General features: G+C 46.0%; 1 protein-coding gene and 1 long non-coding RNA gene across 3 annotated transcripts; both read right to left on the bottom strand.

Annotated features, from left to right (window-relative positions):
- Positions 1–23,380: 23,380 nt before the first annotated feature.
- Cd83 (CD83 molecule) lies at positions 23,381–44,014 on the bottom strand. 2 transcript variants are annotated; one of them, XM_048417079.3, is made up of 5 exons: positions 43,345–43,503; positions 43,133–43,254; positions 28,512–28,707; positions 26,559–26,665; positions 23,381–24,956 (listed from the first exon to the last, which is right to left on the bottom strand). In XM_048417079.3, exons 1-5 carry the CDS (start codon positions 43,379–43,381, stop codon positions 24,828–24,830), a joined length of 591 nt encoding a protein of 196 aa, XP_048273036.2. In that variant the 5' UTR covers positions 43,382–43,503; the 3' UTR covers positions 23,381–24,827. The 2 variants fall into 2 exon arrangements, with proteins under 2 accessions (XP_048273036.2, XP_048273097.2); XM_048417140.2 differs by lacking the exon at positions 23,381–24,956 and having other exon boundaries at positions 26,565–26,665; positions 28,519–28,707; positions 43,345–44,014.
- Positions 44,015–47,008: 2,994 nt separating this feature from the next.
- LOC125397912 (uncharacterized) lies at positions 47,009–63,794 on the bottom strand. The gene is made up of 3 exons (XR_007231222.3): positions 63,736–63,794; positions 48,820–48,921; positions 47,009–47,370 (listed from the first exon to the last, which is right to left on the bottom strand). It is a non-coding gene; the product is annotated as an uncharacterized LOC125397912 (long non-coding RNA).
- Positions 63,795–72,089: the final 8,295 nt, after the last annotated feature.

Here is a 72,089-nt window from a genome sequence, read left to right as displayed (position 1 = left end):
TTTTTCTCTTATTTCTTCACAATTTATCTTAGCAAACATCTTATAATTGTAAATTTCTCCAAAGGGAAACGTCAGTGCCCCACACCCGTTGTTGTGGGATATCTGAACACCGTGTGAAGGTGTATTGTTCTGAGGGGTATAATAAGAAGCAGGAGGTACAGGCAGGATTTCTGAAGAGAGAAAGGAAGTGGAAAGGAATCTCGGTGTGCAGAAGAAACCAGGAGACCCGGAGAGGAAACAGGAGGTGCAAGATGAAAGAACGGTAATGCCACATGATAGAACATAGATTAATATAAATGGGTTAAGTTATAAGAGCTAGTTTTGAGCAAGCCTAAGATATAGGCTAAGTTTGCATAATTAATAATAAGTTACCATGCCATTATTTAGGAGCTGCTGGTGGAATATGTAGTACAGAGGGGAAGCCGCCGCGTCCCGCCCAGCTCCCGGCTGCCAGGCTAGCTTATGCCCGAAATAATCACACGGAAATTGTATTAATTAAATTGCTGCCTGGCCCATTAAGAGATAATTGGCTAACTCTCACACCTTGCTTTAACCCATATCTAGTAATTTGTAGTGTGACATTCCTAGCCCAAGAGTAACAAGTTGACTTCTCTTGGATTTTGAGAATTGGTCAGACCTTGAAGATTTAACTTAATCATCCAGAATTTGGCTGTGGGAGAGCAGAGGCAGCAGAGAATCAGCGGCGATACAGAGAGAGAAAGATAGAGGAGCGGTGTTGAGAGAAGATGGCTGTGGAGACAGAGAAGCGTGGGAGAGGAAGAAGCATTGAGAGAAGCGTGAGAGAGAGAGTGAACGAGTGTGAGAGCGAGTGTGGGAGTGAGAGTGGGCGCGTGTGCAAAGAGCTATGTAGCAGTATGTAAAGAGATGTAACTAAATGTAGACATACCTAACTGAGCAGGAGAGAGATGTATGTGTGTAAAGAGAGATTGTCAAGATAGAGAGATTATTTAAGTTGAAGTAAAAGAGAAAGCTACCATCAGAAAAGCATGTGCTTGTTCCTTTTTCTTAGGTTACCAGCAGAAAGTGTGTGTTCCCGTATTTACTCCTCAGAGAGAAAAGTCTAGCCCCCTGCCACCTTCGTGAATTCTCTTATTCACCCTGATCCTGATCCCTCTAAAGTCAACTACTTCTGTCCCCAGCTATGTGTGTGCCGGTTATATGAAATATTTTCATGAGATTAAACACACAAGCAGTGGGAATACGCCCAAAGCCGAGCAGCTCTCAGCAAGAATGCAGTTCATCAACACCAAAGCTGATGGCTGAGCAAGGAGGCTTCTGAGCTCAGAGGAGGCCGAAACTGAAACAAGAAGAACAGATGGTACCACAACGTAGGGGAAAGTGTGGTGCAACACAGATGTGTGCTCTCCGTGCAAGAGGAGATGGGAGTTTTCAAGGCTGACTGTTGTTGCCTGTGCGGCTGACATAAAATGTTGCTAATGCTAATGGAAACAGACCGGCGCGATTTAACAAAGCCACCTGCAGCTGTTGAGCTGAAGTGAACTAGAAAGCAATTGCGGGAGGAACCCACGAGGCCTCGTACTCCTGTGTGAGAAAATGCAGATTTTTAAAACTTCTAGAGATGTACAATTTCCCTCTAATGTGGCAATTTTTACCACCTTCTGCTCGTTTCAGATGTAAGGAAACTTTGACAAATCCTATCATTTCAGACGCCAGTCTGGAAGTCTGCTTTCTACATCCTGAGGAGGTACTGGCTTTTATTTCTAACATGTATACCTTTTAGGAAACTACATCCTTTCATCCTTCCTCCCAGTGCTGAAATAGGACATTTTATCTGTGTGGTCATAGGAGTCATACAGTGTTATGGAATGTCCAAGGCCTTGCTTTTAGGCCAGGGGTGTCAATGTCCCAGGCATGTGATGCCCCACAGAGAAGCCATCCAATGGAAAGAGCATCCAAAGCTGGCCATGAAGGATACAAGCCACAGCTTCTGCAGCCAGTGTTTAAAAAGCAAGATGAAAGAGTTGGTGGCACATGCAAATATCTCCGTGGCAGAAGCATCTCCTACTGTGGAGGAGGTAATGAGCCACCTTCTACTTGGGGACTTCTCCCTGGAATATCACCTCCTCCTGGGGACCAAGTGTTCAAATACATGAGCTTATGAAGGGACATTTATCATATAGACAACCATAAATAGCCCAAGTATCACAGTAGTTTGTAGGGCAAATGTCCTACAAACATTTGGGCCAAATCTACAAAATGGCAAAGCTCATACTCAGCCTAAAACCCAAGAGGCAGCCAAGGACCCATAGAGCATCCAGGGATAGTCCTGGTGAGTCCAGAACTCATTGGTTCACCAAGTTGGATTTCATTACATTACTTTGGTGTGTTGTGGATTCCCTTTTTTCAGGTTTGAGTAAGACCTCTCTCTCTCTCTCTCTCTCTCTCTCTCTCTCTCTCTCTCTCTCTCTCTCTCTCTCTGTGTGTGTGTGTGTGTGTGTGTGTGTGTGTGTGTGTGTGTTTATTTGGAGGTGAAAGTTGGGAAATCAACACACTATCAACACATTCTATCTAATCTACAAGCAGCTAAAAGTACCTTCTGTTCCTGGAAAATGAGATCATTGTGATTAGAAGGGCAACACACATACACACACACAAAACACACACACACACACACACAACAGACACATTTCATTCTCTGAATTTATGACAACCATCAAGCATACTTGACTCAAGATAAAATATACAATATCCGCATAAGAAGTGAATTAAAGTTTGGGGCAGAAGAAGGGTTTTCAGTCTTCTTCAACTAAAAGGCATGACCTTGAAAATAAAGAAGCCCTTAAGGAATAGACTAGGGGGTGGGAGAGGAGGTCTGAACAGATAAGGACTCAGTGGTTAAGACAGCTTACAGCTCTTTCAAAGGACCAATGGTAGCTAATGTGTGTCTGTAACTCCACTTTTAGGGACTCTGACGCCCCTCTGTGTTCTCTGCGAGCAATGCGTTGCATTGTACAGATATACTCATTGTCTGAGCTAGGCTTTCTACTGCTGTGATGAAACACTATGACCAAGCAACTTGGGAAGGAAAGAATTTATCTTGCTAACTCTCCACATCACTGTTCACCACTGATAGAAGTCTAGACAAAAACTCAACTAGGGCAGGAACCTGGAGGCAGGAGCTAATGCAGGAGCCATGAGGAGTGATGCTTACTGGCTTGCTCCTATGAATTTCTTAGCTTACTTGCTTATAGAAACCAGAACCACCAGCCCAGGAGTGGTCCCACCCACAGTGGGTTGGGCCCCGCCCCATCAACCCCTGAGAAAATGCCCAACAGGCTTAGAGCCCAATCTTATAGAGACATCTTAATTGAAGTTCCCTCCTCTCAGATGATGTTAGCTTGTGTCAAGTTGACATAAAACTAGAGAGCACACTCGTGAAGGCTCCCACACATAAAAGGGGAGCAGGTGGTACAAGCTAAGTGTCTGTAGGATACCCAAGGTTTTTCATCTGGGGAGGGAACTGTTTTCATGAGGGAAAGGAGGCGTCTTTGAGTAGGCCAGAAGTGCAGGCCTGCCCATCCACCTAATGCCAGTGACCACCTCTGTGCCTCATCATTATGACGACAGAAAGACGCCCCAACACAGTTCCAATGGTCCTCCTAGGGAGTACTGCATGGTCCAGCAGCACTGAATGCAAATGCCTCCAACCAGCTGAAGTCAGTCTTCTGAGCTAGATTGCAAGCAAGGCTAAGCCACAGGAAAAGATGGAGTTTGCCTTATAAATGCTAGACAAGCCTTGACAATGGGTTCAGGACAACACTGAGTGATACATGCATGTAGAATAGAGGAAGAGCATACAAGGTGACATGGCACAGCCTCCCTTGTGCCGTCACACATGTCCCCACAGTGGACAACCCCTGGACGATCAGAGCTGAACCCCTTTGTTTCCCCTGCTTGCCCTCTGCTGCAAAACGACAGCACCCCATTTTTAATCTTGCCTGCCCATGGTTTCCCCCTGGCTTGCTCTTCTGCTTCCATCCACAGAGTGGCTCATTTCTCCCTCCGACCATGTCTTCATCCCCGGGGCACTGATGTTCGCACCGCTCCTTCATCATTGGCACCCAGATTGCTTTACTGCGCAATTCAGCCTTTATGCTCAACTCAACCATGAGAGCAGTCATGCCTGGGCAGTAGCCTTCCAAGGGGTCCTGATGCAATCCTGCTTCAGCCTCAGAGACAGAACTGAAACTGAGATGACGTTCAAGAGCAGGTACACACTTCCAGTGTGGATGGCCCCTCAGTCTTATGCTTGAATTCCCAGAGTGGGGCTAACATGCCCAGCGAAGTTGGTTTTGAAGTTCTAAGAACAGGTTGCAAAGCGATCTGGGTTTAACTGAGACCTGGTGGCTCATGAATCTACAATGTCTAAGATTTATTTTAAGCATGTGCCCATTCAATAAGTACAAGTGACTGCAGAAAATTATAAATGAGATTTGGTCATTCTTTCTTCTGTGTTGTGCTCATTGCAAGAAATTGTCTAGCAAGGCCAAGTTGGCTTAAGCTGTTAGTTCCAGACACTCTAGAGACCAAGGCAAGAAAATAGCAAACTCAGATCTGAACTGGGCTACAGAGTGAGTTCAAAGCCAGATTCTATATCAAAACAAAAAGTAAAAAGAGAATTATGGGAGTAGCATGATTACAGAGAACTTCACCAGCTTATGAAAGATTCTCAGCTCAATTCCCAATATTGCCACAATAATAATAATAATAGTAAAACATTTGGAATAATAATAATAAATATTTGGAAAACTTACCGTGCCGGATAGTTTAATGTCCATGTGACTCAAGCAAAAGTCATCTGACAGAAAATCTCATTAAGAAAATTCCTCTGTAAGATCCGATTGTAGGCAAGTCTGTAAGACATTTTCTTAACTAGTGATTGATGGGAGAAGGCCCAGCCCATGGTGGGTGGTGCTATCCCTGGTCTGGTAGAACCAGGTTCTACAAGAAAGCAGCTGAGTAAGCCACTGGGAGGCAGCCAGTAAGCAGCGCCCCTCCATGGCCTCTGCAGCAGCTCCTGCCTCCAGGCCCCTGCCCTGCTTGAGTTCCTGTCCTGATTTCCTTCAGTGATGGACTACAATGTGGAAGTGTAAGCTAAATAAACTCCTTCTTCCATCGCTTTGGTTATGGTTTTCCATCACAGCAATAGAAACCTAAGACACTCACACTTAGGGATGTTGGCGGCATCAGTTGGTAGAACCTGAGACTCACACTTGATTATGACTGACAGAGGCATTAGAAAGCACCCTTTGTCATTTTCTTCCAGCCTGGTAACTAACGAGCTCTTTTGTTCTATTACTCAAAAACAGCGGAGTCCTGGGCTCTCCTGGCTTAATAAACCGTACCCCCTAGTCATTGCAAAAGACAAAGGGAACGGTGAACCCTGGGCTCCCTTCTGACACTGGTGAAAACTGGTTCCCCAGAGGGAGCCAGAGAGCTGCTGTTTAAAGGGGAGGGACACAGCGCTGAACAGCCAGGACCTGCCAAGCCTATGCTGCAGGCCTGCAGAGGGGTAGTGCAGTCCTGAATGAATGTGTGTTGTTCACATGGGCACAGCCGTGCCAAAGCCCCGGTGCTTGAGACCCGTGAGAAATGGCGAAGCTCCCCCACTCCATTTCCCCCGGCGCGATGTTTAGAGAGACCTTCCCCAGGGCTGAGAATGAAAGTTGGCAGTGTGTGTAAGCATGAGTCTTCCTGAGAGCCAGCCACTGCAGCTTCCTCCCCCTGGGTGGGTGCAGACAGCTGGGTGCAGACAGCCATGAGATTGCTGACTCCAGGCACCTCCTACTAAGGCTGGCTAGCTCCTCCCCCTGTACTGTATATAATAGATGTGCTGAGGTTCTGGATTCTTGCTCTCCATCAGAGTGCCTAAAGCCCACCTAACCTCAGCTCTTCTGTACATGTGTCTGTGTGTCTGTCCTTCCCTCCTTTCCTGCCACACCAGTCAGGTTTCCAAGATCTCCCCACATCGGCCTGTTAAGCGTTTTACAATGGGAAACTATAGCACCAAAGGCTCATTTATACAGTAGGATGACTGTGGAAAGACTTCCAACTGTGCCATAAGATTGAGAAGCAATGAAAGAAGATAAAACAGCAAAAGAAAGCTCCTGGTGCCAGGAATACCACAAGCAAAGGAAGACAAATGAGCGGTCGGCAACAAGCGAAAACAAAACACCATCATACAAACCGAATTTCTCTGATGCATTTATTTTCCTACAAATTAACTTTTTAAAGACCATCAATCCACTTCAAAAATGGGCAAAGGATATAAACAGTTCCTAGAAAAGTAAATATAAATGTTTCCTTCAGATGAAAAAAAAATCACTCCTTTACAAGACACAGGTCAAACCTGCACGGATCCCATTTTCCCTTCTCAGATTCGCAGCGATCCAGAAGTCCAGTGCAATACCCAGCGAAGTGCGGAGTAAAGGGACCGTTTGTCACCCCGGGGGAATAATCTGGGGTCCTTCAAAGGTCAGCATAGTCATATCGACTAAAACTGCCAATGTGCCTACCCTCTGACCCAGCAGTCTCTTTTCTCAGTCTGGGTCCTATGGGCACCCCGCTCATTTGCAAAATGATGTCTGTGCCGACGGCTCATTGCCATGTGTGAGAGTGAAAGGCTGGAGACTGTCCATGTGACCCTGAGAAGTCACTGACCAGAAAATATTAGTCAGCTGTTAAAAAGGTGAAAGAACTCCACCACCTATTGATAGGGAAAAAAAGAAGAAAAAAAAAATGAGGTCTGTAACAAAGTACAAAAAGGAGAAGAGAGAAAATGTTGCCTTGAAATGCTCCTTTGTCATGTCCCATGGCCTCAGGACCTCAGCGTCCCCACACCCCTCTCCTCTCCCTCAGAATGAACTCCAGACTGCCTGGCTCACATTCTGTTTGCACTTTGACACCAGCTTTCATTTTGACTTGATGACCCTGCTCCAAGAACTCTCTGAGACGAAGGCAGATAGCTTAGGTTACTCCTTGGGTAGCACAAGGCCAGTGACCCCAGCTGGTATAGCTTTCCAGGCAAGCTCGCACATAATCTGACAAACCCCCACACCACCAGTGATCTCCCAGGGTCCCCAAGCCCAGCTGTGGGTGTCGAGAAATCGACATGCTTCTTTCCACAGGGGATGACAAAGTAGCCGTGGCAGAAGCCGGGCTAACTGCAGAGGTGAGAGCTGTCCACGGATCAGACGGAACCCTCTGAGAATACAAGCTTGTCCAGAAGGGGAGGCCGTGGTGGAGGAGGAAACTGCAGCTGTGGTCATGCATTATTTTCTGGTATGGATGGTGTGGGGGGAGGGGAGGTGTGGTAAGAATTGCAATGGGGGTCGGAGTGGGGGCCGAGGGAGCTGGTAGAGCCACAAAAGGAGCAGAGTGGCACCAGCAGGGCCAAATTCTTGTGAATGCAATGCCCACTAGTGATGCAGTCCTTCCTCTGACGAGGGCACAGAATAGGGGCATCGGGTTCCCAGCAGAGACCCAGCCAACTCAGTACTCCATAGACTCCGTGACACAGAAGACTGTTCTTAGGCAGACCACATGAGCTGAAAAACTGATGTCTTTCTAGAAACTTCCTAGCAAGGTCACGTGCAGACATCCAGGCTAATGACCCAGAGGATCCAAACTAAACTTCATTTTCTGTTTCAAAGATTTTTGCCCCCCCCCCAATTTGGGGGCCATGAGAAAGTCTTAACACTTTACCCGGGAGTTCTTACATGCAGTAATAACAAGTGTGTGCTTCTGGGTGTCAGAATGCCATAGAATGTGCAAATGAGTCCCAAAGTAGACCAAGGAGCCAGGCACGGGGCATATCTGCTGGCTTCCTTCTCTCAAACCACCAGGGCACTGTGATTCTTCCCCTCACCCCCTACCCAACATATACCATGTTTGTCAAGGAAGCATTGTCCTGGTTGTTGCCAGCAGGGGCCCACACATGGCTCCCCAAGTAGTAACTAAGGATGACCTCGCACACACAAAGACCAGTTCTGTGCATTGACAGGAATGGAGGTCAGACCTCTGTGGTTTGTGTGTGGTTAAATAAAAATTACAGCCTACTCTTGAAAGGCACAAACGAAAATGTAGGCTTTGTTTTTGGACTCTTAACTGTTTAATTGGTCCAATTACATCTATTCTGAACCTTGAGCCATTACTGGTCAAGTCACAGAGGGACCACAGGCAATGTATTCCTGCCTCTGCCAGAAGGTGACATCACTCACACCTCTCTAAGAAGATCCTGCAGGTCGGTCCCAGCTCCATTCCCTCCACAAAGCCCCTTACCCAACACTAAACTCAGGAGTCAGCTCGCTAAAATGGCTACGGACATGGAAAATCACTTTAAAAACTCCACGCATACAGTGAACATTTGGTTTTACCCTAAAAGCAAATGTCAATTCATTTGTCACTTGTCCCGGGCCGCCAAATTCTGACCACCACCACCACCAACCACTCACCAGGAAGTAGAAGAGAGAAATGGAATAGCACTCCCCTGTGACAGTCATCGTCAGAATCAGAACAGAATCACCTTTTGTCAAATCCTAACAAGAAACAATAGAAAGGGCTGCCAGGGGAGCAGGGTGGTGCCATGTGCCTGAAATCTCAGCACTTGAGTCACCAAGGTAGCAGGACTATGAGTTTGAGACCTCAGCTGGGTCTACATAATGAAATCCCGTCTCCAAAGTGCACAAATTGGGGCAGGGGAGATGGTTCAGTGGTTAAGATGCTTGCTGCTCTCCCAGAAGAGCTGAGTCCGAGCTTCAGGCCCCATGTCAGATGGCTCACAACTGCCTGTAACTGCAGCTCCAGGGGACACAATGACCTCTTTTTGCCTCGGTGGGCACTGGTATACGCATGGCATACACAAATTTTAAAAATAAAAATAGCAAACCCCACTGAATCGTAAATAAACTAACAAATTAAAACTGGGAGATTATGATGGACAGGAAGACGCGAATGCATGGCTGATGGAAAGGACCTTTCGCAAAGGAGTCCGGCAGACCCACAACCTAGTGCAGTAACCATTGCCACCTGGTGTAAAATCACTCTTACAAGGGCATCCGTCCAACAGCCGTTTGTTTAATCTTGGACTGGTGTCGCTCTTGCTATTGATCCTGTCTCCAAGAATTATTGATCTGAGCATTGTCTGTCATTCTCTTCATTTGCTTATAAAAGCGCTTCCCTTGCCTCCACCTCCACGACCACATATGGTTGCCAGGGCACACACAACCCCACTGCAATGCTCTGCTATTTCCCACTGAGTTAACAAAGAGTCTTTGGAGAATATTCCTCTATGTTATCTAGGTGGCATTCACCAATTCCTTGGCTAATTCTAAGGACTTCCAGAGCCTAGCTGCCACCCAAGAGACTACTAGTTTATTCTACCTCTCGGATGCATTGGAAAATGAAGTCAGAACAAGCATCAAGAAAAACTGAGAGTGTGCATCTTAAGTGTCCCCCAAAGGGGAGGCCAGTGAGAATTAAACTCGCCTGCTCTCTAAAACCTAATAAAGGCTCCATAATATGAAACCCCCAGTGTCACTGAAGGGATGTGGAGACACTGAGTACAAGATGGTTGAGCTGACGTCATGGGAAGCAAGAAGCTCTCCCGGTCTGCTTGTCTAGCCAGGCAACTGTCCTCAAGAGATGCAAGGATCTCACTGAAGTGAAATGTGAATCGGAGTAGCTCCGCAGGTATGTCAGAGAATGGAACATGGCACCCAGAGCAGTGAATAAGAGTCCTCGTGCTGGCCTTGAGACTTTGTTCCCACCCAACTCTGAGGAGGCTGGCAGCTTGGAAGCTGCCCTCAGGCAGGAAATTGGGCCGTGACAGGGAAGAGATGGGAACCAAAGCCCAACATTTGAGATGGGCCCACGTGGAGCGAGCGCTGAGCTGTGAACACAGACAGGTGGACAGAGGCGAAAAGAAGATTCCATGTGTCCCCACCTTCTGCGCGAGGGGTTGAGCAGGACTGTAGAAAAAACATGTTGCAGAATCATATCAGCATTTGAAAGGAGTCATCTTGGTGGCCAAAGAGGCTCCACAGGATTGAGGAGGTCTGCCTGGGGAGGTTTAGTTGAGCGTACAGACATGAGATGGATTCCCAGAGGCCAGCATACACGAGGAGGACGAGCAAGTATGAAATGACAAAGGATGCACAGGAAAAGCTAAAGCCAGAGCGTGCAGCCAAGCAGTCTCTCACTGACTTCTCCCACATCAGACTCCGGGCGCCCGAGTCACCCTGTGACTTTGCGGTTAATAGACCCAGAAAGACCTAGGTGACTGACCACAGAGGCACAACACAACTGGGGCAAAGTGTTGACTATGATATTTTCAACCCGTGGCCCATCTCTCACCAGGAAATGTCATTTCGCTTTGAATCAGATGGGGTTTCCAGGAAATATTCTGGTATGCAGGGGAGCTGCGGAATAGAGGTCAATTTCGCAATTAGAAAACAGCTAGCTCTTTGGAAAGAACCAGAAGCCATCAGCCATATCCTCGAAGAATAGCACCAATTAAAATGATGCCTGTGCTTCTGTCACCGGGGACCACATGGGTGACTTTATATGTATATGGGAGGTGCTTTGGGGAGTTGTGCTCAACTGTGCAACAACCCTAGACAAGGAGGAGAGAAAAGAAGGGGTCTTCTACCAACCCATCAACACAGAAGACTGGACATCAATGAACCAGAGCGTCTACCATGGCCCACAGTGGATCCTCCCATGATATGGACAGTTCCTGGATTGTCTATAGTATGGACAGAATGGCACTAACCTCAAGAAAACTAATTCCACTTCTATCGTTCTGCTTGCTGCTATGGTTTGAATAAAATTTGTCTCCTAAAGACTCATGAACTATTGGCATGGTGTCTGATGCAATGGTGCTGAGAGACTGTAGGAACATGTAAGGAATAAGACCCATGGGGGCGAATCATTGGGGCACTCAGAAAGAAGTTAGGGTTTGAATCTCAAATATCACCCAATGACCCAAATATTGGGCCTGTGATGCTGTTTGAAAGTCATGGAATATCAAGAGTAGGGACCTGGCAGAAGGAGGTCATTGCCAGGAGGTGCCTGAGGGAAAAATCTAGAGTTCCATCTCTTCCCGTCTGTTTCCCACTACTAGGAGATGAGCACATTGTTTGACCAGGATCTCATGCCTTGCTACATCATCCAAAAGCAACACCTGCTCACGGACTGAAACCTCTGAAACCGTGAGCTACAATAACCCTTTCCTCTTTGAAAGTTATCTCAGGTATTTTTGTCCCCTGGGTGGAAAGCTAACAGTTAGGTACCATGAAAGTGAGTTTGACTTTCTGGGCTATTTCTTGTTTCCTCTCTCACAGTGTGGCCTCTCTCATATGTGTCCCTGACATGTGGTGTAGTCACCATAATTCCTCCTTGGCACCTGAGGCTGTGGCTGGGTTCTTGAACCTCAGGACTTAGAGCTAATGAAACCTCCTTTCTTTACAAAGAGCCCAGTTGGTCAAAGACACTTTGCTTCAGCAACCTGAATGAACAAAGCATTCAAAAGGACTGTAGTCATAATAGACTAATGAGCAGATATGAATATTGTCCAGGATTTTAGAGACTATGAACCAGAAGAACAGATGAACAGGTCCTTTTCTGTTCAGTGACTGGAAACAAAGACTAGCTGGTGTCTTTAGACCATCCGAACAGCCCTGTGTTCAACTCATGCAATGCCCGGAAGGGGCACAGATTGAGAGGTTGTCTGCCTGGGAGGCAAAGTGTAGGAAGGCCCATAAGCTCAGCCGTGGTGACCAATGCTACCCTTCCAGAACATCCCAAACAGCAAAACACATACACAAAACTTAATAATTCACACAAAGAAGGGAACATTGTGCTTCCTACTGGAACCTGAGCAAAAAATGAAAAGCAAACATCATTATCATCACAATGCTGGTTGTTTATAATTTATAGTTTTAATATTTTATTCATCATTAATTTTGGCATTAATTTTTATTTTTTTAAAAATATGACAATACAGCTGGTGAGATGGCTCAGTGGGCAATGGCATTTGTGGCCAAACCTAATGACCCAAGTACATCCCAAGTCCCATATGACAGAAGAAAAAAGAGAGTCAATCCACAGCTGTCTTCTGACACATATCTTGCCTCACACACCCATACACATAAAAACACACAAATAAGTAGATTTAATTAAAAGCACAGCATTAAAACTTCTTTCCCTCAAGTAGTGACTGTTTGGACACCCCTTTAAATCTTAGGTTGCCCAAGATTCATAGGGAAGAATTTAGACAGATTTGCATATATTCACTGGAAACGTGAGGTGCCCCACCCCATCCCAATACATGCATGCCATATACACACGTGCCCCACACTTACACAAAAATGGCAGGGAAAAATTAAAAACTACTCTGGAGACCGAAGCACGCTTCCCGTCCATTTGCAGAGGTTATCCGGGGCATCCGTGAAATAACTTTCCTCATTTATCTTCTCAAGGGTCACACCGGTCACCTTTAAACACACACCTGAGATGGGCATTTGTAACAGGGCTGTGCGCCCCAGTCGTGCTTACATATAGACAGGGGAAAAATCAATTCCAATCCCTGGAGGACAGAATTACTGGTGCAGAAGGTCACTAAATGTGAGCACGCGCTCAATGGCCTTGGAACAAGATTCTTGTCCGCATGGCCACGCTGCATTTCCAGAGAAGGGAGGGGGAGGTACAGAGACAAGCTCCCACTAGGGAAGAGAAAGATGTGGACAATCACGCTAAACAGCACAGGGACCAAGGCAAACACGTACACGTGTACTGTGGAGCCATGGACTTGTGTTCGCACCTAACACCCTGGAGAAATCGTCCAAGACTGGCTCCAACCAGCTGAAAATATTACTAGTGTAATTCTCTCAAGGTCATTTGTCAGAGCAGGTTAAGACTCCCCAAGGGCTTGCTGCATGGATCAGATTTACCAAAGAGACATAACTCAGGCAGTCTGTTAGGAAGCCTCTGGGCCTGGCAGCCATTTTGCTCACGTCCTTCCTTGCCAAGGGCATTCAGTTCAGGCGTACAGGAGGTACAGGATGAGCCTGGGGCTCCTGCTTGTAGTTACTGCGGCCCCGCCGCCCCTCTGGACATAGGCGGACTCATGCCATTTCTTTTGCCTTGGGGATTGTTGTCAATATCTGACTGGAAACCACATGAATGGGAACAAGAAATCAGGCCTGGAGGACAGCCTGGTTTGTTCTACAGAAGATGTGTGAGTTCCCTCCTCCTATGAGGATCTTGAATGAAATGTCAGGATCCAGGAGTCACATGGAGCTGCAGACCAGAGTCTGGATCCTGGCTCTTCATTTTGGCTGTGGACCGCGTCACACTCCTTAACCTCTCTATGGTCCAGTTACGTAAGCTATAAATGAGGGAAGGTAAGCTATAAAATTAGAGAACCTGGCACAAACCCTCCGCCAGTGTAGTTCACATCGCACCACCCCAAGCAGGGACCTGTCCCATAGCAGGGCCTTTTCTCTCTTCGTCTCTTCATGGACTCATTTGTCTTCACTCCCAGAACTCTGGGCTGCTTTGGCTTCCGGTCATCACCCTGGAGGCTTCTTCTGCTCTTCTCTGGAGTATGCCTGCGGATGGTGAAAGGTTTCCGTGCCCGATGTTAAGTCTCTCCACTGATGCAACAAACCAAACCAAATTAAGAATTAAAAGCTCAGGCTTAATGAGTAAAACGCTCCCGGATGGTCTTCTGGCGCCCCAGAGAGGAGCCAGGTAGAAGGAACCTGGAAAACTACGCGGCCTTTCCCTAGGGGGTGATTTAAATACCACGTAGGCTGTAGGCGTGGTCTTGAGCATCTCCAGGGAGGAGCCACTTTTTCAGCACGCTTTCTGAGGGATGGGGTTTGGAGAGAGAGGAAGAAGGAGGGGGGGACTGAGGTGGAACTTCCACCTGAAAGTTGGCCTAGGGACTAGAGACAACAGGATTCCCATAAGACAACAAAGAGGACCGTAAGATCAACATACATGGATCTACACAGGAAGGAGAAAAAGCCAAGATCTCCTGAGTAAATTGGGAGCGTGGGAGTCGTGGGAGAGGGTCAAAGGGAAGAGGGGAGAAAGGGAGGGGGAGTGGATAAACATGCATAGCTCAATAAAAACAATTAAAAAGAAAGAATAAAAAAGCCGGATGATAGCATTGTATCCTGTCAGCATGGCATTTAGCAGGGAGGCGAAGAAAGGAAGCTGACCAATGGGATTCTGTCCTTCTCCTCCATCCTCCCGACCACAACTAGCCCCAGAGCTGGCCTTGAAGCCAGTCATACCTGATCAGTTTAACCCTAAACCACACAAAGAAAATGAGCGCCCGAAGCTGAAAGAAGCTCAGCCCAGCTGGCCCCATGACCTCTCAAGAAAGGTGGCAGACACCTAAGAGAGTGTACACCCGGCTCCGCGCTGAGGTCATCTGGAGTGCTAGTGTGCCTGAGCAAAAACACGGGGTGGCATTTTGTTTGGTGGTGGTCAGTTGACTGATTTTTGGTTTTGGTTTGAGCAAAGCCCAGGTCTCACTTGCTGGCACTAGGAATGAAGCGTAGGGAATGTAAGAGACGGCTACCAATCTCTGTAGTGTTCTGCCAACCTAAATAATAATCAGAGTGACATTCTTCAAAGAATAAAGATATTGATTTGGAACAAGATGAACACTGCCATGAGAAGATAGAAGCCAGAGTAAACCATAGATTTTTTTTTTTAAATTGAGATGAAAGGAAAAGTTTAAAGACAGAAGGAGAGACATTTAAATAAGTTACTTGAATAGAAAGTTCAATGACTGTGTGGACCACAAGCAGGAGCTGGCGTCTGTTGGCACTGTCCCACCTGGGCATGTGTTGTGCCAGGAGCATCTTGTCTGAATTGGAGTCTTAATGAACATTAAAGACAAGCTCTGCTGCCCAGCTCTGTGTGTGTGTGTGTGCTGTGGGACCCACGGGACGTTTGTAGCATGAGGGGAATTTCCTCAGTGCCTCAAGCGCGTCCTGGACTTTCGTGGCCTCTAACAGGAAAGCAAGAGTCCCTCTGACATCAGCATTTGCTGGCTCTTTGTCTGACTTTGTCTGATTGCACCTGACAAGAATAATAACGTCTTTCTATGAGTCATCACACTTCCTAGGAGATGTCATTGAGAGACTGGATCTAGAGCTGGTTCCTTCCTGGAATTAAGAGTCTGGGAGCATTAGGCTTCTGAGTCCAGCTATTCAGCAGACTGAGGGAGGAGGTTTAAGAAAGCCTGTCTGGCCTACAAAATGAGTTAAAGGCCAGCCTGAGCCTTTAGTGAGATCCCATCTCAAAACAAAATGTACACAGAGGGCTGGGGATGTAGCTCAGTGGTAGAGTGCTTACCTAGCATGTGTGAGGCCCTGAAAACAAACAAAAACCCTCCTGAAGATTCTAGACCAGTGATTCTTAATCTTCCTTATGCCACGACCCTTTAATAAAGTGTCTCATGTTGTAGTGACCCTCCCAACCATAAATAAAATTATTTTGGTTTTCTTTCTTTCTTTCTTTCTTTCTTTCTTTCCTCCCTCCCTCCCTCCTCCTCCTCCTCCTCCTCCTCCTCCTCCTCCTCCTCCTCCTCCTTCTTCTTTTAGACAGGGTTTCTCTGTACCTTTGGAGCCTGTCCTGGAGCTAGCTCTTGTAGACCAGTCTGGCCTGGAACTCACAGAGATCTGCCTACCTCTGCCCTCCAAGTGCTGGGATTAAAGGCTTGTGCCACCACTGCCTGGCTTGTTTCTATTTCATAACTGTAATTTTGCTACTGTTATGAATCTTAATGTAAATAATCTGATGTGCAGGATATCTGATAGCTACCTGTAACAGGAAGGCCTGCTTGTAGGGGTTTCCTTCCTGCCCAGTTCCTACAGCCAGTAAGCACCAATGAAACCACACAGAGAGTCTACATTAATGATAGATTGATTGACCCATTAACTCAGGTTTCTTATTAGCTCTTGTAGCTTATATTAACCCATTAGTCTTATCTATGTTAGTCACATGGCTTGGTACTTTTCTCAGCGAGGCAGCTCACATCCTGATTCTTCTGTGATCTGGGCAGGAGTGGGAGGAATGGGCTTCCTTCTTCCCAGAATTCTCCTGTTCTCATTGTGCCACCTCTGCTTTCTGTCTGGTTTTCCCGCCTATACTTCCTGCCTAGCCAATCAGCGTTTATTTAAAACATGATTGACAGAATACAAATAATTCTCCCGCATCAGCTACCCCTGTGAAGATATCATTCAGCCCCCAGAAGGGGTCATGACCCACAAGTTGAGAAGGCCTAGTCTAGAAGATGAGAAAGAAAAGTCCTGCCTATGAAACCCACATGAGCAGGGCAGCTCCCTGGAGCAACAAGAGCCTGGCTGGACACCACCATGGATTTTAGCTCATTGTTGAGGAACAAGGTATTTCTGAAAACAGCACTTGGGTAGCAGAAAGTGGTTCCATCCTCAGAATTCTCCAGAAATTAACTTATTACTGGGAGTATCCTTTGGCAAGACCCTCAGACTCGGTAGCGCCCAGAGCAGTGGTGATCATCCCTGGGTGGCCCATGCAGAGACTGGGGAGTAACGCGAGGCAACTCTTCTGAAGCCAAGATGAGAAGGACATGCAGGGGCAGCCAGGGGCGGGAAAGAACCCACTAAGCATTAGGCAGATGTTTGTAATCCCAGCTTTATTTGAGGGAGAGGGAGAATGTAGTAAAAATGGTGTTTTTAACCAAGGTGGCTTCCCATATACTCTGGCCATGGAGAGCCTAGAGATAGAAAGCCACTCTAAAGACTGGGTAGTATCTGTCCAGGGTCTGAAAAGTTGGCCAGGTGGTTCATAACGGTTATTTGGATTTGGGTAAACCAGAGTTGATGGGTTTAACTGGGATTTGGTGACCATGTCTGAAGGTGAGATCACTTTGGTGACCATGTCTAAAGGTGAGATCACTGAGTTGTCCTTCCCCTGGTTCGGTTTAGGTCTAGGATGGGCATATATATCCCAGAGGCAGAGAACTTACCTGGTGTGTGTGAAACCTCCCCATTCAAATGCAGACACACAAACAGACAAAACTGACCTGTGCTGGTTAGGAACAGGAGCTGCCTAGTCCAGTGCCTGGAGCAACGTCAGCTTCCTTCCTGTGTGCCAATTGGCTCACAGCCTGCCAAGGGCTCCACTGGCAACATAGGCTGCTGCGTGTTGCTCCGCACAGCGGAGTCCTCTGTTTTTCTATAATGTGCCCACCCCTACACCACTTTAGAAAGGAAAGGTAGAGAAAGATTTTACTCCATTGCCCACTGCCGGCCAGATACTAGGGAGCTGGGACTCTCAGTCTCCGTAGCTCTGGGGACTCCGGGAGGAAAGGAAGGAAGCTTTTAGGGGGCTGGGGGTTACTGAAGACACATGGAGAAGGAAGGAAGCAGCTTCTCTGTAGTCTGTAGTGTGACAGCAGATCCATTCTGAAACCTCTTCTATTGGACCCCCTCTGGGCATCCGTCTGCTGCCACTCCAGAGTGCTTGTCCTATGACCAGCGTCTCCCAGGCTCCAAGTGAAGGAACCACATGTAGAAGAAAATGAGGTTAATAATTTAAATTGCTTTTTATACCAGACTTTTACTTGAAATTCAGGAGCTGGTCCTAACACCCATCTAACAAAGAAGCAAATTGAGACACCAAGAGAAATGGCTATCTGTGTAATATGACTGAACTGGTGAATGATGGAGCCCAGATTCCAGTTCACGTCTGTCTGACTCCAGCACAATTTCTTTTTCAGACAGTAATGTATCCTGTCCATGTTGTATTGATTTATGTGTTACCCCTGCTGGGATTGCTTGTGCTTCTAAAAGAAGGAGTCTGAAGAGAGGATGATGGAAGATGAATACAACAGATGACTCCCTGTCCTGAATGTCTACAACTTCACCCTCAACAGAATAATGACATTCCCAGAGTTTAAGTCTTTTTGCAACAGATTTTTTTTTCCCCTTTGTTATCCTTGATCCAGCAGCAATGGCTTTTGGGTACATATTTTGAATGTTTTTAAACAAAGTCAACTTTAGGGATGAGGAAATGGACTGTATTGAAGGCATTTACACAACGCAAGTCAACAGACCAAAATAAGAGTAACAAAAAAAGAAAAACAAAAAATACACACACACACACACAAAAAAAAAAAAAAAACAAGGGCTGGAGAGATGTGTCAGTGGGTAAGAATACTTGTTGCTTTTTCAGAGGATATTAGTTCTGTTCATAAAACTCATTTCTGATGGCTCACAATCTCCTGTAATTCCAGCTCCAGGAAACCCAATACCTTCTGACATCTTCACAGACGTCCATGTACACAGACACACAGACATACAAGATGTGGGATTTCCCCCATATGCTGTGAATATGTTTTATGACCATTGGCTAATAAAGAAACTGCTTTGGCCTATGGGCAGAATATAGAAAGGTAGAAATTCCAAGCAGAGATAGAGGAGAAAAGAAGGCAAGGTTAGGGAGACGCCATGTAGCTACTGAAGGAGAAAGACGCCAGAACCTTAACGGTAAACCATAGCCTCGTAGTGATTGATGCACAGGCTAATAGAAATGGGTTAATTTAAGATATAAGAGCTAGTTATGAATATGCCTAAGCCGTTGGCCAAACAGTGTTGTAATTAATATAGTTTTGTGTGATTATTCAGGTCTGGGTGGCCGTGAAATAAAAGCACGGTCTCCATTTATGCATGTGCACACATAAATAAAAATAAATCTTAAAAAAGAGGGTTAAAACATCTGTGTAAGAGCCGATACCTGCTGTGCCAGAGGACCACAGTAATGTCTCTAACATCATTATGCATTATTACACTCTAGCGCATTCCACCCGCCTGTCCTCATCATCAGCCGAAGCATCATGATTGAAACCACCACCCATTTAACAACACGTTTCAGCCTGGTTCCTTTAGGAAACCTTTCACATGCTTGATGTTTTAATCAGCCTAGATCTGAGAGCCTCCTTATTTAAGCCTCTTCTTTCTGGAGCTGCCAAACAATGTACCACATGCTAGCCTGCCTATAACAACTACAACAACAAAAGACTGTCCGGATCTGGAACCAGAAGTCTGATACAAGGTAGAGCCATGTTCCCTCTGGGGGCACCTGGGTAAGACCACCTCTAGGCTTCGCTCCTGCTTCTGGTGTTGCCAGCAATCCTTGGCATTCCTTGGCTTTGTGGATGTATCACTTTCAATGCTGCCTCTGGCTTCACCAGGCCTTCTTTTTTACCTGTGTGTCTATCTGAGCCTGTGTCCAAATTCCCCTCTTCTTATATGGACAGCGACCTAAGTTCCAGCATCTCATGGTAACTACATTTTCAAAGACTTTACTTCCGGAGTAGGTTGTATTCATAGGCACCAGAGGTTAAGACGTCAATAGATCTTTCTGGAGAGCATAGTTAGAGGCAACAGCATGTAAGACTGAATACTGGTGTTCCATATGGCAGTTATGACCATATCTACAAGCAATCAAAGCAGCTGTTGTACAGCTGCCTCCTCTGAATTTGAACAGTATTTCCTGGGATTGGGGTATAGGGTTCATAAGACACAGGAAACAAATTGACAAGGTTCTGGAAGTTCATGAAAGCTACAAACTTCAAAGGCCCCTCCCCCAAATTATGACAACAGGAAACAGTTGCTGGGAGAGAGGACTCTCCAGTGAAGCTGACTGCAAATCGTGAGTCATTACCCACAATGTAATGGGCTTCTCTGTAAGGGAGGTGCCTGCTGGTCAGCCATGCTACCATCAGTAACCAAAATAAACTCATTAGGGGGACAAGCCAGATTTGCCTGGGATCGTGTCTTTCGTCTGTGGTGCGTGCCCATCTAGGGTGAATAGATAGCTTGTCTCTTCTTCCTAGGACATGCCGCATGACAGTCACTGTGTTTGCTATCATGTCACTACTAAAAGCAGTTTGTAGTGATTGTTGCCTTGGTTGGTGGTGATGAGACTCTGGAAGACCATGTCAGCATCCTTCAAGCCCTGGTGTGTGTGGCTCTCTTGCTGATGTATAAGCTGGATCCTGTTGGGAAATCACCAGCCCATTCCCTTGACCCAGCTGGGGGCTTTCCCCCTGACCACGGTCTTGGGCTCATAGGGAAATGGTCCCACTTCTGAGTCCACAATCCACAGGCATGTGACGCGGCCTGTTTCCAGCATCATTCCATGCCCACACTTCTCCTCCCATTACCCCCTGCCAGTTGGAAATAGGGATACACAGGCATCTCACAGGGCTGCCGGGCGATTTAATTAATGTTTGTAAAGCACTCCGAGGTCCTCAGATAAAAACTGCTGCGTAAGTACAAAATTATTATTAGTTCTCAGCCTCCCGTCCCTTGACTTCTGACATGGGCCTTTGTTGTTCCTGAATGGGAGATGCTGACAGGCTGTCCAGCTGGCTTTGGGGGAGACTTGGGCAAGTACATACACATTTACAGATGGTTTTTTCCCCCTTTGAAAGAAAGCATTCCAACTCTGTGGGGCATCACAAAGCTCTTGAGTGTGTGAATTTCTCCCTCTTGCCTCTGGTAAGTACTATAATCTGCGAGAGTAGATTGTAAACAGGCTACTTTGGCAAAGCATAAGGGAGAAAAGTGGTCAATTGGAAGAAGTAGTCCCTCTTATAAAGAAGCAAAAACAATATCCCTTTCACATGCAGAATCGAAATGAGCCAGCAAGTGAGGTCCAGTTCCTCTGCCCGGAGGGATGCTGTACGTGTATACGCATTGAGAGGAGAAAAGAAGGGAAGACTTGCTTTGGTACCCGACATCCACCTCCTTCCCTGACCTGAACTTCTCAGGAACCATGGAAACAGATCTACCCAGCCTAGATGATGTTTTCCTGGTAGTCCCATGTGACCTAACTGTGTTCTGCCTGGAGTCTCATGGGGAGAAAGAAATAAAGAAAAGGCAAGGAGAAGAGAGGTGTACAAGTGAAATGCGTGGACAGTGACGGACAGAGGGGCTGCGTGTGATGTCTGACAGTCTGAGCAGGGAGCGATGCTGGAAGCTGTGCGGCTGCACTGTGTTTTCCTTTCTCCATCACACATTCATACTCGTTCCCCAGCACAACCATCACACGGCCCAGAAGGTATCAATGGGTTTATCATCATACTTAGTTGGTGTGTTCACTCTGATTGAGCTACTTTTAAAAATTAAAGAGTAATTGCACAACACGGAATCAGCTGGGCAGAAATGAAAAGGCAAAGAACCAAGAAGGAATCCAGTATTAGTTATATGATTGAAAACACACACGCGCGCGCACACACACACACACACACATAAACTGAAAGAACTCAGATGATACATGCTGCCTTCTAGAAGACAGCTGGTCAGGCATAATAAATAACATGTTATATAAGGAGAATGGACACTAGGCATATTTTTCTAGGACAGAAAAATTGAAGTGGGAGTAATGAGGGCTAAAGCCAGCTTGAAGCATATCATCAATGGCAGGCTTATTAGCGCGAAGAACTGCTGGGAAACATAGCATGTTCTGTGCCCTCAGATGATTCAGCTATGTACAGGTAAAAATGGAAAGACTGACTACCTTCCCAGTCTATTTTGTTTTAAAAGGGAAAGGAGACTTTAATTTAAAAACACAGAGAGACAGAGAGACACACACAAACACACAGTTGCGACACCTCGGTCTCATATTGACACTGAAAACCAAGACCAGAGACGTGGCTCGGTGGATAAAGGCACTTGTCACCAAGCCTTACAACTTGAGTTCACACCCCAGGATCCATTTGGTGGGAGGAGAGAACTAGCTCCTGCAACTGACCTCTGACCTCTGATCTCCACAGGCATGCCAAGGCATGTACATGCAAGCATACAATGAATAAATAATTTTTAAAAAAGGTCCCCATCTTTCCTGTCCTTTCTACTGATGCTGCGCTACTCTGAGCTTCCAGCCTGCCTGTGGTTTTGATACCACACATCTCCCCCAGCTCCTTTGTTTACTTCTCACCTTGTTTTCCTGGCTATTATCCCCAAATGATCCGACAATGTGACCTCACAACTCTGGATCCATCAGTGCTGTGCCGTAGCTCTAACCACCCGAGATAATGTGCCTGCCCTTCACCTATGCTTTTCCTTGCTCCATCTGGGATTGCCTGCATAAGTCTCCATCTCCACACCTCTTCCTGCCCTCTCCCTTTGTCTTTACCTCTGTGTGTATGACTCTGTCTCTCTCTGTCTCTGACTCCCTATCTGTCTGTCTCTCTGTCTCTGTATCTCTCTCTCTCTCTCTCTCTCTCTCTCTCTCTCTCTCACACACACACACACACACACACACACACACATACACACACACACATTTTTTAACACTAAATATTAGGTGCGAAACATTGGAGCCAACCTGCTATCAAATTTTAACAATGTTTCTAGTTAGGTCTATCTAACCCAACAAGGGCAACCCTCCCCCCTGGTCTCCATACAAGAGCTCTCATGACCACGGAGAGTTTATTTCACTGTGTGTTAATTCTCAGAAGGCAGCAAGCGACACCCAGCAAGACAATTTACTCCTTTTAATAAAACAAGCTTGTCATAAATTTGTGGGCATTAGCCTTTCTTCCACTCCTCTTTTCTCCTTTCTTATTCTCCTATAGTCTCCTATAGACACCGAGCTCCTCCGTGAACTCCCTCGCTCAGTCCTTGGAGCCTATTTAGTGAAGAAATAGCAGTTCTTACCCTAAATCTCCTGACTGAGGCGGCACAGCTTCAGATGGATGAGAGGTCTGAGTCTCTCGATGTGATACTAAGTTGTCTTGTGCCTTTGGAAAGCACTGGACGACAGACCTGAATTCATTCCAAGTGGTTCTACAACTTTGATAGATACTTCGTATGTATTCATCTTCACAAAGAGCCTCTCCCAGTGATGCAATGCATTTACAGCCACCACCAGCACTTTGTATATCTCTTTCCTAACAGTTTAGGGGTTAGGTGTCTATTTTAAAACCTCAGATAAAACCCAAAGAATCCCAAGACCAGGGCCCCCAACTTCACACATCATTTAGAAGATCCTCCCTTTCAGTCCTTCCCTCCCCCATGGTCACATAGGTGGGTAAGCTAACCTTGTATTAGCTGGTAGGGATGCAGCTCCAGGATGGATCTGGTAGACTTTGGAAGAAGGAATGCCGTGTCACAGAGGTCTGCCAGTCATATGCCTCTGTCCCCCACTCCTGCCCCGGACACATGAAATCCTTTCCCAGTACCATTTCCGCATTCTTATTCCCCAATCAGCATTCAAGCACACATCCCAAAGTATGAATCATTATAAAGACAGAAGAGAACACCGCTTCTCACATGCACGCCTTTAATAGCATGAAAGTGGCGAGGAAGAGGCAAACACTGGGTCAGCTCAACATTGCTTTTCACTCTCATGTTAGTGTGGGTGATGCACACGTCATCAAAGGGACAACATTTCTTTGGGAGGCAAATGAGGAAGGGGACAAGTTCATTAAAGAAACGCGACAATGTCACATCAGTGCAACATCTGAGAACTCCCTCCTGCCATGGCCCAGTAGCTCCCATAGGTCCGTATCTCCAAGGACTTGTGACTGGTCCTTCAAGAACAAAACGCAGAGCCAGACTCCACACTTCTCAGGAAGAGTTCACACAGAAGACATGGTAGCGTCCTCTTTATAGCTTTCTTTGGATTGATGGGAAAGGTGAGACACGATCAGCATTCTCTACCTCCCGAACTCTAGGATATCAAGAATAACAGCCCAGTGGGGTTGCCACTGTGTATAGGATCTTCAGCTTTCCCGACGCATTTTTTTGTACCCTTTTTAATGAACCCAAATAAAAACCATCTGGTTTACAAGCCAGAAAGTGAAAGCCACAAGTGACTCATCCAGGATCATACAGACAGGCTTGCACAGTGTGGCCAGACTTCGGGTAGCGCAATCCATGGTCCACACTTTCCAGCAGGACACTGTACAGTGCTTCTAACTTGCTGTCCCCACTCTGAGGGACACTCTTCACATTCACTCAGACTGCTTGCCAGCTAGCAATGCTATCTAACTAGACAATCATTTTTTTAAAGAAAAAAAAACTTCTCTGAAAAACATGAAAATTCTTCTCTTACAAGTACATGTAGATTAAAAAAAATAAACATGGCACCCCTCTGTATTGCCGCTTTATGGATGTCTTTCCCAGATGAAAAGGCCCTGCTGAGAAATAGTTCACTGACCTCTCATTTCTATGTACACATAATACTCCTTACTAATAGCAGGACCTTCACACTGGGAAATTATTTGCTAAATCTTTCCCACTGGCTCACAGCTTGGCCTGTCAACTTCTGGCAGATATGAGGCATCTGAACTGGTGCAGCCAAACAGGACAAATTCAAAGAGCTGTATCCCAGATGTAGACGAGGACAGCTGTCCTTGGGAGTCTGTCACAAGACTAGCTCAGAGTGTTCAAATTTCCCATGTCTTTGCTCCACCTGCGTCTCACCATAGCTTTTACACGACTGAAAAGCATTTAAGAGGTTGACCAGATAGCCGCATGAAACACTAAGCTGACAGCCATAGAGAAGCAGTGATGGCCCCATGCTTCATGATCATGTGATGGTGCTCAGGACCCTGTGGCAGGAAGTAGTGTGGAACCCACTGTCAGGTGAAGGACTTCAGAGGAAGGTCGCCATCTGCGGGTGGGGCTCATTCTTCTCTTGTCCAGGCAGCATTCAGGCACACTGATCTGGTATGCGCTCGGCTTCGTAAAAACCAGCAAAGACCCTACTCATACTGTTTCTGTCTTGGGAAGGGTCACTGGCCCCGAATGCTTGCTTGGGGAGGTGACTGGAAGAAAAGCTTGTTCCGTACCAGGCTTAGAAATATCTGGAAAAATACTCTGTAGTCGTGCAAACTTCTGTAAAAAAGAAAAATGAGAAGATTTGAGAAATAAATTATTGGGAAAACTTGACGGGTGTCACACCATCCCCCAAGAGCTGTCTGGGCACCTCATTTTGGAAGCACCTGTTATACCCACCACCCCTCATTCTTTTCAAACTGTAAGTACCACTTCCCTGATGTTTCCAAGTCTCACCAGGAGACTCATGGCTTTCTAACTGCAGTGCTCTCTAGCTCCTACTGCCCCAAATGTGGAAAGCCAGCTCCTGTGGAAGCAGACAGCTGCCAGCAAGAAACCAGAGGCAGCCATCTTGAATGTACTGTCTGACCACCCTAGTTATCTTCTTATAGAACAGACAGCACTGCTGACCAAACTACAAGTTCTAGGAGACCAGGGGCATAGCCACCATGTCTGTCCTATGCAGTGGGTTCTCATGGAAGTCGTTTGCTTTATCTGTATATATTAGCTTTTTGTTTGAAAACTATTTTAAATAAAGCCTCTATTTTATTTAAATCACTTTTATGAAAAGTTCTTTACTTATTGATAGCACCACCAAAAATACATACACCTTAAGACCCCTCTTCAGATCAACTGCTGTAATCATTCTTTGAGAAATTGATAACATCCAGAAAAAAAATCTTAGTATATTGCTCAACAATTCATTTCAAAGTCATGGATATTGCAAAAAATACACTTTTTCACCTTTGCCTGATTATGAAACACCAGTATTTCATTTTGTTCTGGTTTTTTTTTTAAAAAAAATAAGCTCCTGACCGAAATCTTTATTCACTTATAATAATTTTATATAGTTATGGGATATGATATGATGTTTATTGATTCATTTTTAGAACAGAAATCAGAAACAGGGAAAGGGACAGGCAGCTGAACACAAGGACATGGCAGATGAGATGACAATAGCCTGCCCTGCAAAGGCTCCAGGATGAGTCTATCCTGCTCCCTGTGCAGCTAGTCCTTCTGGTGACCTTGGGATATATGGAGATGATTATTTCCCAGTTGGGCCGAGTCCCAGATGGCCCTGTTCCATGAGGGACATGGTCAGTCCATGTGAATAGCCAGGCAAAAATAGGCTTAAGAGACTTCCAGCTGGAGCCTATGGCCAATAAATAGCTAAAGGGCATGTCAGGAATGGCCCAGTACTGGCAGGCATCCCCTACTCCAGAGGACCTTTTGGGTACCCCAGTATTCTGACTTCTTAGGATCAAGTCTTTAAAAGGATGCGAAGTACAAAACCAGAAGCAGATCCACTAAGAGAGAAAAAGCCCAGAGCCATGTGATCAAAGCTGCAAGAGCAACGCCTCTGCCCCAAGGTGGTGGATGAAGACATTGTGATCACAAATCCTTCAGGTCTCCATGGGATTCTTCAGCTTTCCTATATAAGCCACCTATGTGACACAGGCTTGACACAACGTTCCACGTATCTCACTAAACCAAAAGCAAGCTGGAGGAATCCCAGGGCACTTCCCAGCATGGAGGCCTCCAGTGTCCAGCCTTCAGTGGGTGAGTGTTCAACGATTCACACTGTCTACAAAACCTACAGGAATCATCCGTCAGACCCCAGGGACCCCATCACAGCCATAGACATTTTGAACAGACACTTACGCAAGTGAAAATGATGAGCGTCAGGTAGAAAATGACCAGAGAGAATAGCAGCACGGCTTCGGCCCTGTACTTCCGGAAAGGAGATTCCGCAGCTTCCTTGGGGCATCCTTAAGAAAGAGAAAGAACCTATGAAGACACTGAAGGACTCTCCTACCCTGCTCCACTCCTGCTTCCTCTGGTCCTAATGTGTCCCTCCCTGCCCTCAGTTCAGGAAAGACCGGTTGTGGTAGCAGTGACTGAAGTCTTAAGTGGTTGCCAACACATTGCTCTGGCTGTATGCCCACAGGATGTGTGGGATGTTTGCTGAGCTTCCAGGGCCATGAACTGCCTTAACTTTGTGTGACTAGGTGAACTCTTGGGTGAATGTCCGCAACTTAAGGGAACTCAAACTAGAAAATGAAACTGGGGATCTGCCTGTTCTTTACAAGAAATCCAGAGCTTTGTTTTATCTGTCTTCTTGAGACAGGGTACCACGCAGCCGAAGTTGGCCTTGAACTCACCATGCAACAGAGGTGACTCAGAGATGACTTGATCTTTCTGCCTCTCCCTTCTGAGTGCCCAGATTATAGGCATGTGCACAATCCCTGGTTTTTATTGGCACTTCAAACTGAACCTAGGGTTTCCTGCATGCACACTGAGCATTCTACTCTGCCTCATCTCTCATCTGCGGTCCTTAGAGAAGGCCAGCATCATAGGGTGTAAGGACAGGCTCTCTCAGGATGTTTGAGGCCACGGCTGTGGCACTAGAGGAGGGTAGAAGGGAGACCCAATCAGGAACAGTCAGGGAGAAGGGCCGTGTCCCATTCAGACACTAGCTGATGTTTGGCTTGCGTTGCAGTGAGGTTGCCAATGGGCTTGGCTCACCGCCTGGGCAGGGACAGGCAACGGGCAGATGATTTCAAGAAATTGTTCCCTTGAGTCTTATGGAGCTGAGATTAGATTCCAAACTGTAATGCAGTGGTCTAGGAAAAGATTCTCATGAGGGTCTATAACTCAATGGAAAAGGTTGAGAGATGTTATCTTAGGGACCCCTAACAACAACTGAGTATTCTGTCTACCTCAGGCACCATAATATTAAATTACATAATATTAAATTAAATAGTAAATTACCTAGTGTAATATCTCATTAAAATTAACAACAGACTCAACATACAGATGTTACTGGCCCCATCTGAGAGATGAGGCTTAGATTAAAACAGTGGCAAAACCAGCCGCGCACTAGTGAGTGTCAGCGTTAACATCTGGGCTAGATCAGAGCAATTCATTCCATCTGACCCTTAACTTGGAGGCAACACTGTGTTAGTAGAGAAGATGGAAGGCAATCTGCTATGCTCTTCACTTCCTCTCTGTCCCTCAGAACTCCCCCCCCCCCAATCGGGCTAGTCTCATTTCTCATCCATTTGGATATTTGCTGAGAGCCTTCTGTGTACTGAGAAGCGCAGAACAGAGACTAGCTTGCCCCTGGGGAAGATGTATATTTAGCTACTCCATTCATTTCATGGCAAGTGGACAATGGGTCACAAAGACAAGCAAACCATGGCAGAGGGCTGGATGTTAAAAAGGGTGTAAGGTCTTTGTGTCTGGGGTGGGGGTCAGCAGGGAGCAAAGTGCAAATGCTGACTGGCTTTTTAAAGAGCACTCATAATCTTGGGATGTGAAGATTATTAACTTAGTTCTAAGATACAGGACATGAGGAAAGTCTAATTGTAGTGCAAAACCAGGGCCTGAGTGACAATATGTTTGTCACTTCTGGCCTTAGTGCCTGCAAATGTCGGGCAAAAGTCAATGCATAGATTAAGCCACATAGAGAAAAAAAAAAAACATGCTGTTCTTCAGAGGAATTGGTTTCCAACCAAGAGGTTTTCCTTAGCTGCAGGGTCAGATTCAGAAGAGGAGAGACTTCGGGGCACACAGAAAGCACAGCCCAATCTGTGGGAAGTCAAGTGAGCTCACCTGTCACTTTCAAAGCCACAGTGCCGCTGAAGTTGCGCTGCCCTCCCAGCTCCTGCAGGGCACACCTGTAGATGCCAGAGCTGCAGACCGTAGTGTTCTGGATCGTCAGGGAGTAAGACCTTGTCCTGGGCTCCTCGAAGGAGTCGTTTTGCCTGCTGTGGGGGAGCTCCAGCCTCTCGTTGCCACCCTCCGAGAGCTGTGAAGAAGCAACAAGGAGTCACACTTATTGACAGACTGACCGGAAGGTCTCACAACTTGTTTTCACGAATCCATCAAGAGTGCATGCATCAAGGGGAGAGGAGAATCTACAAAAACCTCTCTCAGGCTCGGTTCGCTTTGAAACAAGATCAGAATGTGATTTGTGGTTGGAGCACCAGTGAGCCAACCTCTACCCTGCAGGGGCTGGCAAGTCACGTGGGGACCATGGCGTAGTGTGCATCACTCTGGGTTGGATTTTATTCTTGTTGTTCCCTTTTAAATTTTCTTTTGTTTTTTGTTTCTTTTTGTTTGTTTGTTTGTTTTGTTTTTGCTTTGTTTCGTTTGTCTGATTCAGATGCTAAATCCACCACTCGCTGGTTCTTAATTTTGGATGTCAGTCTGTTTCTTGGAAAACTTCCTAAATCTCTTAAAAAAACAAACAAAACCAAAACACTGCCAGACAACTCAACCAAACCCCAGGTACAGATGAGCAAAGATCCCTGTTAGCCAGCACCTTCAGTGTTCAAAGTCACAAACAACGTATAACTGACCATGTTTGTCTCTCTTCTAAGACAGGAAGATGCTGAGGAGAACGGCGTGAGGAGGTTTTATGAGTCATATCAAACTATGGAGGGAAGGACAGTGACAGGCCATCCTGATAGACTAGATGCCAAGCCAGCCAAGCAATTTAATTTTTTTTAAAAAAAAATTACTGTTAAATTAGATATTTTTAATTTCTCTTGGGCTATCTTGGAGATTCATTTGTGGGTTGTTTTCAGTATCTTCTTCTACTTAAAGATGCGATGTATACCACATTCAATATCTACTCTCATTCCCATACATCTCTTAGTGTGTACGTGTTTGGGCACGCATGCATGTTCATGTGTGCAGGTGTGTGTGCGTGCACACACACACACACACACACACACACACACTTGTGTAGAAACCTGGGGACAACCTCAGCTGCATTCCTCAGGTGAGATCCACTTTGTTCTTTGAGACAGGGTCTCTCACGGGCCTGAAGCTTTGTGTGTAGGCTAGCCTGACTGATCCGTGATTCCCAGTTCTGACTATAGCCCTGAGGGTACAAGCGTGCACCTCTGTATCTGGCTTTACTGTGGTTTCTGTGGCTCGAACTCAGGCCTTCATGCTTGCAAGGCCTGAATGTGTTTCTAATCCGCTCTCACCAGTTGGTTCCGTCACCTTTAGGTCCATCTAACCTTTCGACACCACAGCACACTGATTACAAGGTTCGCACCCAGAGAAATGTGCAGTTAATTAAAAAAAACAAAAACAAAAATGCCTCATAATATTTTAAATAAATTTACAATTTTGTGTTGGGCTACATTTATAGCTATTCTGGGCCACATGTATCCTTCAGGCAATAGGTTGGCCACACCTTAATTAAAAGCTTCTAAAATAGCTTTTCAGTAACAGTAAAGCAGAATATTGCTTCCAGTGCTGGCAGGGAGTCAGCATCCCCAAACAACCTGGAACTGCCCTTTTCTGCTTGGCTGGAGACCAGTAGGAAGGCTTGGAACAAACGACAACCCTCACCTATCTCTACTGTCAGAACAGCGCCCAAGAGCCACCTCAGAGGAATGGACAAATTACCAGACTTCTCTATGCCAGCAGCTGAAACAGTGAACGGGGGAGCATGCAACAATTCCTTGGCATTCAGAGGGGACTCTGGCAGGGAAATAGATAGCCAAGGGGTTGGGGACTCACTCTGCAATAGAGGTGCACACACTCACGTGTGTCTGCATGAACACACACGCACACACTCAGGGTCAGTGGAAGCCAAGCAATGCACAGCAAGGTTACCCAGTCCGGTCCCAGCTTTGAGATGCTGATATTCCTGTGGAGTGGGCGACAGAGACATCTGCTGGCAGATTTATGCGCACTCCCAGAACTACGCTGAAAAAAATGGCTCGTCTCAGTCTGTCTGCGAACATAAATCCCATTTCTTGGCAGTCCTTCCCATTTTAAGAAGTTTCCTACTAAATAATCAAGACTCTCCAGGTGAGAACTAAAGTCTGGGGCCTTTGGAGGTTCAAGAATTCAACAAGACTGGCACCGAGGACTTGATTTAGCAGCAAAGTGCTTGCTGTACAAGCATGAGTTCCTGAGTTCAATCCCCAGCCCTGACATAAAACAACTTGGTGCGGTAGGCACATGCCCATAAACCCCGTGCTGGACCAGTAGCAGGGGGATCCATGGAGCTTGAGAGCCAGTCAGTATAGTCAAACTGGGGAGCACTGGGTTCAATGGAAAACCCCGTCTTAAAAAAAAATAAGGCAGGGAGTGATTGAGTGACACCCAACAATGACTTCCTGTCTCCACACTCATGCATACACATGCACACATACACGGGAGCATGCTTAAACACAAAGCAACCAAAGGAGGTGGCTGATGAGCCATCAGAGAAATAAAGAGCATCCAGATGATTCTAGGACAGACAGAGGCAGTTCCTCATGGCTTATGACTTTCCCAAACCCTGACTGTCCAGCAGCATCGACCTATATCAGCTGCCACATGAGGCCAGTCTTAGCTGATTAACCCACCTCAGTCTCTGTGCAATCCCGACCAATGCTCCACCCATCTCTTTTTTTCTAAATCAACCCTCGATGGCAAATATGCTGCAACAGGCACTCAGCGGCGACCCACCCCCGCTTTCCTCCCGGGGAGCACCTTTCCATCAAGAGGGTCCTCTCTCAGTTCAGAGAAGTCCATGAGAAAGTCAAGATCAAACCAACAGTACTCCTTGGAGCTGCTGTATAACCGACCATGCCTGTTTTGATAAAGCTAGCTGCTGGGACTCGAGAAGCAGGCTGATGGCAGAGACCAGAGCTGCTTGGCAATAGCCTTCTATCCATCTGCAAAGAAATTCATTTTGTAACAAGGCAGCTCCAACAGCAAGGAGTATACTTTGTGGTCAGATTTCTACGGACTTCCAGAACAATTTTAGCTATTCGATTCCAGTTGCTAGTAGCAACAGAAAATCCAGGTGAGACGGTGAGGACAGAAGGAAGAAACGAAGGGAGATGCGGAACAAGGTTATGGGCACAATGGTCTGCCAGATTCTGCCTTGCTGAGTCATCACACCCATCAGTGGAGTTACAGTCAAATACCTCCTCCGCTCTCACAGGTCTCCTCCAAAGACCCTTTCTGCCCGGTGCCACAGAGAACCAGTGCCAGGAGCTAGCATAACCAAGAACTCTTGCTAAATGACTGACAGCATTCTGCTTGATAAGTAACCACAATGGTGTCACATCTTATCCATGGGAATCTATCCAAGACCTTTTTAGTGGGTTTCTGAAATCACAGGTAGAACTGAGGTTGTCTTTGGAAAAGCACAGTGGTTTTTTCCTATACATACTCACTCAGACAGTTTGGTTTCTAAACCAGGTGGAGGTTTTCTGCACACATTTTCTGCCCACAAAATGAATACCTTTCTATCTCACTCAAGCATTGATGACACACCATGATCATGACTTTGCAGTGCAAGGCAAGACAACAGAACAAGTAAGCATCTCTTTTCCCTTCTTCAAAATATCAGGATAAAGGACTCAACCTTCTCGTGGACCTTAACAGCCTCAGCTTGAAGGGCTTGTATTCTCCTCTTTTCTCGGTAAGTCACCTGTTCCCTTAAAGGAAGCGCTTTGTGGTTTTTCTGGGGCATATCCAAATCACTAGCATCACTACTCTTGTGCATTGAGTCCATTATTAAGCAAAATATGGGAGACTTGAATGTAAGCAAGTGTATCTGATACCAAGCGTATCTGACAGCCATGAAGACTGCTCATGGTGGAAGGCAGCTATACTGTGGAGCTAAACTGAACGGAAGGGAGATTCACATCCCAGACAGGACAAGGTGTGAGGTTTTTAATCACATTGCTCAGAACAGCAAACAGCGTAAACCTTGCGAATTGTTTATTTCTCCAATGTTTCATATAAAATGTTTAGACTACAGTTGGCCACAGGGCCTTGAGATGGATAAAGGCGAAGTCATGGGTAAGAGGACGCAGCGGTCAGAGTCATACGGTGCATCCGGGAGTATTTCACAGCCCTCTCCTCGTTCATGTTTGAGGCATTGCAGTGGCTGCTGCTCTTTCTTTTGTCATTTTAAGATATAACTATCCAAAGGATGGGGGCAGACAGACCCTTCTTGTCCTGTGACTCTACCTGAGAAATACAGGATCTCTCCACTACTGTAAAAGGAGCAACCATTTTTGTTGTGTTAGGTCCTCAAAACCAGAATGCAGCACTGTGGTTGCCCAGGAAACCACTTATGTAAAACTCCAAATGATTCTCAAAAGACCCGGGGCCAGGCTCATGTCATCTTGCCATGTCAAGTGAACCAGCAGTGACCAAAACAGCCCCGGGTGGTGAGGCAGGAGGAACACAGACTCACGAATGGACTGGTCCCCTCTTTGCCTTATTCTCTGAGTTCTTATGAGCATTGGAGCTGGCTCAAAATCAGCCACTGGCAAGAGCAGCTTTTTAAACATTCCAAGTCTAAAAGTGTTTCATTGCTTCTCTGCAAAAGCATTTTAGGAAATAGTAATTTCTAACAAAAGGAACCCTCCGATTCATTCAGAGCCGAGCATAATTGACGGGAACTGTTTAATGCGCACTCTGCGATGCTAATATTGCTGTACAGCACGTGAAAGCACAACATAATTTGGGCAAATTAATTCCTCAAAACGCTCATTCCAACGCTCTTTTAAATATCCACACTCTGTGGATTAACTTTTATGCTGACAACTGAGCTTTTTTATTGAATTAGAAAAAAAAATATGCGGCATCCTGTTTTGAGAAAACCCAAGGACTTTTGTTTCTCTTACGGCCTCCAATTTGAATAAAGGCCTAAATATCGTATTCTTTCTCTGAGACAGACATTTGACCTTAAAGAAACCACAAGACCTAAGCTAAACTGAGTTTTCCCTTTAATTCGCCAAACATAACATCAAGCAAACACAAAGTACTGATTTTAAGAGCAAGTGAATTAAAAAGATTTTTAAAAATAAATGACAGATAAATTTGAATAAGCACAAACTAATTCAATAATACTGGATGGAGCCCGTATTTCAACTAAGAACCATTGCGGCAAAGGTTTTCTAAAAACAAATTTATGTAGTTTGATTCAAATACATGACAATTAATCAGACTTGGCAGGGCAGCCTGTGACCCCAGCTACTCAGAAGGCTGAGACAGGAGGACTGAAAGTTCAAGGCCATCTTAGCCAACTCAGAGAAACCTTGCCTCAAAATAAAAGGCATACAGAGGACTTGGAAACTTGGGGAATGGCACAGAGGACAAGGTCCTTACTGTGCAAGTTTGCAGCTTTGAGTTCAGGTTCCCTAGCCCCACCTAAAAGTTAGGCATGCCTATAACCCCAGTACTAGGAGTGCAGAGACGGGTGGGCGAGCCCAAGGGACTCACTGGCCAACAGGTCTAACTCAAATAGTGAGATTCAACCAAGAAATCTTGCCACAAGAGAATAAAGGTGGGGAGTAATCAAGGGATCCTAACTTTAGGCTCTAGCCTCTGCAAGCACAGGCACACACACAACACAAACACACACACCATACACACACAGCATACACGCAAGACACACACACGCCATGTGAATGTCCTTGAAATGACCAAATTTGATGGCTAAGGCAAACAAGGAGTTTTGATCACAAACTAGAAACTTGCGTTCATCAGATATCAGATTTGCTAAAAAAAATAAAAAAATAGAAAAAAAATGTGGTAAAGCATGGTTGGAAAAGAAAGGTTCCTTTTGGAAGGAAAAATAGCACAGAATTTAAACATTTCATTTACCAAGTTGATAAACCACACTGAAAGAGGGAGATGCCAAATGTTCAAAGGTGTCATCACATTAATCTGATGTATCCCAAGCATGCTGGAGCAGCTTTTTGTTAATTGCATTTCCTGTGCACTAACATTCTTGTACTTTGGTTTTAACTCAATTAAAGTGCTAATATAATCTCCATTCATCATAAAAACAGCTCTTTATAGTGTGCAAAACAGTTTGGCTCTGAGTTTGATGTCATAGTGAGGATAAAATGTATGAGCATTAATGTCGGGTTTTTTTTTTTCTGAGTGTAGTTTTATTAGGAAAATGATTTTCTGCTTTGAAATGTACTGGGTCTAACAGACAGAGTTGGATTTATGGTTGTTAACAAGAGTAATGAGTATGGCAGAGGTAGCTTAATTAAGAGCGTTGGCTTTGGAGTGGGGTAGAGTGGGAACCATTCCCAGCCCTACCACCAATTCTGTTCTTGGCCAACTGGCTGAGCAGCTCGAGGGTAGTTTGTACCCACTGGGCCCAGGACTGAGTGACCACATCTTAGAAAAGCGGTGTGAAGATATTTATGGTGTTGCATGCCTACCCTAAGTCTGCTGGTAATCAGATGCAAAGCCCGAAAGATGTTAATTTTTAAAACTACATAGCCAAGGCTTAATTCAGCATGCTGACTAGTTCATTGCACACAGGAAGGATACATTCTGAATAAATGAATGAATTTGAAAAATAATGAAAACGTGACGAGCACACTGGCTTCCAAATCAGAAGAACTGAAGTCAAATCTGAGCTTCCCCGCTAGCTAATCGGGTCATTTCCAGTCAGTCACTTCATCTCTGCATTTCCTTCCCTTGTCTAGAAGGAATATGTTACAAGATATTTTCTCAAATGAGAAACACTCCTGGGTGCTGTGGAGTTGGGAGAGTGGGGGAGAAGCTGTCGCCGCCATAACTGGTTGTTTTCCCCTCCATCCACAGACTCTCCTTCCTTCCAGCTCATCCTTCTTGGCTGATTTTCTGGTAAAACTATCCTAGAAATCTCAATCCATTGCTCTAGGAAGAAATCTCATGTTCAAGTGGTGTGCATGTGAGTGTGTGTATGGTGTGTGTATGTACTGTGTGTGTGTGTGTTGTGTATGTGGTGTATGTGTGGGAGGTATGGGGTGTAGGGTGTATATGTGTGGTGTGTGTGTGTGTGTGTGTGGTGTATGTGTGTGTTTGTGGTGTGTGTGGTGTGTGTGTGTGGTGTATGTGTGGGATGTGTGGGTGTGTATATATGGTGTGTGTGGTGTATGTGTGGTGTATGTGTGGGAGGTGTGGGGTGTGTTGCATGGGGGAGTGTGTGTGTATGTGTGTGTGTTTGGTGTGTGTGTGTGGTGTGTGGTGTGTATGGTATATGTGTGGCAGGTGTGGGGGGTATGTGTGTGTAGTGTGTGTGTACATGTGTGTGTTGTGTGGGTGTGTGTTCGCGTGTATGCATGTGTGTGTTCATGTGGGCGTATGTGCATGTAAAGACCAGAAGACAGCTTCAGTTGCTCCTTTAGGCACCAGTCAATCTTGTTTCTGTTTGTCTTTCCAGATAGAATCTCTTACTGGCCAGGAACTCTTTTGATTGGCTAGGCTAGCTAGCCAGTGAGCTCCAGGGATCTACACCACTACACCCTTCTTTTTCTCGCTGGTCCTGGAGATCAGATACATGCGCTTCCACAGCAAGCACTTCACTGTCTAAAGCATTCCTCCAGCCCAGGTCAGCTGACCATTATGTCTCCAAAACACCACAGCAATGTCGAACATTTCATTATTCTCAGCAACCATCCTGAGGTTGCCATCTTGGGGTACCCATTGGTACCCCAAGATCTGAGTTCATGTCCTTCACAGAACCACAAGAACCCCTTGAGTCTAGTAGAGGTCTATTTGACCCTGGTTTGACATCCCACGGCCTCAGAGACTAATTGGGATTGCATAATGCACTCATAGCCACTTAAGAATAGTCGGATACTTGTTCTATTAAAAGAAAAACCCAACCAGAAAGATATTGTTTGGCAGGTGGGGGGCTGGTATGTAAGGGTGTTTGCCAGTTAGTAGTTCCCTGCCAGGAGGAAGCTAACAATAACATCAAAACATAGGTTGGGAAAGAGGAGAGGTAAAATGTCACCAAGACTGGGGGATATTCACATACCTCTAAGCCCAGCTTTTCTTACAGAAAAGGAACTATGTTGACGTATATATAATGGAAATTTTAAAAATAAAGTAAAATAATCTAATACATCATGGAAAAGCCAACGTAGTTCCTTTTCTTTAAGATAGAATTGCAATTCCTTGTAACAGGAAGTCTTAACTGATGGGGACCCACACACAGACCACTACATAAGGGCGGCATTTAGGGAACTCTGCCATGTGGCCCCAGCTACTGAATCAGTCCTACGTATGTGCCACCTTTCCTCAAAGAATGACACCCCAGAACTGACCCAGAAAGTCTGGCAACTGCAGATGCGGTAACTAACATCTTCCTTTTCCAGAAGTCCTTCTTCATCTGGACCTACAATCCTCCCCAGCCACCAAGTCTTCTGGGATCTCTCCTTTTCAGAGAACTCAGATTAGAACATGCAAGTGACTCATTAGTGCTCCAAGAAACTGTCACGTGATGTTACTGCAGCCCGGTCTTCCAGTCCGTACTAGTTCCACCTAGCACACACAGGAAGTTGCTCCAATGCACCTCCATGAAAACACAAAACCAGCAACAACAAGGCACACACAAATCAAGATTCCAAAAGACTCCACACACACTCAGAGTGTGGACAGACTATTACCAGGGCAAGATGTTCGGCCCTTCTCTGTTTTGGACTCAGAAGTGTTGGTACAAAACTTAAGGAAAGCAAAGGAGAGTTCAGTCAGTCCAAGCATGAGGATCAAGTTACATCCCCAGCACCCATGTTTAAAAATAAAAAAAAAGAAATAACTGGGTAACGGGGTAGAAGTCTGTGATCCCAGCCCTGGGGAAGGTGGTACAGGAGGATGCCTGAGCTTGCTGGCTCCGGGTTCAGTAAGAGAGCCTGTCTAAAAACATGTGGTGGAGAGCGATTGAAGAAGATGCGCAAGGTTACCATTCCCAAGCATACATACAGTCTTGTGTGTGTGTGTGCAACACACACACACACACACACTTAGAATCATTGCTGAAGTCGCTGGAAAGATTATGGAAGCAGTTTTAGTCAGAGGAACCGTTTTCTAGGCAATGAATTTGATTTTAAGACTGCCTTACATAAACGCCTACGTCACTGAGGTCTCCTGGAAACTTCTCCTTTTTCCACGCGGTGACACAACTAAGAATAACCCCAGGAAACCCAGGCCTCATGTGATCCAGGTTCCCTTTTGTATTTGTGGAAAGCACATGTTTTTCTTTGTTGGTGTTTCTCTTCAACTCTCAGTAGCCCTCTTCCTACCCGCCAAAGGACATGAACAATGCCATGTTCGGGCATGTTCAGCCATGTTCAAAACCTCAGTGAGCCACCATTCTAGTCTGGCGGAGACTTCCTCCATTCTCTCTGAGGTAGACTCGTCTTTCCTTGACCGCGCAGACAGAAATGGTGATGGAGCAAATCCAAGGGAAAAAGATGTGCGCTGGCCTTCGCTGAGCTAACCTGATGGGAATTTCAGTGCAGGCAAAGAATACAGGCTCCCAAACATTTGTCTTCTCAGACGAGCTACATTCTCTCCATCACCATGAGAAATGCACTCTTCCTTGATTTGTATGACATCATTCTCTGTGCTGAAACGCCTTCAGTGGTTCACTACTGCTGAGATGGTATGCCTTGGACTCACCATTGACATTTGAGTCCTCCCCATTTTGCCTCCATCCTATCATCTCTAGGTTTACCTGCTCTACCATTTTCCTTTCTGGATCACCAGTGACCTCATCCTTTCTGGATCACCAGTGACCTCATCCTTTCTGGATCACCAGTGACCTCATCCTTTCTGGATCACCAGTGACCTCATCCTTTCTGGATCGCCAGTGACCTCACCTGCACCAAAGATGCTTCGTGGTTCACTTCTCTGCCCTTGCCTAAGACGCTGCTCTGGAAATGTTTGCTTTGTCTCTGAGTGTGGGTCTGTACGGGTATGTCCACATGTCTGTTATGTGTGGACACCAGATGTCTTCCTCCATCACCCTCCACCTTGTCTATCAAGACAGGGTCTCTCAAAGAACTCCCAGATTTGACTCGGTTGACTGGCTAATGAACTTCAGGGATCCCCCTGTCTCTGGCCATCTGCACTGGTGTTACAGACCCTAGCCGTGGAAGCTGCCTTTTTTACATGGGTGCTGGGGCTTCAAAGTAGGCATCTTACTGACTGAGCCATCTTCTCCATGTTGATTTTGAAATAGCTATCACCAGGTCCTGGAGGCTGCTACAATAGCTGTGTAAATATGAAAGACATCCAAAACCCAACTTCACGTCTTTCATAGCTAGAGCTAAAAGTGATTTCTCCAAGGCAAGGAGGGCACATGCCTATGGGGACTATAGTATTTTTCTTTAATTCTAATATACATACAGTTCTCACATTTCAGATTTTCAGTCCTTCTAAATTTAATATGGAAATGTTTCTCTTTTTTTCCCAAATAAACATGTTCTTAGATCGCCTCTGAGAATCAAGGAAACTCAAAAAGTAGTACCTTTTAGCTCACAGGTAGTCCCCCAGGGATGACTTCAATCCCTCAGCTCATTTCAGAGGCCTTGCCCTCAGACCTCAGCATCACACACTGGTAGAGACAGGAAATATTCACTAAGAGTGACCAGTATCCAGGGGAGACTGCAGTCCAATGAGTCAAGGCCAACACACTGGTGTGGTGCCTAGCCTCGAGCTCTCAGAGGGCCTGCTTTCCAGTACAGAAATGGAACACAGCACTGGACCAAACTGCCCATACTCTATCCTCACCAAGACTTTTCTAAGCCCTAAAGTCATGTGGTCAGTTCTCTGAAATCACGGTCTTACTTCCCCTTTCTCCCTTCCTTTGACAATTGTCTAAACAGAGTTATGTCTTGTGACGCATGGCTGTCCCCACCCCCGCAGTATCTCCCAGAGGCCACATCAGATATCCCCTTTCACTTTGCCTCACCGGAGGTTGTCAGGGCTCCAAGCATGATCCAGGATGGTGCTGGATCTGTAGAGTAAATGGCTCCTCCTTGTTAGCAGGGAAGGACACCAACCATGCCCAAAGCTGTCTCTCTGGAGCAGGGCTCTCTCTTCAAACCTACTGTAGCTTTGTGGAAGCAAGCACAGACACAGTGACGCTCCATGAGGCACGGTCACAGCTCCTCATGCAGAGCCTTATATTCAACTCTGTCCTCTGAAACCCCAGTGTATACAAATGTCATGGTCAATAGCCAAAGAATGACGGATCAAAGCCTATTTGCCCATGTTCTCAAACTACCTCCTCATACCCAAGCTGCAATCTATTAGAACTTTGAAAACTAAATTGAGTCACAGTCTCAATGGATACAACTTATTGATTTTCCTATTTCTCTTCTATCATCCACTCTACTTTAAAAGGTAGGAAGAGAAGGCGTCTTCAGGGGTTCCAGCTAGGAGGGTACCGGGCCACAGAAGGGAACGCTGTCCTGGAGGACGCTGGGTTGGTGTTGTCTGTATTTGGCCTTGGATCTGTACTTGTCTCTACTGAATTCCTCCGGCCTCCCCATCACCACATCTTAGACACAGAGAATGAAGTCAGACGTGGCCCGATCCATCAATGTTTATATAGACACTAACTGAATTCCATCTGCTTTGAGTTTTTGGTAAAAGGCAAGAGATGTTTTTAAGGTATGAGTTGACTTGCAGGAGTCCTTTCTCAAACACAGGCCATCAGGGCCAACTGGCTAATGGCGGAATGTGCTATGGGACCCAAGGACGAAATGGCAAATGGACTTTTAAGCCCTATGTCATTGTGACCACCCGCAAAAGTGTGATTCAGGGTGGCACACAGTGAAACTTCACTTCAAGGGGCTCTCCATGCTAATCCCATGACAGGAAACAGGTTTTATAATACCAGCACAGAGACGGGGAAGGGAAGTGAGAAAAACTGGACTGGCCTTTGGTTCTGAGTTTAAATCCCCTACCTCACAGTTCCCCCAGAACATTTTGCAAGAAAACCATACAGAAAAACCCAAGATGCTTCATCCATAAAATGAGGCCTTTTGGTATCTCGCCACTGGCCTTATTTCTAGAACTTTCTATTCTTTTTTTTTTTGCCATACAAACAAGAACAATACCAATCTATTCATTTGGGACCTGGAAAATGGCAAATATGATGGGACTCATCCGAAAGTCCTAGAAGAAAGAATTCGTATCGATTTCAAGGTACTTGGTTAGTGGGCTGGCATTGTAACGCTCCTCTAGCCACCAAGACCATGGAGAGGGGATGAGAATAGAGACCACCTTTTCCTTGATCATCACAACTTCATTCATAGTAAGCAAGCACTCTACCACCCCCCTCCCACTGCCTTTTTTTTTTCTAGAAAGAAGTTTTAAGGGACCTTCAGGCCAGACCTTGCAAGAACCATGTCCAATAAACAAGCACATACATTACAGCGTTACATCATCTGCCGACATCTAAGGAGAGGTCAAAGGCTAATTGCTATGATTTACTGAACCATTCCAAACGACCCCGAGCGAGAAGATTTAACTTGACAACTGTTTGAACTTCACAGTCTGAAATTTCATCCACTTGTTTCATGAGTACTTTTTAATTACTCCCCTGGGGATATTAATGATGCTTTCTTTTTTTAATTACAGTCTGGGAGAGAACATGGTTTCATGTTTGCGCCCTCCTTGAGATGATGGCTAAGTCTACTGTCTGGCTGGCTCAGGGACACTTTGTTTTTCTTTCCCCAAAGTAATTAAAGTAGAACATCGAGATATCAAGATAGTCTAACAACCCAAGATCTGGAATCTGACAGCTTGGGTCAAAGCCCACGTATTTTGTTCCCCAGGGCTCTGTCTCTTCATCAGGAAGTAGGAACAGGCATAGTTCTGGACTCTTAAGGCCACACTGTTCCAGAAGACAGAGGAAGATAATATATATAAATATTTGTCCCCATAGTCTGGCATATGGTGAGTCCTCAAATACTGTTTTTGTAATATGTTTAATGAGTTATTGTTTTGACTACTCAAAAAATTTGGACTCCTGTCCTCTGAGTTCACAGTGAAGAAAGGAGAAATAAAGAACTAGGGCCCCCATCCACTCACCCACCCCACCCCCTCACACTCCCTCACACGCTGTCCTATAGTGTCCTATGCAGCAGTGTCCTGCGGTCTCCGTGGTACCACGCTGTCAGCTTAGATTCTGTAAGAGGGTAGACCCTGGATGCTGGGTAGAACGTAGAAAGAACTGGTGCCATCGCTGTCTTTTGGGGACCGTCAACCCGTTTGGTTGGCTCCGTTAGGTTTTAGTTTGATGCTCGGGGTTTCAGCATGCTTTTGCATGTTAAGTAAGTACTGTACCACTAAGCTACTAGCCTCCAGCCCAGACAATTGGCTAAAGTGGTCAAATACCACATGCGCGCGCACCTGTATGCGCGCACACCTGCACGCGCGTGCGCGCGCTTACACACACACACGCAAACACACACATTTGGTGTGTGTTATGTTCTTGCGTATTTAAACACTCATACATACTACGCGCTCTCACAGCATCTTTCACAGCGGGAAGAAGGAAGCCCTGCGTTTTGTGGGAAACTGAGATCAGGCAGAGGCTTCCTCAGAGGTAAGCCAGGAAATCAGAAAGTCACCCCTGGGGATTGAATTCATTTGCCTTAAAATGGAGGTGGCCTGCCTCCGAAGCTCACTTAAAGAAGGGGTGCAAAGGCCGGCTCTATTAAATTATAGCTGCTTGGCTTTAGTTAGCATACAACAGGAACTACAATTGTGAAGTCTTAAGATATCGGTGAAAGGAAACCTTTCAAGTGTTGTGCCTTGTGAAACTCAATTTCCCACCACAGGGGCAGGGAAACAGTCTCTCCTGTTTGGGGCTCCCGCTCCAGCACATTCCTGTGGAAGTCCTCACTCATGGCGGGACCCCTCAGGGGCTGCCTTGGCTGAAAAGAAATGGACACTCCTGACTAACTCCTGTGGCCAACCTAAGTCATTTTAGACCCTTTTAGAGACCTTCCTCTCAAGTGTTCCTCTCCCTTCTGTATTTTGAAGGTGTCATGGTCACAGGGCACAAGAAATCAGGAGTATGGGGACATGCTTCCTGTCTCGTGTCCAAAATCTGGGCCCACGTTGCTTTCTCTGCAGCCTCCTGGCTGCGCCCACAGGTGCCCTGCGGCAGGGATCCATTCCCTTGCAAACCTCTGGTGGGATCACTCACATCAAGACGCCTTTGATCATAACCTGCTAGGAACTAAAACGTGAGGATGCTTGGGCTCTGGATGCGGATGCAGCCCAGTGGGAGAAGGTCGAGTATCAGAATAGCTAAAGTATCCAACCGGGGCCCCGGGGGACCCAGTCCCTAGGCTGTCTGCTTCCTCTGTTCCCCGCAAAAAAATAAAAAAAATTAAAAATTTAAAAAAAAATAAAAAAATAAAACCCGCTCAGACCCGGTTCTCGCTTACCTTGGCCCAGGACACCTCGTAAGAGAGCTGCGGGTCCCAGGGCGCTGGGCACGGCAGGTCAGCCGTCTCGGAGCAAGCCACCGTCACCTCCCGCATCGCCATCACTGGCGCCAGGCTGCAGGCTGCAAGAGGAAGGGGAGAGACAGAGAGGCGTAAGCCAGGCCACCGAGGCAGGTCGCAGGCAGCGTAGGGCGACAGGCTGGGGGCCGTACCGCAGCCGAGGAGCAGGAACTGGAGGCCTCGCGACATGGCTGGAGAGCTGCGACACCGTCCAGGCCACCCTCCTGGGCGCGCGCTGCGTTCTTGTACCCCTGCTCGGGACTTCCCCGTGCTCCGGCCCCGGGGACTCCCCAGCCGGAGGAGGCGGGTGGCCCGGTCCCCGCCCCGCGCACGCGTCCCCAAGTCCGCGTCGCTGCTGCGGCTGGCCAGCGGTGACAAGCAGCTCCGCGGAACGGCCCCGCTCCCTGTGGCTTTAGAAGCCGCGGTGGCACGCGTGACACCGGCTCGATGACCCTCAAGCCCAACCGGGGAATAAGGCCATCAAGCTGTACTTGCAGGTTGAGGGAGGGTGGGCAGCTTCCTCCGAAGCCCAGGGCTGTGGCGACGTTGTTCCTCTGTTGTTCCTCTCCAGATTTTGTGATAGGGGCAGATACACTAGACTTCCAGCAAAGTGGCATACGCCTGCAGTTCTTGGCTCCCTGCCTTCTTCTTGGGTTATCATCCGGCCTTGTTTACATTGTTTGAACAAAAGAGATCTTTTTATACTAAAGCATTAATTACATGCATGCTCATAAGTATTTTAGAAAACAATGTCTAAAAGAAGATTGAGTCCATCTGCTTCGCACCCACTTTCCAAGGCTCAGCGACCATGGGAAAGGGGGTGGGATAGAAAGATTTTAAGAGACAGAGTTCTGGAAGGGTCAGAATGACACAGTATTTTCAGGACATGACACCAAATCTTCTTGAATTCTAGGCATCAATGATTAGCTGCCCAAAACCAAGTAATCAATCTTTCAACATAGAGGGGGTGGAGAGTCACAAGCTCCCACCTCTAACTGAGGCTTCTGGGGAAGGGAGACTCCTTTTTTTTTTTTTTTTTTTTTTTTTTTTTTTTTTTTTTTTTTTTAAAGTAGCCACCTACTCCCTGCAGGGCAACCACTGGGGGTTGGAGGGAGGGATTCACATCCAGAAGTGTGTGAACACCACAAATTAGGTTATTAAAGAAAAGTCACTTCTAAGCCATACAGAAACAACCCCCTTAACCTTTGGTGTACTGACTTCCACGCCTATGTACATGTTTTAATGGCTTACCTTCCTTACCCCTCCTACTCTCTTTCTGTTTTGTGTTAGCTTAGGTTAGCAGTTTATGAGCAGGTTCACAATACTAAAAATAATTTCAGCAACTGCTTAGTGGCTATGCCATATTCCTTTGGGTCACAGTTTCGAACCCACTAGGCATCATTGAGTGCTTGGTGGCATTTCTAGTTTATTGTTATTTTCCCTTCATATATGAATGCATTTTGTTCTTGTAAAGTCCACCTCCTACTCCCCAGCTCCAGCATCTCCCAGGTCCCTCCCTCCATTCCCCTGCCAACTTCAGGCTCTCTCTAGATCTCTTCTCACTGTCTCCCGCTCAGTTTCAATTTCACCCTCATCTCACTCTCCACATGTATGTGTATATATAAATATGCACTATCCTTATATTCATATACAAATATTTACACTCTCCATATATAGTGAGTATATACATGCATACATACATACATACATAATACACACACACACACACACACTTGTGTGTGTGTGTATATATTACCTATTGAGTCCAATTAGTGCTGCCCACGTGCATGTGGCTATGAGTCTGTGCGCTGTAGCATGGCAACCTCCCAGGTGTCCCACTTTTTATGAAAACTACAGGCTTGCCCACTTATACCCAGTGTTTCTTCCAACACTTTTCAGGATGTGTGCTTTTCTATCTAGCTCTTTAACCCGTTTTAACACGATTTGATATGAATGCCTAGCTGATTATTTTTCCCTCACTGACAGTGGGACAGAAGCTTCTTCCAATGCTGCTCCCCCCTGCCTGACCCTAGCCCAGTTCTATTTTTTAAGGCTAGAGCTTACTAAGTAAACATGCTGGCCTTGAACTCACAACCCTTCCCAGTTCTGGCGTTACAGACCTGTGCCACCATTGCCCCACCCCTGCTCTAATGCTGTTTCTAAAAGTCCCTTTTCCTTCTCTGATTGAAATAATGTCTCAGCTCCACACATGGTTTCATAAATGAGTGAACCTGCTTCTGGAGTCTTCTCTGTTTCTCCCTGGACTAATATCACACATGCTCCTGACTGAGGGTTATGGAAGCCTTCACTCGGTGCAGGAGCTGAGCCCCAGGCATTAAACTTCTTCACCAAAGCTGTCCCAGGGTTATTGCATCCTTGAACTAATGCAGATTATAATCTACCTAATGTACTAGGACGACCTAGCTTACATTTTAATAAGAAACATTTCAAACTATACACTGTACAATTAAGAGATTTAGAACTCAGGCCCACAAATCCACCAGAACTGTGTAATTCTCCATTAATTGAGGTCTTCAGGAAGGTTTTAAGTTTCACACAGAGCCATTTCTCACATCTCCAGATAAACGTATACCAAAGCACCTTCACATTTTTGGGTGGCTATTTTAATGTGTGTTTCCTAAGCTGATTTTTTTCTAAGAGTCCTTAACCAGTGAATAGAACTTTACACACGTGTGTCTTCTCAGAATGGCATTGAACCAATTCCCACGATGGCATTTCTTGACTCATCGGTTGTTTAAAGAGTTCATGTTTTCACTGTCACTGCCGGTGTCTAACAGTGGGGGATGCTCCACAACACTGGCTGCTAGAATCTTTGCAGTACCTCGAGAATTGTTTTGTGGGCTGCCGTGTGACCTGCTGGCAAGAGCCAGCATGCTCTGGGGAGCCCCTGCCTCTGCCTTCCAGTGCTGGAATTACAGACATCACCATACCTACCTGGCATTTATGTGGGTTCTGGGAATCAGATCTCTGATTCTGGCTGATAGGTGAGTACTTAACCACTGAACCATCTCCTAAGCCCTGAAGCATATTCTTTACAGAGGTCAGAGGTTTCGTTTTTGTTTTTAAGTCATGTTTGCTTATTGTGAGGCTCAGGACTTTTATGTTCTTTCTTTTTGTTAGTAGCACTCTCAAATTACTGAAAGAGATGTGTCAAATTCGTGCTCTACATCTGCCTCCTAAGTGCTGGGAGTATACAGACACACACACATATACATACATACATACATACACACACATAACACAGATATACATACATAACATACATATATACATAACACACATACATACACACATTTGCACAAAGGCATTACATATCCCCAGGTTAGCCTTGAACTCACACTGCACCTGCAAATAACCTTGAAAGACTGACCACCCTGCCTCCACCTCCTCCAAAAGCAGAAATCACAGCCGCACATTCCAGTGCAAGGCTATTATTGCTTTTAAATGATTGCCTTCATCATGGTTTAATAAGCAGGACGGCTTTCATACATTCTAAAACCAACTGTTGCTGCCTATACTACCCCTGAGTACCTGCTCTCTGCCCCGACTCACACACCATGTGCCTGCAATGGCTGGCTGTTCCTCTTCTGGATGCCCAAGACTCTTACGTCCCTGCTGGTTATCAAAGCTGAGGCTCCCTGGTCCTCTCTCTCCCATCTCACTCCTGCAGCCAAAGTCAGCTCAGTCCAGAACCTAATTCTTCACTCATTTGCAGCCCTCACACGTCTCTTTCTTGTTAGAACAAACTGTGTATGAGAAACACTTTATTCAGAATTTCTAGAAACTTCCAAAACATATTTGTCATAATTCACAGTGTTGTGCGACCCCACTGCAATCCCCTCCCACTGCACAGATGTCCTGAGGTACACGTTTGCATAGTCTTCCTCGGGCTCTAAATATCCCTTCATCCTGAGTACAAACTGTTTCTAAGGAAGGGAGTTCAGTGTGAAGCTTTCCAGGGTAACTTGGGGTCACATTCTGGCGAAAATCTAGAGAACATTTCCTTGGATGTTTCTGGAGCGGAGAAGTCACAGCTCCACACGCCGGAGAAGACTTCATGGGTGGATCCTTGCTTTCATCAGGAAAGGACAGGAAAATGGACACAAAAGTTTCTTGCCCTCTGAACACCAAAGCTGTCATCATCACGTCTTCCTACTCTGTTATGAAGAAAAAAAATTACCAGCAAGCACTGTGGTTATAGAGCCACGGCCAAGAGCAGATGCTCCTTAACCATGGGCACAACCCCAAACTAGCCTGTCCCTTCACTGCCTAGGCTGAAATCTTGGGGTTCTCGTCTGTTTCCTTGCTTTGTTTTTCTCTCAGAAAGCAAGCACACCAAAGAGGCACGTTTAAAATCTTAAATTTTTTTAATGCTGCCATTTCAGGATCTGGTCAGTTTGGAGGTCAGTAAAGAAAGTTCTAGAACAGAAGGAATGCCCACCTACCCTTCCCATGGTGCTGAGGGATTGAGTGTTGAGAGGACAAAGTTGCAGGTGACTGTTTAAGTCACTGTTAAAGGTTTGCACAAGACACTCTCCAGGGTGAACATGGCTTGTTGTCAAAATTCGTCGTTTCTCTCTTGGGGGCTGAAGAAGGGAGCTGGTGGACAGCTTTACAAAGAAAGAAAATAAATAAGCCATGATTTGGGGGAGTAGGGGAAAGGATCAGGAGAAAAAGGAAATGAGAGTAAGGTTTGCCCTTTAAGCAAAAGTCCAGTGGGAGGGGAAAGCGTGGGTGGTCCTAGGATGCTGAGCTCATCACAAACATGTGGCTAGGCTTGTGGCTGCCAGAGAATAGCTTCTTGGGGAGCTACTGCTGGTCCACTGCTGGGGTTGAGGTGGGGGGAACCCCGAGGGTTAATCCCCTGAGCTCTTGACCCTCATATCCTTAGCCTCAAGGATGAGGAAGTCCTATAAAAGGGAGGTTCCCTTTTGCCCCAAGTTTGCCGGCCACCTGAGGCTTCTCCTCTGAGATAGGAAGAACACTTAAGTCAGCCTGGCCAACAAAACTACCAGAGCAGCTTCCACAGGCCAAGGACCGCCACAAAGAACACTTTACAGCTCACACTTCTCCACGGGCACCAACACCCGGATGTCCACAGGCCATGAGAACAAGAGGCTGAAAGGGAAGCCGGGGCGTGGGCATGTAAGCCATGGTTTTTAGACAAATTTCCCCACTAGGTTTTTCCCTCAGGGCTAATTATTAGTCACCCTGTACTTTCCAACAAGAGGCTCATTTATTAACTGATTATGCCAAATAAATGAGTAGGAATAACTTTTAGTCCCAGAACTTTCTTTTTTTCTTAAGAAACGAATAACATTTCGAAACACTGTTGCCCATTGTCAGAGGAGAAAAGTAGCACTGGGATGATTCCAGGGTTTGCTATGTGGTGGTCCTCATGATCCCACCCGGCCAGTCACACACAAACCCCAGGCAGAGAAACTGGTCCCAGGCCTGACTCCAGACCTGAGGGATGGAAGGCTTGCCCCTCTCTGGCTTCTCCACCAGCTCCCATAACCCTCTAAAGATCAGGGGAAGAAACTCTTCACTGGGTGAGTGTTTTCGAATGCTAACCCTGTGCTAGGGCCCCCTGCTCACATACTCACCGGGCTTGCTTGCCCCTATTTCTAGAATTTTCTGGGCCCGAATCACAGCCCCAGCTTCCTCTTTCACTTGTCTGTCCAAATGTCACTTTCCCAGAAGTGTCTCTAAAAAAGAAAAGATTTATTTTCGTGTGTGTGTGTGTGTGTGTGTGTGTGTGTGTGTGTCGGGGGGAGGGGGATGATCTTCAGAGGTTTCAGAAGGAGGAGTCAGATTGACTCCCTGGAGCTAGAGTTTCAGGCAGTTGTGCACCCCATGGTATGGGTCCCCTGGAGGCATGAAGCACTCTTTACCACTGAGTCATCTCACCAGCCTCAGAGGCGACTTCCATAAGCGAGACATGAAGAGCAGATTTCCGCTGTCTCCCTTTGGTGCATGTGACCTCTTAGTTCTCATTGGTCACACATTAGTCTGCGTGTGTGTGTGTGTGTGTGTGTGTGTGTGTGTGTGTGTTTCAATGCCACTAGAACCCACAGCTGTGTCCTCCTCCCTTCATCCAGTCTCAGACCCTAGAATGGCACCAGGCACACAGAGGATGCTCAAACGATGGGTAGAAAGCGAGCAAAGGAGTCCTTGAGATGCTGCTGCAGCAATTGACTGTACCATGTCCATCCTTCTGTGTTCCACACTGGTAACGACACCTGAAAAGTTAGGGATCAACCGACAGAACATCAAGCTGCATTTGTGAAGGCCCTTCAAACCCAGCCCTGTGCTTGCTCACTCACTATAAGGACTCCTAGAAGGCACCAGAAAGACTGTTCTATTCTGTTCTATTTATGATTCCAGTTTCTCAGGGTAAAGGTTACAGAGCAAATAGTGCTTGCAATGAAGGTTGCATAGGGCAGAGCCCAGGGGAGGAGAGCACATGGACTCCACATGTCCTTTGTCCTTTACCTGTGGAGCCATGGGTGGCATTGCTCCTCCTAGCCATGAGGTGTGACAATATGTCTATAATACCACCAACCAAGGAAACACGCAAGCCTTGGAATTCCATATTTTGATGGGGCTGAAACCAGATCCTGTTCATATGATTGACCTTAGATTCAAGTCCTTCAAAAATGTAACTGATATTGCCACCCCACCAAAATCTTTATCCAAAACAATTTGTTACTCTGTCCAGTGGCCGCTTCCTTAGAAAGATACTTCTGCCAAGCCACAAGATTCAAGGATTCCCTAATCACCACCAGGTAGGCAAAGGCCAAGGCATATGACCAAACCCAAGGTCAGACACTGGGAGGACATTTCTAATTTCTCAGTGTCCAACAGTTGTGGGCAGAAATGTTCTCCCAGTGTCTGACCTTGGGTTTGGTTATATGACTTGCTGGTCATAGGAGAGGGCAGAAATCAATGTGTGCTGATTCTGTTTTCCCTCTCGGATTGCTGCCATGGTCATGGGAAGTCTATTCCTTGTCTATCTTACTAGTTCAGGAAGACAGTCACTCAGCCCCACTCCGTGCTCAGCCCAGTCCATACATAGCTGACCTTCAGCCATGAACTGAGTGCTTGAGTTAAATACATGCCTTCCCTGGCCCGAAGTCTTTCTGAAAAGCCATTGACTATGATACTGGGACCTGTTTCCTCTGCATATACTGGATTTTGGGGATCCAGTCTGTTTGGACACTCACCTTCCTGGACCTGGAGGGAGGGGGAGGGAACTGGAACTTCCCACAGGGCAGGAAACCCTGACTGCCCTAAGGGATGAAGAGGGAGGAGGAGAGGGAGTGGGGGGAGTGGGAGGGTGTTGGGAAGAGGGGCGGAAATGGAAACTTTTATAATTTAATAAAATTTACTAAAAAAAATAAATAAATACATGCCTTCCGTCAAGGGCTAAGATCTGTGAATGGTTGCTAAGTTGCATTACTGTAGGGATAATTAACTGGTAAAGGTAGCAACCTAACCTCTTACATAGCAGAAATCATCTTCTGTGAGTTTGTACTTCCAGTCATCCTTAAAACAGAATAGGTTGAAGAAATGAGCACAAATTGACAAGGTTGGTTGGTTGTAAGTGGGTGCTACGGTTTAGGCATGGGCTGAGTGTGGTGTGTTCCAGAATGTTCATGTATTCACAGCTTGGTCCCCAGTATGGTAATGATATAGTGGGGCCTGGGAGGAAGTGAATGACTGACTGAAGACACTTGCCCAAGGAGAAACCAATGTGCTGCGGCTGGGACCCTAAGTAATTCTCAGGAGAGTTGTAAAGAAACAGACCTAGCTCAGGGCATGCTAGCCCATGCCTCTAAACCCCAGTACTTGGGAGACTGAGGCAAGAGTTCAAGGCCAAGCCAGGCTACAGAGCGAGTTATAGGCTTTACTGGGTTCTGAGTAAGATCTTGTTTCCAAACAAACAATAAAAAAAGACAATAAAGAAGAAATTGCATGGGCCCCTGTGTCAACCTCTTTGTCTTGCTTCGTGATTTCTTGCTTTCACAAGTGCCTCTGCCAGGATGTCACCTGTCATGTGGTGACCGAGCCAGGGAAGCCCAGACTAGAGGCCAAATTGAGGGGCTTTCCCTAATCTTGGACTTTCTTGGTCTACAAAATGGTGAGTTTTAATAAACCTTTCCCCCACTTGCCGAACCTCAAATGTTTCATTACAGCAATGGAAATGCGCCTACAAGACCAAGAAGCTATGATGAGTAAATAGTGAAATTCAGCTGACAATGAATGCGGTCTTCGTAAGAGGAGAGCAATAGAGAGGGTGGGGGCTATGGGAAACCGAGAAGCCGGAGTCGCCTGGAAGGAGCCGAGCTCTACCAAGTGCAGATAATATCTTCATTAGTGTCACCTGAATTAAAATGAAGACACGATCACCCCTAGGTATGATTGAAGAGAAGGTTTTACTGTAGATGTGAGGGACAGTACAGCCAGAGACATCTCGGAGGGTCCAGATTGGAATGGGCCATGAGAGGAGAAAAGGCCGGGAGAGGGAGAGAGGAAGAGGGGATGGGCAGACCAAGGGAGTAAGCTGTGGACCAGGAGACCAAGGTCAAGCAAATCAATCAAGAGGGTGTGTAGCCAAAATGGCTGAGATATATAGGGATCCAAAGCTAGAGGAAGGGAAGCCCAGCCCTGGGCTGGAGAGGTTTAGGGTAGGGGGCAGAGTGAGTTCTGTGAGTGAGTGATGCTGAGGAGAGTTCTAGGAGTGAGGGGTACCAAGTGATGCTGAGAGAGCTGGCCAGCGTCTGCTTTGACATATTAGTAGGCACTTCAGTCAGCCATTTGTCCCAGGTTTCTTTGAAACCTACCATTTGCCAAATCTTCCAAAGGTTTGTTAGGAATAGCTAAAAATATAGCTATTTCTATGCAATATCTTAAACATGGTACTAGACAAACACCCAAACCTGTCAGCGAGCGACCTTTTCTTTCATGCCACGGTGGCTTCTGTGGGATGTGAAGAAAAGCATCCTCAGGGACTCAGGACAGCACAGGCTGACCCACGACCTCATGTGGGGCTTTGCAATGAGTTTCATTTGAAAGTGAAAATTAGACTCCGAGGAAATGGACCATAATAAATGCATGCCAAAGAGACTTCCGCAGCTCTTGGCCCATGGCCATCTCCGTCATGGCTTCATTGAGACACTTAAGGATTAGGAAATGACTCACTACCATTTTCCTTCTTTGAAATGTAGCATTCATGAGAATCGGCCACAGCACAAAGCACCTGTCGTCATCGTTTGCAGAGATAATGCTCGGTGGGATGGGGACGCTCCTGGAACGCCATCGTCTCCCAAGAACTACACAGCGGGATGGTACTTAGCTAGGGTGAGATGAGACATGCTACCCCCAGATTTCCCCCCACTAGAACAGCATCTCAGAAGCTGACCCTCTTCAGGTTTGTAGGTAACCGCGGGGTATGTGTGTACAGGTGTGTGTGTGTATGTACGTGTGTATGTGTGTATAAGGTTATAGTGTGCAGGGGTGTGTGTGTGTATGCGGGTGTATATGCCTATATGTGTGTGTATGTGAGTGTGCATATGTGTGTGGAACCCAGAGGTCTATGTCAGGTATCTTCTTTAATCACTCTCCATATTATTATTATTATTATTATCATCATCATCATCACCACCACCACCACCATCATTATCATTATTAATTATTTGAGACCAGACCCCTTATCAAATCTGAAGCTCACTGGTTCAGTCAGACTTCCTGGCTAGGGAGACATGGGAATCTTGCTGTCTCTACCTTCCCAGCACTATGTAACAGGGACATACTGCCACACCTGACTGCTTACCTGGATGCTGGGGTTTCAAACTCAGATCCTCAAGGTGGGTGTTCTACTGACTGAGGCATCTCCCCAGCCCCTAGAACCTGGTCTTTTAAACAGCAGTGTCACTAGCTTCTTATCTGCAGGTTCCTAAGAGTGTTGCACATCAACACCTTCTCTGGCTCTCCTGAGGAGGCACAGCAGAGCTGGCAGTGAGTCCAAGGACCATCTTTCAGGCGTGTGCTTTCCAGTGTCTGGTCCTAAGGTTGACGCTCCTCTCCACATGCAAGAGTCCTTATGAGGATGGGGTTTGTTCAGTGCCAGAAGTCATTTCTGCTCCTTCCTTTTCTTGCTGCACATAGCCCTGAAGATTTCATGTGTGTGATGATGCAGAGAAAAGGCAAGGAAGGCCTCCTCTGTCCTAGTATATCTGGGAACACTGGTGGCCAGGAGGGACCAGGAGCAGAGAGGGTTTGTCACTAATTCCATTAGCAGCAAGACTGCCTTGTGCACAAAAGGGCTTAAAGTTACTGAAGAGTTTCTTTTCAGGAATGTCTCTGCAGTGCTATAAACAGCACATTCTTCCAAGGCCAGAAAGAGGAGAGAAATCAGCATCTCCTGAGGCTCAGCGGACATGCGCATCACCCCATCTAATCCTTAGGATGCTTCCAGGGGGGTGTGTTACAGTGTTCACTTCCAAGTGCAAAGGCATTAATGCTCAAATGTGCCTGACCTGACAGAACACGTTAGATAAGGGTAATGAGTCTTGGTGAGTGAGTTCCCTGGTGGGACCTCACTTGATCTCTACACCAACAAGAAGATCCATGTCCCTCAACTGGTGGGAGCATAGCACGAAGGTCCTTGTGCCCACAAATCTCCAGAGAAATCAGGAATGTTAAGCACATAGCATTGTCTTTCCAATGGGAAAGATGAAAAACCTGTTCTTCCATCCAGAAAGCTGAGAACTGGAGATTGACACCCTGTTGAGCTGCATTATCTGTTGGCTCAGGCCATAACAAGCTCCTACAACCAAAATTAGAGTGGCTAGTAGCCTAAATGTTATAGCCAGAGGCTCCCCCAAGCTCCCACAACCAGGACCAGAGGTGGCTAATAGCCCAAATGACCTCAATGCCAAATGACCAAGACCAGGCCAGACCCTTAGGCCCTCAAGCTGGTACTGATAGCCTATCTCTAGAACCTGTCTTCTTGGAAGAAATGACATGCACCCTAAGTTAAGTTTCAATGTATTACACTTCTTTGTGTACCAGGGATTGTGTTATACCCGGAAACTTTTTCCAAATTATTCTGGGATTAAATACATGAGGAATAAACTGCCTAGCATTAGACTCCCTAAAGTATGATCCAGTTTGATGAAGTCAATCTGTACCAGGTTTTCATTCTTACCTCTTTATTCGATTCATTTCCCTGTATGACACTTGCAGGGACCCCCTCACTCACCTTCCTTAATTCCTCACACTATTTCTCCTGGTGTACATGTATTCACACATGTTCATGGGAGGCGTCCTCAAGGTGCATACGTGTATAGAGGACAACTTCAGGTATGTTTCTCGGGTACTGTTCACCTTTTGTTTGACACAGGATCTCTCCTTGGCTTGGGTCTCTGCTAAGTAGGCTAGACCAGACCGTCAATGAGCTTCCAGGGATCCACCTTTCTCTGCCTCTCACCTCACAGGCACTGGGATTACAAGGTCACACCACCACACCTGGTTTTGCACATAAGCTCTCAGGTTCAAACTCAGGTCATCATCTTGTGTGTAAGGCAAGTGCTTTACTGCCTGAGATGTCTCATCAGCGCCTATAAAAACTTCTGCCGGACATGCTACAGAGGCTCTTTAGGGAACACAAGTGAAAATCAACCCAAAATAAAGAAAGCCTTCAGCTTTGCCTATGACCACTCCCACAATGTGCTAAAAAAAAAAAAAAAACAACCAACCAACCAAACAAACAAACAAAAAAAACTCGTTGAGAAGATAAACCCTGTCACTAAGTTCAAGTTTGCCTTTCTGCTGACCTGAGGCTGATGTAACAGACTGTCCCTGAAGATCCAAACAGTGTAGTGCAGTCAAGTGTCTCTTCCCAAGGTGGGATTGTGTGGAACCTGAGTCTAGAAAGTTTATCTGTGGTAGCAGCCAGACATCTAGGACAAAGAGATGGTAATCTGGGAATAAAGCCAAGGTCACAGTAGAGCAAGCACTGTCACTTGGTCCAAGTCGGAATGGGTCAGCCAGGAAGAGGGTGAAAGGGGACTGGGCTGCTAATGACTGGCCTCTGAGGTTGTGCCAGTTTCTAAGACTTGGGCAGAACAGCCAGTGTATTAGACAGTTTCGCTTTACTGGAGTAAAGACCCCAAACAATCAACTTACAAAGAGAAAAGGTTCATTTGAACTCACAGTCTTAGAGGATTTAACTCCTGACTTGTTGAGTTCGATTCTTGGAGTAACACATCATCATAGGAACATATGTCAGAAAAAAAAAGCAGCGGTGTATTTCACGGACAGGAAGTAAGAGCAATGCAACAGGGTCCCATATTTTCCTTCAGTCTCCAACAAGGGCACGTACCCAATGGCCTGAAGACCTACTGCTTACTGGGTCCCATCTCTTAAAGGTTCCACCATCACCCAAGCTACAGACCAAACCTCCAACACACGGGTTGTTGAAAGACTCTGGGTACAAATTATAGCAGTCATGCTGTGGAAGAAAGCAAAGTCCTTCTCTTGGAAGAGCCCTCTAGGAAAACAGATCATGGTCCAGCCGGACTAGACTGGCCTAGCAGAGTCAGAGCCCTACCCACTGGCATTCTCTGGGTCTGCGCTGTGGCCAGACTCACCTCCTGAGACCCTTGAGGTGGTTAAGAGGTCTTATGTGTCACAGAGCACCCTCAGCCTCAGTGACCTATAATTTCTTAGCTAACTTTGGTGTGGGTTTAAAACACGTGCTCTCTGTGACATGCTCCTTCCCATTTGGGGCCTCATGTTATCAAGCAATCCCCCAGCTGCTGCATGTGTTTGAATGGAGACAAACTACATGGCCAGTGTTTTGCACCTGAGGGCCAACCCAGATGGTAGTGAGTATGCATGGATGTGTACACTGCGGTGAGTGCGTCTGTATCTGTGTGTTGCTAGGAGACCTGGGCGTCTCTTGTGGATAAGGATTCAGAGCTGGTGAGCTCCAAGCATCGTCTTTCTTTCGTCATCAGAGGATGAATGCGTCCTGTCTCACTGTTTGTCCATCTTGGAAGCCAGTCCTACAAGTGAAAGATGGTAGGATTCTGCTCCTCCTCCACAGGATAGTCTCTTGGGACATCATTTGGAACCCAGGAGGGCTTTCCTGTTCCCCACTCGCATGGGTCAGAATAAGGACGGTTTATAGATCTTAAAAGGATGGATGTTACCTTCTCAATGATGGTGCTGCTGAGACTAGCTAGCTTACCTGACCAAAGACTACAATCTTTAATTAATTACTAAAGTACTTTTTGAGACAGGGTCTTACCACGTGGCTCAGGCTACCTTTGACGCCACCATCCTCCTGCCATACCTTTATACTTTTGGAGCTATAGACACGCATCACCGTGCCTAGTCACAATCTCCATTTCTTAACAAGGACTTTATGCTCCATGAAGGATACCTGTCACTGCACACTGGGCCCAATCATAAATCCATTCATCATTCCCAGGATGCTTCATTTCTTTGAGAACTGTCTTGTTTTCCCTTGGGGTGAGTTTTATCCTTTCCTGCTATAGTGCCCCTAGTGAGGTTGGACTCAACTCAGAACCAAACCCCCATTGGAATCACTGCCCAATTCATTTGGTGTCAGAGAGGCTTCAGCCTTTCATGGAACAGTCTACGCAGTGGACGGGACCACATGGAGTAGACCCCATGATCCACAGAATCTGAAGCATATAGCAGAGACTGCCCCCCCCAATTGCTGTAACCCACCAAGGAACTTGAAAAGTGGCCTTATGACCTTCTTTGTCTGTTACTGCAACAAGGCTCATGAAACTGCTACCACCTTAGAACACAGAAGTTGGGGTAAATGGAATTCGTGTTTCCATTCGGAAACATTCGGCTCTTGAATAAACTCCTTTTTCCTTCGAGGCGTGAACTCTGCTTTCAGTTGACAGAAGTTACTCAGACAGGAGCAAGACCCAAGGAGTCTCAGACAAGAGCATCATCCTGACTCCCATATGGTGCCATGAACGATGACAGCATTCCCGGGACTCAGACATGTGACACCTGGGGAAGGCTTCCAAGAGTCAGGGTCTTCCAATTGGAGCAGACCATTGGGTTGGACCCAGAACTCGACTGTTCTAACTGACTGCCCCACGACTTTGTTAAACAGGCTAGAGAGTATTCACTGTTGGAATGGTACACAGAGAGATCCAGACTCCGGACAATTTCGAAATAAAATGGGAGAACATCTGGCTGCCTCCCGTGATACCTCTGCCTGCTTTGTCCAGGTGTAGTCGGCTAATATGCCCAGCAGCACAGCTGGAACCTGGCCATGGGTCCCAGTGGCCAATGGCATCTCACATATACAATGTCCTAGTTGTGCGTTCTTGTGTCTTCCAAAGCAGGCAGCTTGGGAACAATTAGCTGAGATGCCCTGCCATACCTGTCCCTACTACTGGTATTGTCAGGGTCAAAGCAAGGTAGGCTCGGCCACCTCTCCTCAATACACCAATTATAGAGATAGAATAGTAAAAAAGCAGAGACAGGGGATTTATTCACTGTGGCCACAGTGGGACAAGGAACTAGAGAGTTGGTTGGTTTTAACTTATTTACTCTGGGGCAGTGGGTGAACTCTCACTACATAGCTCTGGCTGGTCTGGAACTCACTATGTAGACCAGGCTGTCTTTGAACTCACAGAGATCTGCCTGGTCCCAATTGATTCCCAAGTGTTAGCACTAAATGTGTGCACCAGCATGCCCACCTTGGGATGACTTTTCTCACGCCAAGGTGGTTGAGACCCACCCTTCCCATGCTGGCTTCAGCCTCACTCAGGACAGATGGCCCTCTGGAGCCTATGGGTCTGTAGACACATCTGTAAGAGAAATCCTACATGAACACATGGATTAGAAAGAGGAAATGCACGCCAGGACCGGAAAAGCGTTCCACCAATGGAGGGTAGCCCTCTCCGGAAGCATAAAGCCTGTGAGCTGCAGGAGCTAAAGGAAGGTTGCTAGAACAAGGGGTAGAAAGAGACAATGGCAGAAACAAAAATCCCACCCGCTGAGCATTGTGGGAGAACTGCTGACCCTGGTGGCTTCAGTCCAAGTTCAGGGTCGACTGAGCTTCCTGGTGCTGTGCAGACTGGCTATTTTGGGACAGGAAAAGAAGCAGATCTTTACAACAGCTGGTGACGTCCTGGTGAATTTCCATGTAGAACCCACAAGAGGCCAGGTTTTGTCTTAAAATACTATGGGGAAGTTCCCTTGAACAGAGGAAATACAAGTTCTCAGTAAGTCTAGCAAAAAAAAAAGGCTATCAAGCATAAGCAAATCACACACACATGCACACACGTAGGCGCACAGGCACACAGACACACCTGGGTCATTCAGTGTTACTCATTACACAGCCCGCCCTGCACCAATCCCTTGTTTCCAAACTCAGCCAATGCACAGGTCGTATAAAGCACAGCACCTCTGCACCATAACTTACAGACATCCGCCTTACGTTCACGGTTTGTCCGTGATTGGGAAGTCATTGGCATGCCTGAGTTGATGTGGACAGTGGATATGCCCCAAGAACATAGATTGACTTCAGACGTATTCATTATTCGTTTATTGAGGATAGACAGCTTACAACCCATTATGCTGAATACCACGGGATCCAAGCAATGACTAACACTTCCTTCTCCCTGGAGCAAGCATCTGGCCAGATGAGGCTGGGGTAGTCCTGTGGTGGGGCCTGGGAAGTGGTGGCGGAGGTAGGAATACCTGTCCACCTTGAGCAGGGAGGTAGACCTCCCACCATGAAACGTTTTTGTAAGGATTTTGTAAGCAGACTTCCTTGGCTGGGAGCATCCAAGAAATTTTCGCCTTTTAAATCAGGTACCACTCTGTTTCTGGCAGCACTGTCTGAGGCTAGCAGTGTCTATAGAATATGAAATTGAATTCTGAAAAGCAAATTAAAAAAAAACCAGAACTGAGGATATAACCTAGTCAGTACAGTGCTTATTGTGTAAGTGTAAGGGACTGAATTTGGTCCCCAGAGCCCATATTTTAAGACAAAACATATGAAAAGGCTAGTGGGCTATACCTGTTACTCCAGAAAGCCCAGGCCCCAGTGAGAGACGCTGTCTCAAAACACACGGTGAATGACTGCTAGGAAGATGACACCATGGTTGAGCGTGGTCTCCACATATCTGTGTACTATGCACACGGACCTGCACACATGTACACCCACACACAACACGCATACACAAGTAAATATACTAGAGCTTTTATGATGTGTGGGGCGTTTATTTCCTTCAAGCTACCACTCATTAAATGATGCCTGCTGGGTATTGTGGTTGTTATGGTTTGGTAGATGGGTAGTTTTTTTGTTGTTTTGTTTTGTTCTTTTTGAGTTGTTATTTTATTATTACAAAACAGAACATAGAACAGAAAAAAATAAATTTGAAGAAGAATGCCATTTACTTTGGCCAAATAGTCAATTCTACTGAGTGTTAGTGGGATGAAAATACGATCTGATGCTTGTGGTTACATTCAGTTCTGTTCATTCATTCATTCATTCATTCATTCATTCTTTGTGTCTTCCACATCATGCCTCTCAATCCCAACCATCTCCCTCCCCATCCCAAAGTAAAACAAAATAAAATTTAAGAGGAAGGGAGGGGGAAGAAGGAGAAAATCTCATCATGGAAGCTGCAGTGTGACATGGTGAGTCACACAGTAAACCCCTTTATCCATACATTTTGTTTTGTTTTGGTTTTGCTTTGTTTTATTTTATTTTGTTTTGAGACAGGGTTTCTCTGTAGTTTTGGAGCCTGTCCTGGAACTAGCTCTTGTAGACCAGGCTGGCCTCAAACTCACAGAGATCTGCCTGCATCTGCCTCCCGAGTGCTGGAATTAAAGGCATGTGCCACCACCACCCGGCTATCCATATTTTTACATGCAGGCATTTATTGCAAAGAACAATTGGTCTGATTGGAGGCCCCTGTTCTCTGTTACACCATCAATACTGGACTCTCAATGGAACTCTTCCTGGACATCCCATTGCTACCCTGTGTCTTAGAGATCCTGTAACCCTGGATTCACAGAACCAACATCCCCACATATACTCCCCTCCCCCACCCTGTGCTCCAGCAGATCAGCAGATCACATAGGGTGGATGTTGGGGTGAGCCAACACATAACCCTGCTTCTGGGACTGGGTCATTGCAGGGTTGGTCAGCCCACCAGCTCTCCACTGTCTTTGCCACCAGTTGGTGGGCTCTCTAGCATTGCCCTGGATTGTTCACCCCTGCAGCAGTGAGCAAGGGGTGGGGCCAGTTCTTGGGCTTTCGCATGCTCAGGATTGTTTCTCTCACACCTACATCTTCAGGGCCAGCTCTACTGTATTGCCCAGGTGAGGTGCAGGACCTGCTCTCCCGACTGCCACAGCTAATGAAGGGCAGTGCCAGTTCGCCCACCTGCCTCAGACATTGATGGGGGGAGGGGCATCTCTCCCCAGCCCAAGGCATCACAAGACAGCTCTTCCATACTCACATCAGGGCTGGCTCACCCATACCTGTACTAACAGGATCGGCTCTACTGTACGGCCCGGGTGAGGTCCAGGGCGTGCTCTCCCAAGTGTTGTAGCTGGTGGGGCACAGGGCCAGCTCTCCCACCTGCCCCTGGTGTTGATGGGGGGCAATGATCTCTCTCCCTCCTATGCCCTACAAGACAGGTGAGTAGTGGGGGCAGCTTTCCTATGCTCACAGCCTCAGCAGTGGCAGTGGGTAGTTTTTTGAGACAAAGGCTATGTAGCCAAGGTTACTTCTAACACATGATTTTCCTGCCTCAGCCTTCCAAGTGCTAGGATTACAGACTTGAGCTACCCTACCTGACTTATGTGGATTTTTTTTTCTTTTACTCAGGCTATTTGTACAGTAAATTATCCTGGTATCCTTCTCACTGTATGTGGAAAATGCTGGGTTTAGGTGATGCATGACTCCGACACAGGTAACTTCTGAAGGTGCTGTGATCTGTTTGGTCTTGTTTGTTTATTTTGGAGTCAGGGTTCCACAACGTATGAAGTGCTGGCTGTCCTAGAGCTCACTGTGTAGAAAAGGCTAGCCTCAAATACCTGGAGCTCTGCCTACTACTGTGTTATGATTAAGGGCCTGTACCACCAGACATGAGGTATCTGGTGTTTCCTGACATACACTCTGCAGCCCAGGCATGCCGCCAGGTATTGCGGACCAGGCTTCCATGGCTGGTCTTAGTGACGACAAACCCAGCTCAGGCTGAGTTCCAGCCTCCCTTCAGTCATTAGTCACCTGCCAGAGCGACCAAAAGAACTTTCCGAGGCTGTCATGGATCGTCGCATGCAGCACTGTGATGTTTAGCCACTGAGGAGGTTTTGGGGAAGGAAGTAGCCCTGACATCATAGAAACATAGAAGTGAGAAAGACATAGACTTGGGGTGTTCCTCTTGACCAGGCACCTCAGAGGGTTTGGAGCCTGCTCTGTCCTTCCTGGTCTCACTCACTGCCGATCCAGAGACGGATGCACCCACCTACCACTTACCTAGTTGTTGGCCAAGGCTCTGTCTTCCAAATAAAGCTTTTTTTTTCCAATGTATGATCTCATCGGTCTAGCAGCATTGCCTTCAGACAGGCCAGCTAGCGCTAGTCCTCTCAGACTTTCTAACTCTTGGAGAACATCACATGACTTAATCATTTAGCTTCAGCCCAACAACAAAAATGCCCAGTTAGCCACATCTGCATTCTCCCACCTTGGTTCACATATTAGAAGTGTTTCTAATACATACTGCTTGCATCATCATTAACATAATTATTATGATATGTGGGTCTCAATAGCCTCCATTGGTCTGCAATTCACTACAGAGATGAATATAACCTTAACCCTCCTCTCTTCCCCAATGCTAGGGTTGCAGGTGTGTATTGCCACATCTGGCTTATTTGACACTGAGGGGCAAGCTCAATGCTTCGTGCATGCTAGGCAAGGGCTCTATCAACTAAACTACATCCACAGTCCCTCCCCACTACCCTCAATACCAATCACATAACTTTGGTCACCTGCATTATTTCATACTCTCTATTCCCTCTTTGCTTCAAAATAACCCATCCACGGCTCTCATCATGGGACTTTGCAATAGCTCTCAACGAGTCCATGTTTTCCTTCATCCCAATGATGTTTGGCTTGCCCAGAGAACTCACTCTGAAAGACAGATGTAAAAGTAATATAACCGAAGTTTTAAATGCGCTTCCATGGTGAGACTTAACCGCCTGTGCTTCTGCCATCACCGCAAGTAGATGTGCCCCTGGTGGTGCTAATTCCTGGAGGAAATCTATGAAGCAAGCCCAAAGTAGACTTGGAGCTGGGAGCCATGCCCAGAGGAGCTGAGCCAAGAGCAGCTGAATCCCAGCCAATCCTCAGATATATGAATAAGAAAAGTAAATGTTTGTGATGTGAGCCACTGGGATTGAAGAGGTCTATGTTATACAACATTATTGGAGTAATAGATGACTGGTAAAATTGCCAAAATACAGCCCGATCCAGGCAGTAGTCTTAAGGTCCTCACATGAAAACTTCCTCCCTTTGTCTCTCAGAACAAGGACCATAGAGTTCAGAATGAGCAAGAATTCAAATACTGTTTCACTCTCTTTATCAAAATGCAACTTCCAACCCTTAGGTGGATACAGTGCCACTGCATTCCACACAAGCACAGTCTCACAGTAGGCAAGAGGCAGTTGGGGGGAGTGTTTGTCTAATATCCACTAGAAAGGCAAATTTCAGGAGCTGGAGAGATGGCTCCGAGGGTAAAGCGTTTGCCTTATAAACCCGATGGCCTGGGAATGGGTCCCCAGGAGCCAAATAAAACCTAAACGCATCTGCCATCCCAGTATCTTGCTGCAGGGAGATAGGAAGAGGCAGGAGAAACCACAGGAGTCTGTGAGACGGTGAGCATCCCCATCCGAGCTCGTCCTCACCCCACCACATGTAGGCAATGACATGTTCATGACATGTGCGGCCTGCACTCCCGCACACATACCAAAGGCAAATTTTACTGATTTTTACCCATCATGTAATACTGGCTATATTTAATTTTATAACTCTGTCTGTTTTATTAAGATAATGTTGAATTATCAATTCCCTTAGTAAACATAAAAAAATTCTTTTTCTATACTAACTCTAACAATACAATAGGTAAGTGGTAGACAGTGCATTATTGGAAAAGTCTGCGAGAAAATGCCTCATGTCCACAAATGTTCACTCCCAATTTGATAGTTTTGCACCCTTTCCTTTTTATTAATAAAACACACTGTCGTGTCTGACTGCCAATCATCTTCGATTTTCCTAGGCTCTAGTTACACCTGAAGGAAATTCTTCAGAATCGCATTTCTTTTTCCTCCCAGTCTAGTTTCGAACGGAGCACAGTTCCTCTTTTTATTTTTGTAAGCTTAAAAGTTGTTTTATATTAAAGGACTCAATGAACTATGTTTTTTTTTCCCCCAGACACACTTACTTTTCATATACGGGAACTTTCCAGGTGGCTGGTCAAATCACTGCATCCACCAACCTAGAGTTTAAAAAGAAAAAGAACATTAGAACAAGCCAGGCTTGCCTCTGTTTACAGACAAAACACCGAACCACCCACTTAATTTTTTGACTGGCTGGAATCTCCACACCGGAAAGCATCTATTATCCAACAAGGCACAAACCCGTTCACTCCAAGAACTGCAGGGACAGCACAGAAGCTGGTTTCTGTGCATTCGTTTTGGTTTTGTTTCTCAAGACAAGATCTTTCTATGCAGGCTAGAGAGATGTATCCGTGGTTAAGAGCACTTACTGCTCTTGCAGAGGTTAGTGTTCTAACACCTACATGGGGTCTTTCACAGTGGCCTGTGACTCCAGCTCCAGTCTATCTGCTGCCCCCTCTGGCCTCCACAGGCACTTCCATCCATGTTCACATACCCATACACTGATACACATGCATATGCATGGTTAAGACCCATACGAGTAAATCATTTCTAAAAATATCTTTTTCTGCAGCCATAGTTGGTCTGGTACTTGCTACATTGTGTGTGTGTGTGTGTGCTCCCAGGAGAGCTGTGAATTTGTGGCGATCCTCCTTTCTCAGCCTCCCAAGTGCCGAGATGATAGGGATATGCTATCATGCCCAACTTCAAACTCCTAATGCACCTTCACACATCTGTAACACACTGTTAACGAAGCAACAGATCTTTGTTTTTGGAGAATGACTGTAACTCAAGTAACAGCAAATGTCACTTGGATGCCAAGGTCAGCAAAAAAGAAGGAGCACCAAGCTGAGTGATGGGAAAAAGAAACAGATGTTTGCAAACTGTTGTGTGTGTGTGTGTGTGTGTATTTTTCCAGAATGAGTACTGGTGGCTCGGTTGTGTGAAGTACCTGTGATACGGTCGTTGGGCCATGAATTCCCACTGTGACCATGGTGACGACTCACTCCTTACAGTCCTACCTTCTCCAGAGATGTCAAGGCTCTAAAGTTGCAGGACGGAATAAGGGCAGATTATTTCTAGCATACTAAAAGTCAGAGAACTAATTTCTTTTTCTTTCTGAAAACAACCTAGACGACCCTATTTTTAATTTCTTCCTACTTAGAGTAGATTCTATTACCTTCCAGTTGGTATTCGTGTCCTTGGTCCATAACCCCAAAGAGACTGGATTTCCCTACCCATTGGCGTTAGACTTGGCCATATGATGCACCTTGACCAATGGGATGTAGCCACGTGGAATCACACCAAGCCAAGATGACACAATTCTGCATCCTGCTGTCCTTCATGACAGATGCCCCAAATGGCCACATCTCCTCCAACCAGGTCTATGAAAGCCACATGAGGTGATGAATTTATCCAAAGTTTTGGGAGTCCAGTGGGGCCTTCAAAGTTCAGGCAGAATGCAACGGCGTCACAGCTGACCTACAGGGTGATGTTTGTTTTCAGAAGCCATGGACTGTGGGATTGTTTGTTATTGCAGCAAAATCTGTCCAACACTCCCCGAAATGGGCCTTTAGCCTCTCAAAGTAAAGACAGGCAAGGGCAAAACCCAACAGCTGAAACAAGGATGGAAGAATGACCTGAAGGGAAGAGGAGGGCTCGGGAGATGCTAAGTTGGTAAAGTGCTCACCACACAAGTATAAGGACCTGGGTTCAAGCTCCACAATCCAGGTAGAAAAGCTGAGGGTAAAGGTGTGTGTCTGTAATATTCAAACTGAGGAGATGGAGACTAAGGGGATGCCTGTGGCTCTCTAGCCAGTCAGCCTAGCCAAACTGGAGGCTATCAGGTTCAGTGAGAGAGCTGGTGGAGAAGAATTGAGAAAGATAAGTGATGTTAGCCTCAGGCTTTCAACCAACGAAACACACACGCATGCGCATGTACACATGCACGCCTGCGTATATGCACCCACGCAAAGAGAATAGAGTGACAAGTTTTAGGGAGTTTGGTATGGCCATGGCAGGAGAAGATAAGATGCAGCATAGCCGGTAACACAAAGAGCCAGGGAGGAAATAGAAAGTTCTAGAGATATTTGTGAGCCTTAAATACTCTGGAGAGGGTGATGTTAGGGAAACAGGGTTTCTCCCACTTCCCAGCTCTTGGCTCTAGTTCTCTATAGAAAGCCGCGCTGCCTCCTGGCGGCAGAGCTTAGCTCCGCTGAGTTTTGCGGTTGGCTGTGAACGCCCACCACAGTGCCCCTCCTTCTATTCAAGATGCAATGGGATGTGCATTGGCTATCGATCCGGGCTTACACTCTGAATTGTTCTCATGTAGCTCCTTGTTGCAGAACACATGTTTTCTCCGTGTGTCATTTGAGATGGGTTGAGAATGCCTGGGAGGGTTTGCCTGATAGAGGCGGCTCTCACTGAACAGGCTAGTTGGTTATAAATTGCTCCATGATTTCTCCTAACCCTGTAATGACTAAAGTCAAACTCAGCAACTGAGCAGTTAGCCCGTTTTATTTGATTTGATTTTGACTTCCACTAAGCTCTCATGATTTATTTAAAGGTTCTGAAATAGCAAATTGAAATGTGATGTGTTGGGCATAAAGGGGGATTAAGAACCAAAATATGAGGAGAATAAAATCCATTTTGCAAATCTCCAGACTTGTCCAATAAATTGCTCAGGGATCCTAGAGAGAATTAGCCCTGGAGTGGCTATGGGTATCAGGGTTGACATCTGTGTTTCATAAAACACAAGCTTCAAGGGACCACTTGCTTCTTCCTTAGGTTTGTATTTCAAGTATTCCATGTGAGAGCAGCAAGCAGGAATCATAACAACAGCAAGGGGCCTTAGTTTCACCTTCACTCTGGAGGCACAGTGTCTACTCAGTTACTCAGAATCAGATTGCTCCAAAATTCACTGTGGTACAAACCTAATTCTGTCAAATCCCCAATTCTAAGCCTGGTATTTGATGGGGAACATAAATTACCTGCATCATTCATGAAGAAAGAGGAAATACAATGTGTGCATTCCTCCCGTTTTTCCTACCTGAGGGTGCATAGAAATGTGTACACTTCCCAGCAAAATGGAGAATTTGGATCTCTTAATCCTTAGGTTAAATGTCAGTATCTCGGTCTCCTGATTCTTCAACATCTCTAACACACTCTCCACCAGCTCAAAGAGAATTAAGAGGATGCACAGTTTAGGATAGAAAAGTTGTCTGAAACCAAGACAACTAGCAAGTTTCCCAAGATAGGAGAAAAAAGAAATCAATGGTCTTATCTAGTTCTGGAGTCTGCATGCTGTGGCACCAGCCTGCCAGGTAAGATAATGGCACAACTGTTTGGGGAACAGTCTACTCGCCGATTGGATCTGGGGCCTGCTACACAGGAGTGAATTTCATGACTGGTACTGTCATCCTGGTCAAAAAACCAAAACCACGACTGGGGAAGCCACAGACCCTGGGGTAAAACCTGCAATTGTTAATTTGCTAAATGGTCATGGTTTTAGAATTGCCTTTTAAATATTTGTGCTTAAACCCACAGATACAGACTACTGTCTACCTTGATCAGAGTAGCTCCTTTTGGCAATGGCAGCCACCAATGCAGCGATGCATAACGAGCCAGTGCGTTGCAAATAAGAGACTTGTAACATGAGGGCCAGCTTGCTTGGGGTATCTGTCCCTCCCAGTACCCCACAGCCGGCAAGCAACAAAGAAAAGTCACACGGAGTCTACATTAGGTTATAAACTGATTGGCCCTTAGCTCTGGATACTTATTAGTTCTAATGACTTATCTTAACCCATTATTTTTATCTACGTTAGCCATAATGGCTCGGTACCTTTTCCAGTGGGGGCAGCTTACATGTTGCTTCTTCAGTGGTCTGGGCAGGAAATGCAGAAGGAGCTTCCTAGAATACTCCCAGTCTCTTTGCTCCACCTCTACTTCCTGTCTGGCTTTCCTGCCTTTACTGCCTGCCTGGCCAATCAGTGTTTTATTAAAATATGATTGACAGAATACAGATAATTCTCCCGCACCAGAGACTGGGGGCTCAACCCTCCATGGGACATTTGGACCAAGCCTCCCACCCCAACCAAGGCTCGAAGAACATCACAGAAACAGTGATAAAAACTCATAGGAGAGCCAACTGATGGGGGGAAGAGCTGCAAAAGGCTGTCTTCTGGACCCACGGTGGCCATCACACACAGGAAGCCACAGCTTCTATGGTTGTCTATGCAAGATCCTGCAAGCCAAATTCTGGCACAGAGAGGAGTCTACCCTGAAACAATAATAAGAAAACTGATATTCAGAGATACAATGGCATGGTCAAAGACACAAAACAGCCTATGTGTGCTTGAACAGTATGGGGTTTCAGAGCCTGAGCCATGGTTCCCATCTTGACACCATAAGTGACTGATCAGAGTAGGCAACATCACTTTGTAAAATACTTTTGGAAATTGGAATTTAGAACCAAACGGCTGGGGAGACTGACTGCTTTGTCGCCCATGGAATTTTCAATGGACAGTGATAAAAATGTCTATCGTGTTCATATCAAGGCTGTCAACTTTAATTTATTGTCACAGATTTCCCACATGGTTGTTCTGTTTCATATTTACATCTTTTTTTAAGCAGACAAACTTCCTTCCTAGTAACTGGCATAATTGACTATCTGTACATATACAGACGCATATATTTCAGATAGGTCATATGAACATTATCTACAATAAACATGGTTCACAAATACTAATAAATACAAGTTTAAATTTGCTTATAGTTGCTTGACCCCTTGAGCTGCAGCCTCTAGGGATAAGTATTTGAATTAGGGTGCTCTGAAGGCCATGAGAAAGCCCTTCCACATGGCTGGCCTGTCTACACAACCCCTAACAAGCGGATTCATTTTACTTTGCCTTTTATTTCTTTTCAGTCCCCAAGGAACAAGATAAAGCTTTTCTATATTCAAAGATTTATCTCTGCTTTGATTTGCTTTCATTTTGTAATCCTATAAAGCATTTCCCCAGGTCCAAAGTAATACAACAAAGTGAAAACTCACAAAATCTGGCTTCTCTCGCCAGTTCTCCCACCTGTCCCCCAACTCCAAAAGAAACCATTTTTACTGTTGCTTTTCCCTACCATATGCAAACCAAGCAAACAGGATTTTGCTTGTTCCAACTTCCTTATATTGTGCCACCATGAAACCTTCCTTTCTATTTACTATATCCTAGAGGTGACCCTCTAAAAAACACTGAAAGCAAAGGTACTGCCTTTGATAACAACCCTCAGCATCAAACATGAAAATGTCTTGTCATCACAGTAGCTCCAAAGTCAAGAGGAAGATAGATGGGTTGCCCCATCAATGTCAGAGGCTTCTCATAAACAAGGAAACCTCAAGATCCAATGACATCGGGCATCTTCCTAAAGTTTTCTGGGCTTTCCAATGTGTTATGTGGGTGACTTTCTGAACTCAGAGAACATTGGCGGCGATCACAGCTCATTGTTTGGCCCTGGAGTGAAGGATTGACACAGCAGGATCTGTGGGAAGGTACTGTCAGGAGAGGCCGGGCTGGCCTCTGGCCTAGCATCATGACTTCTGAGCAGGGTGACCTTCAAGAAAGGTTGAGTCAATTCCCTCCACAAAGGGCTCACGTGAGAAGAAAATGAGACAAAGCTTGCTTAATACCAGGACGGAGTCTGGCAGACAGCAGGCACCTCCACTGTGACAGTTATCATTGTCACTTATCACACACATCACAGACAGCAGCAGCAGCACCAACAGCATCATCATCTTTTGGTAGAAGTATCATGGCTTACATCATTTAGTTTTAGGTAGAACTATAAGCCAGTAGAGTGTATGCTTTCACACTACACTTAGGTAATGGAAATTGAGGTGCTACTCATGGGGTGATGCATGCCTTTAATCTCAGTGTTTGGGAGACAGAGAGAGCAGGATTCATGAAGTGGGGCCAGCCTGGTCTAATAGTGAGTTCCAGGCTACATAGGACTGTATGGAGGCCCTGTCTCAAAAAGAAAACCAAAGAAAAGAAAAGAAAAAGAAAAAGAAAGAGAAAAGAAAAGAAAAGAAACAAAGAAACAAACATAACTCTTGTTGTATAATCCACATGCCCAATGAGTTGTGTCTCTGTTCTAAACTTGACTACAGTTTTATGATACAAAATACGGAGACTTTAGCCAGAGACTAGCTGCTATTCTGACAGCCAGCGATTTGTATCTCTGATTAATTTATGTCACATTCGGTCCTTAATCTAGAGTCAACCAACAATCCGAGGAGGATCCCATAGGAATGTCCAATACCATTGGTGCAATCCGTCATGCGATTTAAATTGCAGCCCAGGAACTGTGGGGGAAGTGGAGCCTAGAACTCATTTATAAATTAGACCTGGACTTTTCCCTCCAGTCATTCTTCTTCACTGGATCATTCCAGGACTCTGAAGACATTCTCTTTTGAGGTATTCTCTCCATAACATTTTACCCTTTTACACAATAAGAGATAAGTCATCAAATGGTATTTTTTTTATTGAACAGGTGCATATCAAGAAATTAAATCCAGTGTGCACATATGTTTATGGATGTATGTATATGTGTGTGTGTCTGTGTGTGCACGCGTGTGCTTATACACTTGCATTCCTTTTCCCAGTGTATTTCCTTCAGCCTGGAGGGTCTCAAACTCGTCTGCACATGAGACACCTAGAGGAAAGAGCATTTAAAGACTGATGTCCAGGCTGTGTTTCTGACCAATGAAATGAGACAACCCGGGGGGCAGGGCAATCTGGGTATGAACTTTTTTCCTGGCTCCATCTTGATCAATTCAACTGTTTAAGTAGATTTAAGAATTTACTTAAGGAAGGAAGACGGCTAGGTAAAGTAGCACAGAGAAGAGACTATGAGCCAGAGCTGTATGGTTAGACAATGCCCCAGCACCGCCAGCACCTCTCCCATAGCAGACAAGCCCTGAAGAACGGCATCAAGAATGCTCAGTGACTGGGTGTGGTGGCGCGCACCTTTAATCCCAGCTTTCAGGAGGCAGAGGTAGGCGGATCTCTGGGAGTTCCAAGACAGCCTGGTCTACATAGTAAATTATAGAGCTACATAACAAAACAAAAACAAAACAGACAGATCAAACAAACGAACAATCAAAAAAGCAAACAACAACAACAAAAACAAAACAAAACAAAAACAAATCAAAACAAAAACTCTCTAGGCTATCTGATCTCTCTTGGAGTTCTCCGTTGCAGACTTGGTTGTCAAGAATTGGGAATACAAGACTGTCTAAGACTTAAAGCCCTGGCTCTCTCTGCACGAAATAATGTCAGATTCTGTTATTTGGCCTTAAGCCATGTGAGAACAAGGATACAGTGAACTATAGCCTAACAATATGTAAATCTGCAACCTAACTTGAGAGGGTACCTTGTATGAGTACTAGGGCCTCTGCTCAGCACAGGCTGAAGGCTGCCAAACCGTGTCCGCACACAGCACACAACCAGACTGTTTCTGGGTGGGGTTCCCAGGTTCATGAACTATTTTTCTTTTCTTTTTCTTCCTGTTTGACTAACCTCTGTTAATATTATCTTGTCTACGGTTTTTCCCTTAACAGATGTCTGGCCCCGTAGTTCTTCCTTGACCTCTATTTTCAATCTCATACAAGACAGTTTGAGAGAGTTTGCAAAGAGAGGCCAAGGAGACACCTCGCAGTTGGAATCAGTCATTGTTTGTGCCACATCCTGGGGGAGACCCCAATGATCTGCATTAGCCCATCTTACACCAGGGACATCCTCACAGTAGAAGGGGTCTCAAAGATGCCCCCACCCTCCCCGCCCCCGCCTCCCTCTGGAAAAAGTAGTTTTCTTAGGATTACAAGTGTGAATCACTATGCCCAGTGGTATTAGTTTTTTAAATTTATGTTTATATATATAATATTTATATTCACACATTTATTCATTTTGTGCATGATAATGTGAGTGAAAGTGCTCCTTCCATAGTAGGGAGGTCAGAGTACAACTTGCAGGAGTCCGTCCTTCTGGTCTACCATGTGGGTTCTATGTATCAACTCAGGTCCACAGGCTTTTATAGGCTCTATAGGCTGAATCATCTCATCAGCCCTGAGCTGTGCATTTTGCTGTTGTTTCAGCACACAGTTTAGAAGAATCAGATCCTGTCTTTCAAGTGCTCACACCCACAATGGCCCACACCCACAGACAACACACTATTCTGTTGAGTGGATGAATGATGAGAAGGGTCTCCACCATTACCATAGCCTTTAACCCTGCTGGGAGCTATTTCAAGTGACCAGGCCTCTCAGTAGCCTACAAGGATGACGAGCATCTTTGTTGCAGAGCTGAAGACAGAAAAGAGCGAGGTGGTAAATAGCTTCTCTTGGGTCACCTAC

This window comes from Myodes glareolus, chromosome 14 (genome assembly GCF_982192425.1).
Source record: "Myodes glareolus chromosome 14, mMyoGla1.1, whole genome shotgun sequence".
Lineage (NCBI taxonomy): Eukaryota > Metazoa > Chordata > Mammalia > Rodentia > Cricetidae > Myodes > Myodes glareolus.
The sequence above is the reverse complement of the archived record's forward strand: the minus strand, read 5'-3'. Positions and strand labels throughout refer to the sequence as shown.

Bases quoted from the DNA above. Each gene is read 5' to 3' on its own strand.
- Cd83 (XM_048417079.3), bottom strand. From the start codon at position 43,381: ATGTCGCGAGGCCTCCAGTTCCTGCTCCTCGGCTGCG. The intron at 26,666-28,511 runs GTGAGCTCACTT...CTCTTTCTTAAG, and splicing joins TGTGGCTTTGAAAGTGACAG to GATGCCCCAAGGAAGCTGCG. The intron at 24,957-26,558 runs GTAAGTGTCTGT...TCTTTTTTACAG, and splicing joins CGCTCATCATTTTCACTTGC to AAGTTTGCACGACTACAGAG.